General features: G+C 36.6%; 2 protein-coding genes and 2 long non-coding RNA genes across 5 annotated transcripts; all 4 read right to left on the reverse strand.

Moving 5' to 3' along the window:
- Positions 1–8580: 8580 nt before the first annotated feature.
- Positions 8581–9889, reverse strand: LOC105964392 (uncharacterized). Its single transcript, XR_001173355.2, has 2 exons — positions 9101–9889; positions 8581–8950 (listed from the first exon to the last, which is right to left on the reverse strand). It is a non-coding gene; the product is annotated as an uncharacterized LOC105964392 (long non-coding RNA).
- An 11180-nt stretch (positions 9890–21069) lies between these two features.
- On the reverse strand, positions 21070–22691 carry LOC148768446 (uncharacterized). 2 transcript variants are annotated; one of them, XR_016032841.1, is made up of 4 exons: positions 22522–22691; positions 21722–22415; positions 21459–21562; positions 21070–21277 (listed from the first exon to the last, which is right to left on the reverse strand). It is a non-coding gene; the product is annotated as an uncharacterized LOC148768446 (long non-coding RNA). The 2 variants fall into 2 exon arrangements; XR_016032840.1 differs by having other exon boundaries at positions 21722–22691.
- Positions 22692–29413: 6722 nt separating this feature from the next.
- LOC148768447 (uncharacterized) lies at positions 29414–30190 on the reverse strand. Its single transcript, XM_088821210.1, has one exon. The coding sequence runs from the start codon at positions 30188–30190 to the stop codon at positions 29414–29416; it is 777 nt and encodes a 258-aa protein (XP_088677336.1).
- A 667-nt stretch (positions 30191–30857) lies between these two features.
- Positions 30858–31292, reverse strand: LOC148768448 (uncharacterized). Its single transcript, XM_088821211.1, has one exon. The coding sequence runs from the start codon at positions 31290–31292 to the stop codon at positions 30858–30860; it is 435 nt and encodes a 144-aa protein (XP_088677337.1).
- Between the last annotated feature and the right edge of the window lie 40797 nt (positions 31293–72089).

Raw genomic sequence — 72089 nt, forward strand, 5'->3', positions numbered from 1 at the left:
AACGAGAACAGACTTCTCTTTCTTAATGGTGGACTCGAAGCTGACCAACATGTTCATTAACTCATCCAAGGGAGGATCTAGTTTGTTCATGTTGAAGTTCACTATGAACGATTCATAGGAACTAGGAAGAGACAACAGGATCAAATCCAACGAGAGCTCGGCCGGGAGGGTGACATCAAGATTCACTAGCTTTTCAAGGAGAGTGATCATTTTGAGACAGTGCTCGTGGACCGAAACCCCTTCGCGCAATCTCGCTGTGATCAACTCCTTTGTAGCAGCGTATCTCGATGCCCTAATATTCTCACTATACATGCTATCGAGATGAGCCTTTATATCGAAAGCATGCAAGTGAGACTCATATTTCCTCGCAAGCGCGGGCTCCATGGCGGCTATCATATAGCACCTAGCATGGGTGTCATCTTTCTTCCAAACTTCATAAGTTTCCTTTTCAGCATCAGTCGCTGTGGCAGGTATAGTGGCGGGAAGCCTCTCGTTCAAAACGTAGAGACGCCCCTCAACAGTTAGCACAAGCTTAAGACTACGCAACCAATCTAGGTAATTAGGGCCATTGAGTTTATTGTCGAGGATTGACATTATGGGATTCTTAGACATGATCATCTGAGACATATAGAGAAGAGGATTATTAGAGATTCGCGTTAAATGATTGTTACAATTAAATGTTTGGACTTGTGTTATTTAATTGTTCTCCCACTAATTTTATCGAGTTCCACTTCCCTCTAGTAGACAAACGAGAAAACTGATTTTTCTTAATGGGCTTTAGGTCCAATAGACAAATATAACCCGTAGTTAATCTAGCCCGATTATATTTGCCCAAAGGTAGATCACAATCAATCATATCCACAATATGACCCTAAATTAATTTTCCTCACACTTGATAATGACCTAAGTTAATCTCGCGAATATCAAAATCGTCGTGTGTCAAGTCTAACCTACCAATCAAAGATGCTCATAGAACTCGATTATGCCAAACTAATGCAGTCCCTAGTTAATCTAGCCGACCACGTTAATTCAACATAACCCTTTTCTATGGCTACCTTCATCATTATGTCAATTGAATTACAGCTTACTCTACCATAGCACTCCCCGCTAACACGGCTTACTGCACTATAGTAAAGGGCTACACATAATCCAACCGTTGGCAGAAGGAAAGAAATAACTCAACAGATTGGGTATTTCTTTATAGCTTGAAATGATTCTCAATTGAATTAAGAATGAGGGATTTTATTAAAAGTTTTATCTCATCAGAAGGTTTGGATTGGTCTATGTGATTCCTACATCTATGTTCTCTAAAGGTATATGGAAGCGCATATTGTCCTAAGAGGAACATACGACCTAACTATATAATTAATTACATTAATTAATTATCGGGTTTTCAAAATAATTATAGAACCTCAACTAACATAAATCATTCAAATAACGTTGAGGTACTAGTAATTAAGTTGAACAATAATCAATATTATATATGTGTTCTATTAATTGAAATCAATTTAACAATTTAAATTAATTAATTAATCTAACACCTATTTACTAAAATAGATGATTGTCGATCCAATTATCTAATTGGGATTAATTGAAAATAATTTTCCAAAAATTAAAATCAATTTGTTTTAAGCTTAATTTTAGAAATCTGAAATAAATTTTTTTTTTTTTTTTTTTTTTTTTTTTCAGTGGACCGGTTCGGCCCAACCGGTCTGACCGGTTCGGACCGAATCGGGCCGGTTCTGTCCGGTCCAGCTGACCCAAATCAGTGGGCCGGGTCAGTGGGACCGAGAACCGGTCTGACCGACCCGAATCCACTTGGATTCGGTCAACCAAAACGCACATAACCATCGAACCGGCCGGTTCGACCGGTTCGATCCGAATAATTTAAAAACCGACATTTTAAAATAATTTCAGATCCGATTTTCCAATTTTAAACAATTTTAAAGCTGGAAAAATTCTAAACAATATTTCAAAAATATTTTAAACTTACGAAAACTCCCAATTACATAATACGACAATCGCTACTTTAATAAATCGAACATGCATATTAAAACGAACGCAATTAATTGCGCAACGAGCTCTGATACCACTGTTGGGTTTCGGGCACGCATACGCAGCGGAAAACAAAAATTTTACGTGATTTAAACGACTTTAAAACACACAAGTACATGCCCGATAAATTAAATCAATTAATTGCGTACCTTTGCGCTTCCAGCGAAATTAAAAACAACATACATGCTAATAAATTTAACCGAATTTAAATCAATTAACATGCTCGCATTTAAACTAAATAACATGCTTGCAACGATTTAATCGATTACACATAATCACATAAAATCATACAAACGTAAGCATGAAATCATAGTTTAAATTTAAACCCTAAAACGAAACTAGGGTTTCGAGTATTTACCTCTTGACGCGTGAGGTAGGAGCGAACGATACGTCGTGATTACTACGGAAACCAATCCGTAGAATCGGGGCAGCAATGGAGCAGCAGCAGCGGCGGTGTGGCAGCTCACGGCGGCGCGTGTAGAGCACGCGCGGTCTTCCGGGGCGGCGCGTGGGGCAGCGTGCAGCTTCGGCTCGTGCGTTGCTCCTCGATTCTTCGATCTACGGTCTTCCTCCTCTCGGATTTCACCTCGTATACTTCGATCTACTAAATCGTGGCACTAGACACGAAATAGTTAGAATAAAACGGAAAGAATAATGAAGGAGAAAGGATACCGAACAAGAACGGCCGACGAACGGCCGTTTTCCGGCGACGGAGCGACGCCAACGGCGGAGGTGGCCGCGCGGGAGAGGGGCGAGAGAGAGAGAGATCGGCCGCTTAGGGTTAGGGTTTTTTGTTGTTTGTGCTAGGGTTATAAATCATGTATTTATAGTCCCTTGCATGAAACCCTAGCGGGCTTAAGTTGGACTGGGCCCAACAGCTTAAGCTCGTTAGTTTCTTTAATCGCTCGTATCTCTCAATTCAATGATCGAAAAATTGTAACGATTACAATTTCCGAGTCATTATAATTTTCTCGTCATTACGAGTGCCATCTCTTATTTTCCAACTTTCCAAAAGTGGAAACCCTAGTTCAGTGGACTTTCTAAATTTGGAAACTTCCCGATTTAGAAAGTTCACTAACACGTTCGCTTATTCCTTTCCTTTTCTTATTCTCATTCATAATTCCAAATTACGAATGTTGGACTCAATCATATTGACTTCCAATTATGCAAAGATAAACTATTTTATCTCTGACCGTTTATTCAAAGATCTCATGTGCACGAGCAGTGTGACCCTCGATGGTTCAGGTGTAAGCTAGCCGTGGGCCCACAACCCTTTGTGGTCAAAACTCGTCCCCTTCGAGTTACGATTAAGATGAAGCTCGTTTCACCTTAATCACCCAACGAATCAAGATTGGCGTCTAGCAACTACGCGTCATGATTCCCTAGATACAAATGAAGTGCCTGCAAGAACCTTCAGATATAGTTAACGTACAGTACGGTCCCTTCGATTCATATGTCCCGATCGAACTAGAGGCATTGGTTCATCGAGACCTCTTTATATGTTCAATAACGGTGCGATCGTTCTAAGTGTTGTAATCCTTACGTGCATGACTTAAAGAATCGAATTCTCTAATCATCACTTAGTCAGCTCTGGCCAGAGACTTAGAATGATTACAAACTTTCAGAACACACATGACATCCAAGACTATTCTAGCGATCGAATCCCCGACTACAATGCACAGACCTCCCACTAGATTTCGGACTGCACGAACACTGGCCCTTGGGATGGTCCTCGGTGGAACTCAGGGACAGGTCACGATACAGCTGGTCCTCTAGTGAAGTCACGGTGATGTCTAGGTCATAAGGACTAATGGTGTACAACTATACCATAGATATCTCTACTCGATTATTGGGAACCACTTAGAGATTTCTAGGGTGAGGGAGTTCAGTGAACTCGTCAACTTACGAGCACCCACTTATGCATGCCGATATCACAATACCGTTTACTGATGAGATGCAGTACACATACACTAAGTGCTAGTCTTAATGGGAAAGGCCGATATCCTCATTAGTGGCGTAACCCTTCGACTAGGAACACGTTTAACAGTTATAATACTTAAGTAAATATCTCACGATCCTAACGATCAATTACTAGTACTTGTAATAACTGTAAGGACTATATCTATGCTTGTGACAAAGGGACAAAGATATAGAATGCCAAGGTGTTTTATCATTAATACGAATAAAGGTTCGTTTATTACAATAATAAATACGAAAGACCACAGCCACAAGTTGGCTTGTTGGTCACCTACTCTAACAATGCTATCAATTTTCCACGAGAGAGACTTGAAATCAATAAAATCTTAAACTTTTAGATGCGACAAATAATGAGGGATGAAGTTAGTATATTCGGCAATAGTCCAGTTATCCACCCATTTATCATACCAAAAATTAATATTTTGACCCTTCCCCACTGACCAAAAACAACAGTTTTTGATTAAAGGAATGATCTTACATATGTTCCTCCAAATATTACTACAGTTACTATTAGGTTTTAGGATGTCAAGGAACTGTTTTTTTGAAAAATATTTGTTTTTAAGACACTTTACCCATAACTCATCAGAACCTTGAAGGATTCTCCAACCAATTTTGAGGAGCGCAGCTTTGTTAAGAAGGTTTAGGTCACGAACACCAAGACCCCCATGTTTCTGTTTAAGACATACAGTTTTCCAGTTAACAAGACTTTTCCTGTTACTATTAGGTTTGGCATTCCACAAGAATTTTTTGCATATGTTATTAATGCTGTTAATAGTGATGGTAGGGATTTTGAAAACATTCATAGAATACAAAGGCATAGAGTTAACCACATGCTTGATAAAGGTCAGTCTACCTGCATACGAGAGAGTTTTGTTATACCATGAATTAATACGAGTCTGAACCTTAGAAACAATATCGAAAAAAGTATGTTTAGTGATTCTGTCAATGTTAAGTGGCAAACCTAGATATTTTTCTCCTACTTTTCCTTTACCAATATTCAACTGTTGGCAGATAGACTTCCGCACATTGCTAGTAATATTCTTAGAGAAAAAAATCTTGGATTTTTGCCAGCAAATCTTTTGGCCTGCTTCAGCAGCAAAAGTGTCCAGAAGGTTTTTGGTGAAAACAATGGATTTCTGGTTAGCTTTAATAAAAATGAAACAATCATCCGCAAAGCATAGAATCGGAATTTTAGGCCCTCCCCTCCTAAGGCTTAACGCATCAAGATTGCCTTGGGCACTAGCATTGACAAATTCGTAAACTAAAACATTGAGGCATAGAATAAAAAGATATGGGGATAAGGGATCTCCCTGTCGTAACCCTCTTTTAGGTTTCCAATAGGGAGATTGATTCCCATTAATAGATAAGGAAAAGGAAACTGATTGAACACATTCCATAATCAAGTTAATCAAAAGATCAGGCAATTGATATTTCTGCAAAGCAAATTTTATGAATTTCCATTCGAGTTTATCATATGCCTTTTCAATGTCAATTTTAAGGGCCATGCTATGTTCTTTGCATTTTCTTTTCTTCATCGTGTGAAGCATTTCATGAGCGAGTAAAATATTATCACCAATGAACCGTTTAGGGACAAAAGCATTTTGGAAAGGGGCAATGATCTTAGCTAAGAAAGGTCGAAGCTTTTTAACAAGAATATTAGAGATGATTTTATATGTGACGTTGCATAAGCTAATAGGCCTGAAATGGCTTATGAGGTAAGGGTTTTTAATTTTGGGAAGGAGGATAATTTTAGTTCTGTTTATAAAATTGGGAAGTTTACCACTAACGAAGAAATTCTTAACAAGGGGGATCACTGAGTGTTGCAAAATCGACCAGTATGTTTGATAAAAATGGGCATTTAGACCATCAGGCCCAGGTGCCTTATCAGCTCCAATATGAAAAAGAGCAGTAGCAATTTCCTGGTCCGTGATCTGCAGCTCAATACTTTTTTTGTCGTCATTGGATAAGTGAGGAATGTTTGTGTGCAAAAAAGCAGTAGGGATAGGGGATTGTGAGTCATATATGCTTTTGAAAATAAGTTGAAATTGCATCATAATTTGGTTAGTATCATAGATCCAGTTACCCTCCTCGGTTTTAATGCTTTGAATTAAATTAATGTGTCTTCTATTAGAAGCATACGAATGGAAGAATTTAGTGTTCTGGTCTCCATGCTTAAGCCAATTAATTCTAGATCTTTGTTTCCAATAAATCTCTTTCATTTGAAGGAGTTGGTTAAGCTCATTTCTGATTTGTGATTCTTTATTGTGCAGCAGGGTGTTATAGTTGGAGTAAAGAGCTTCGGTGATATGATCTAGCTCATTCGTTTTATCGCTAATGCGGTTATCTAGATTTCCGTAGATGTGTTTTTTCCACCAAATAGATTTATTTTTGAAAATGAAGTATTTTTGCATAAACGAGTGATTCTTATTATGAGGCGAACAATTCCAGATATCAGTGACCACATTTATAAAATCAGCATGCATAGACCAGGCAATCTCGTATCTAAACGGTTTTCTAAATACAGGAAGAGTTTCATGAGTGTCCAGCATGATGGGTGAATGGTCGGAAGAGCTAGCCGTTAGGTGGTATAGTTTAGAGTTTGGGAAATTATTAATCCATAGAACATTACCAAGAGCGCGATCTAATCTTTCACAAATAAAGTTTTTACCGTAACAACGATTATTCCATGTAAAAGGATGACCACAGAACCCTAAATCCATGAGACCGCATGCATTAATACAATCACTGAATTCTGTAATTCTTTTAAGAGATGGGGTGTTACCACCTTTTTTTTCATTTAAGGATAGAATATTATTAAAATCACCGAGAACAACCCATTGCATGGATATTGATTTAGCGAAGTTTAAAAGATCTTCCCATACCTGGACTTGGCGGTTTGGTTGCGGGTAGTTGTACACTGCTGAAAGCGCAAAAGGTTGCGTTCCTGGGTTCATGGATACTATTGCATGGATAGTGCGGCTTGAAACACGAACCTGCTGAACGCTCACCAGATTTCCAGTCCATAGAACCCACATCCCACCTGCATAACCAAGCGCAGAAACAACTATATGGTCAGTGAAAGGCAGCCGTGGTATAATAGCTGCTGCCCGATCAGCATGCATACGAGTGTCGAGGACGATAAACACATGGGGGTTGTAACGGTTAATTAAGGCACGAGCCGAATTGACGAAATCAGGCCTGTGGGCTCCTCGACTATTCCATGAAAGGATTCTCATTTGGGTGTGTGGAGGGTTGTAAGTTCGGGACGAGGACCCTATCATGCCTGGAATCGGAATGGAATTGTCGTTTGGGTTCAACAACGAGGTCGTGAATGGCCCCGGGCCGTTTGGACTGTTTAGTGGGAGGAGGATCATTCGGAACTGATACTCTCTTCCCCTGACGAATGGCTCTCTTTCTTGTGCCAGATCCACCAACATCCTTGCTGTTGAAGGTGGGCTTACAAAGAAGTGAGGATTCTGGTGGTAGGGTTGGATCACATAGGTGTGGGGACCCACCATGATCATTTGGTTTCGATTTGGGAGGTGGCCGAGTGGAGGACTTAGTTGTTCTGGATTTGGGTTTAGGAGAAGGGGAGATGGAGCTCGTGGGGTTCGACTGGAATTCAAATGATTGTGTTACCTATTAACTTATAGAAAATTCTCCATTTTCCCCATTCTCCGTGTTTTTTTTCAGACATTGGCCTCCATCATTTCTTCGACCCTTGAAATTTCTAGTCCAGTGCCTCAATTTCTCCGCCTTTTTTCTTCTCCACCATCTTTTGTTGGGATAATAGCCTATAAAAGTTGGGGTTGTCTAGGGTCCGAGAGGGTTTGTACTACTCGACCCAAACGATTGAACATCAACCAATAAAAATGTGACACGTATGATTAGTACGAACCTCACTAAAAAAAGTACGAAGCATGGGTTACTATTAAAATTACATAAATACCCTTAAAACTAAAACTTAATTAAATATTAAAATATTAATGATTTTTCCAAAAACAAGAGTATTAAAATTAATAAGTAAAATTCGATCACTGCTTATAATTAAAAACGATCGTAATCTTTAATTAAAATACAAATCTTACGCTATCATCTTCTTCTCTTCTTTAATTTACTGTAAACTCTAATCATCTTTTTTTTTTTTCTTTTTTTTTTTTTATCAAAACTTACTGAGCAATATTTTTTCTCTCTCCACCAACTAATGCCAACAAAATCAAAAAATTAGAAAAGATATACAACTGTACAAGAGCAAACCAAAAACAATGAAATAACTTTAAATTGAGGTTTTCGCATAAGATAAAAATATGCCTAAATAAATAATTTCCGGTGAAAGACCTTGCAGCAGTGCCTTCTCTGCCTTTAGGGACATATGACCCCTGGCATCCATGTCATGAATATCTTTGTTCAACTTTCTGGTGTGTCATGTGTGGCTTAGTCTTTGGATGATATATTATGATATGAGATTAAATATTAATTATAACACCTATTTCTTGATGGGATTATAATAATATGTTAAATATCAATAATGATAAAAATTAGGATGAATGAGAGCATATGTTGCAAAATTTCACTAACTAGATCACTATAACACCCATACCGTGCTCACAATTTCCACCTCCCAAGAATAAATCAAAGAGCAAATTTCAGATTTCTACACTATTCAGAATAATCAGGGTAAAGAAAAAGGAAAGAAAAAAACAAAACAAAAAAAGTATGTGCGATTTTTCAAAGAAAGCCCATCATTTGGAATCCACATCCATGTTTTCTATAGCTTTCAATCCTCATTCCCCTGGGTTTCTGCGGTGAATTCATATCGAAATTATATATCTTCTGAGAAGTCTTCTTCTCTCTTTATTTCTGTTTTCGTGCACCAAGACTAACATCGAATTCTGTAGTTGTGAAAGAAGCTACTATCCTGTGAATTTATGACAAAAATTAGAACATGAAACTGAAAAAAAATGCTAAACTAACTTAACTTGAGCAAAAAGTAACAGAGCAAATACTTTTTTTCTATACTATAATGCACCATATGAGCAAAATATGTGAATTGGGAACAATTGTACACCTTTTGAAGAGATCCGTCTGCAGAAGCCTTTAACTTGCAAAAACCCTTCATAAGGATTACAAATTTTACCAGCCAACCAAAAAGAAGAATCAAGAAATTTACAACAAGAGTAAGAGATACCAAATATTTTTTTAAACATAGAATTTACTGGCTATTAACTAGATATTATTGGAATTATGTCCCAACAAAAGTCTAAAATTTGAGAAAATACTTTATTATCATAAGAGAACAAACTTGTTTCCTAAATTGTAAGTTACCCTCTTGCAATCGTAAATTTGCAATTCAATTAAAATTTAAAAAAATAATATTGAACATAGGAGTGTTCAGAATGAGGAAAACAGAGTAATATAGCCGTATGAAGATAGAAAAAAAAAAGTGATATTTCTATTGAACCAGTTGAATATACAATAAACATAAAAAATATGTGGACTATCTATTTTAACTGTGTATGTGCATGCATGTAAAGGTGGAAGTTTGAGGTTATAAGAATGGGCAAGAGATAGAAGGTGAAAGTGGCGGAAACGAAGGTGCGAGGTGGATCCATGGCTGCCGAATGCTTGAAGTCACGCTTTCCCACCAATATTAACTCTGTTACCTCGAATGCGGTGGCCTGCGGTTGAGCGTCTTCGCGTTGTGCCTACTGTGCACTACCAGGGAATTCGACGAGGGTGAGGTTGAGTTTGGCGACGGTGACAATGAGATTGATGAAGAAATATGTCCGATGGCGACTAGGGATGAGAATTTTGATTTGGGAAAAGTTTTGACAACTTGTAGTTCCTTTTACGTTTATTAATAAATTGAATTAATGGTTCTTTTAAATTAATTGATTTGATGTATATATAAGGGCAATAAAGTAATTTAAACACAGTAAAATGTGTGTATGACCTATTCTTACTATGTTCGTACTTTAATTTATAAATTCATAGGTTCTTATTGGATCGTACTAGGTCGTACTTCAAATCAACGGCTATAAATATTCATTAAATATTTTCTATGCACAAGATTCAGTCGTTTCGGTCCGAGAAGTACAACCCCTCTCGGGCCCTAGACAACCCCATAAAAGTTTGCTTTTTATCTACATAGTTTTATTATATATTTTTTATTTTACGAGAATATGCATTAGAGTATTTGATGTATTTATTTGATTAATTGCATGAGTCTTATGATATAATATTATTCGAGATGGTGTGCTGATTTGGTTATAACAATATAATGGAACATTTTTAAGTGATCAAGCTTGATTACGCTAAACAAAGAATAACTCGAGAGTTATTGTTTCGACTTATTATGCTAGTACCTTTAACATGTGTTCAACTGAATATAATGAAATAATTGTTTCATCGCTGATAAATTGGAACTAGATTATTTATAGTTATCAACAAATTACTTACTCTTTTAACCCTTCGATATTTAGTGCACACGTTTATAGTATACTCTAGGGTTAAATACAAGCACCCCTGTACTATCACCAATCTCGTATTTACCCCCTGTACTACAAAATGTGACAAAGTAACCCCTCACCTTAACGGTCAACTATCAAATCTCTAATACCATTAGTTTATATAGTGTAGTTACCTTTTTAGCCTTACATTTATATGATATAAATAAACATTTTTTTTACGTTATTACTTGGTTAATTTTTTTACTTTATTACGTAGCAATCAGGGTGCATCGACAATTGGTTCTAGAAAAAATATGTCATGAATTTTGAGACATGAAAAATATAATAAAAATATGTTTGGACGTGAAAAATATGATACGATACTTTATTTCCTTAAATTTATATGATAAAAATATGCTTGGACATGAAAAATAAAATGCATGAATTTTGAGAATAAAATATGAGAGGCCTTTTAAATCAAGAATTTTTGGGCTGAAAATAAATTATTAAAATTTCATAAATTTAAAAAGAATTTAAGTATATTATAAAGAATAAAAGAAATTCATAAATTTTGGGTGATATTTTTTGGATGGGAACAAAATTGCATAATTTCATAAATTGAAGGAAATTATAAATAATTTTCAGAATATAATTTTTTTTTTCACAAAATTTAGGTGAAATTTTTAAGTTGTGGAAAATAAAATTAGGGAAGAAATAAACATGAAAAAAATTGGGAATAAATTGAGTACAAATACATAGCCGGAGGGGTATTTTCATCCGAAATTGTCCAACATTTAGTGCAATGGTCGGTCATTTTTGGAAAATGACGGATTCTTTAACATAACTTAACGGCATGGGCACTTTGTCGTATTTTATCGTACATAGGGGTATTTGCCACACTGGCGATAGTACATGGCTGCAATTCGTATTTAACCCTATACTCTACTTTGATGTCACAACGCGAGATATTCCTATATAGAGTCAATGCGTTGGGTGGAGGCATTAATTATTTAGTTGGAATTATTTATCGAAAGAAATCCTGAACTCAAAATAACTTATGATTTTTGCTCACGTCAATTTCTGGCTAGGTGAATTTTGATCCGACATACTCAAATAAGTTAAGCGGGTAAGATCACTTAGAATAATATATATCATATGGTTATTTATGAGTGAATAAATTATTTGGTGGCTATAGAATATCTTTATGAGAGATTTCAAATAATGAATAACCGGAGCTCAAATATAACATTTAAGAATATGGACTTGAGTGCAATAATTATCCTACCATGGAATCAATAATTACTTAATTAAATCAGATTGATTCTTTTAAAAGTTGAAATTTAATTTGATTATTGGAAGCACTGCTCGTATTTTTCCATTTGGTCCATGTTATAGCCAATGGATTATATATTTGCATTTGTTGAGAAAAATAAAATTCAACCAATGAAAAATTAGGAAAGAGAGGAACGAAATTGAGGCCTTGTGTCGTGTGACTCAATTTTTGGCCACTACTATAACTTATGGAAGATGATCTTAGTTGTTTTTCTTGTATAACTCTTTCTAGTATCCTATATATGCAAAATTTGGTTTTTTTCTTTTCCCCTTTTTCTTTCTCTCTCAATTTCTCGATTATAGTTTTATAACTTTCCAAGAAATATGTCCACAGTTATTCGAGAATTATTAATCTGGGATATACAAAAGATGATTGAAAGTCTTGAGAGTTGTGGTTACATGATCGAGATTACAGAGTTCGTCTCTTTTGAGTTCAACCATTTTTCGATTCCAACAATATAGTTAAATTGACTAATGCAATTGAACATAGAACTTCCAAACATTGTTTGTTTTTTGATAATTAGAATTAGTCGACTAACTAAAATACCTTAGTCGACTAACCAAAAAAACTCATTCGACTAAGTAAAAAACTCAATCGGCTAACTAAATAATTAGTTTACGAACAAAATAATTTAGTAGATTAAATAAAAAAAACTAACTAAAATTTAGCTGACTTTGTATTAATAGTCTTGGTATAATTTAGCTGACGTTGTATTAATAGTCTTGGTATGATTCGATTTGATATTAGTGAACTTGGTATTAGTTGTGATATGCCTAATTGGCTCAGCCCAATAAGTCTACAATTTTTTTATCTACTGGATCACGAGCCCGATTTAGAAGAACACTATTATAAAAGTCCAATCACTTTCAAATAAGGTTTGAGCCTAACAAATTAACCTTTACCCAATCGACAAGGTATAATTAACTATTTAATTTATTTATTAAAGGTACGCCCCTATTATCTGAGCAATACTATAATTCGTATTCTCTCAACTACTTCACTATCCGCACATCTGACTTGAGCGTTGGAGGGGTTTCCGCCGGATCAACCCCCGTCTTAGTTCACGTGTTCCCTGTTCGCAGGTATCTGAGGACCATCTAGCACGTGAGTAGTGCTTTGCTCTTCCAGCTTATTCTATCTCAACTACTTGAGGTGATGTAATATTAGCATCATCATAATTGGCGCCGTCTGTGGGAAGGCATACAAGATCACGTAGCGCGCATGATGTCCCTGAGTCATCTACTCGGAGAGAACGTGACAATGCTAACAACCTCCCACCTTGTGGAGGCTCTGGCTTGCCACTTCCTCCTCGTAACCAGGATCCATCTCGTGATGTCCACATAAATCCCCCGCAGGATTCACCACTCAGCGTTCATAGAACGGTTCAGATAACTGAAGAGGCTCTCGGACACATGATTGCGGAAGCTTCAGCTCGTGCTGCCACTGAAGCAGTGGCACAATACATCGCCACAACGGGAGTGAACGCTCCCCCCTGCAGCTCCACCCGTGGCACAACGACCTCCACCGCCACCCGTTAACATATCCACCTCAGACCCTAGGTCTCGGATGCAACAATCTACTCATCGCCATCATGCACGAACTGGGTTACAAGACCCACGTTCACCTCCAAGTGGCAACGCCTCTCGCCAACGAGCTGCTACGTATAATGGTGGAGAGGATGAAATTAACAGTCGGATATCTTGCTCGAACCACCTTCCCCACATAGGTAATCATATTGGTGGAAGGGCAATACCTCCAATAAGACGCAATCCATTCACTGTCGCAATACTCAATGAGATACTACCCCAACGGGTAAAGGTCTCGTCTACCGCAGTTCGACGGAACTAGTGACCCACATGAGCACCTAGAAAAGTCCTATGCCATGGCAGATCTATATGGCCCAACTGATGCGGCAATGTGCAAGATATTCCGCGCAACGCTCTCCGAACGAGCATTGAGCTGGTTCAATCCCTTGTCCACTGTGTCAATTGAAGTTCTCACCTAACTGACAGATCGCTTCACCAACCATTTCGCTATCAACAAAGAGTACGCTAAGACTCCCGCGTACCTCTTCACTATCACCCAGAGAGAGCGCGAAACTCTCCACAACTACATTTAACGATTTGTAGAGGCAGCTCATGAAGTTCCTAACGTACGAGGAAGCATGCTCTCTGGAATCATTCAACAAAACTTGAATCAAGGTAGATTGAAGGAATCTATCGCAAGAAGACCTCCAGCCACTCTGGAGGAGTTATTAAGTCGCGCTGGGAAACACGTGCACATCGAAGAAGCTTCAGCCCTCGCTACTCCCAAGAGGAAAAGAGATGAAAATCACTTCGACAACCGACGATGAAATGATCGATGACAATTGTCGACATCTCATGGACAATCTCCTTCTACCTCCCTGGACTTCCAATGATGTCAATGACACTTGGAGCCTCTCGATCCGAGAACATAGTTAGCGATCGCATCATTCTAAACTGGGGGGCTATCGTACCCTAAGGAAATGCATCCACTCCCCTCCCACATTAATTGAACGAAACACCTACATCATCTACTTAGTAAAAGTTTAGTTATTTCGAGCGATCCGCTGCCTACATGTTTATTTCCCTTCTCCTCAAGTAGGCTATTAACATTCACATTTTCAATCAATAAATAAAGGAAGTTCTTTCCCTTACTCTCGGAGTTATTGCTCTTTCACTACACAATTATCAGCTCAAGTTAACATTAACCCCGAGAACACTTAGAGATGTTATGATGATCTATATATCCTGGCCAGCTTGATTTCATAAACTTCTTTATATGTCTTCATTGAGTCCTACATTTAAAACGTGACCATAGTCTTAACATACTTACAACCCATGAGGTCTAACAAGGGGCACGATCCTCATCAAATATCTTGAGAGACAGATCCCCTCATCAAGTACATCACGCACAATGCTAAATGTAAACACATACAAGCAACGCGTCAAACCATTGATAATGTCATACAATATAAACGTCAAATGAAATAGTAGTGGGCAAACCCATACACTCCAAGTATGAAGAAAAAATAAAGAACTTACAATTTCGTACCCCTCGGGCCACGTGCCCTTCCAAAAAAAAGAAGACAAACGCGTGTACAGCACGCGCGCGGCAGCCGCGCAATCGCAAACCGTGCGCCTCAATTAGTTCGTGCAGAAAAAATTAAGAATAAAATAAAATAAATCGTGCACACCTTTGCACAGTACGCGTATGGCGGCCACGCGCCTGCGCGCTCGACGCGTGTGTGCGTCTCACGCGCATAGCGTTATAGCGCACCCTCTCTCTCCACGCGTGCAATGCACGCGCCTGCGCTCCCTCTCTCTCTCCGCGCGTTCAACGCACGCGCCCGTGCACCTTCCCATGGGCCTATCAAATCGCGCACGCGCTTCCCCACATCATCAAATAGCGCGTCACTCCTCACCTAATCACGCACAAATCCCAATGTGCCTCACCAAATCGCTCGCGGATTCCAATGCGCTCTACCAAATCGTTCGTGGATTGCAACGCGCTCCACCAAATCGCGCGCTCTCTCCAATGGGTAAATAAAAATTATTATTCCTCCACGCCACGCCAACGATTAACAGAACACTACAACACCGATCTACTCTCGACACGATCCGGTACCCTTTTCGACTTGGCTTTCACATCGACTCGAGAGTGGGGGGCCAATGATATGCCTTATTGTGTCAGCCCAATAAGTCTACAATCTCTCTACCTGGGCCACGAACCCGATTTAGAAGAATACTATTACGAAAGTCCAATCACATTCAAATAAGGTTTTGGCCCAACAAATTAACCTCAGCTCAATCGACAAGGTATAAATAATTATCTGATTCATTTATTAAATGTATGCCCTGTTATCTGAGCAATACTATAATTCGTATTCTCTGTACTACTTCACTATCCGCATGTCTGATTTGAGCGCCGGATGGATTTCCGCCGGATCAATCCCCGGCCTAGTTCACGTGTTCTCTGTTCCCAAGTATCTCAGGACCATCTAGCACGTGAATTGTAATCCGCTTTGCTCTGCCATTACATTCTATCTCAACTACTTAAAGTGATATATTATTAGCATCATCAAGTTGACTTGTCTGGAGATGGTTGACCACCATGGGACGGAGTTGAACATGCCGGGGAGAGTTGGTAGATTTATCTCAAATAAAAATATTTAGGAATATTTGGAAGATATATTATAAGGGATTGTGAAAAAAAATTGATTGGAAATTTTTATTTTAATAAATAGCACAAGACGTCCAAAGTGTCAATTTATATTACAAGCATACCGCCTCACAAGCCCACAAACTCGCTACATTTTAAGCTTATATCATTCTCTCTCTTATTTTTTTTTTTTTTTTTTTTTTTTTTTTTTTTTTTTAAGTATAAGCTTATATCACTCATAACAATTGTTTGGGATGACTAAGAGGAGTTATGAGTGATATAAGCTTGTCACTCATAACTCCTCTTAGTCTTCCCAAACAATTGTTATGAGAGGGAATATAGTGAAAGATTAAGTGATTTTAGCTTGTATTTTAGTGAAAATATTTTTTGATGTACCGGCAAAATCATGTTTGTTAGGGAGAAAAATATTTGAATTGGTTTTAGGATAGTTTTTGAAAATATTGTAGAAAGATTAATTTTATTTAGGAAAAAGTGTGAAAAGAATTTAAAAAGCGTGCTAATGATAGCCCTTGCTTCCCAAAGAGACTAGGGTTGTTCATGGGTCGGGTCAGTTGAATATCGCCCTATTATCGGCCCGACCCGGCCAACCGACTATAGCCAAAATGTAAAACTATTACCGGCCCGACATATATGAGTCGGGTAACGAAATCGACTTTGTCGGTTGCCAAAATAGTTCGGTTGCAAATTATCAACCGATATCGACCACAGTGAAAGAAAAAGAAAAAAAAAAACAGATTTGGTGCTTAGATTCAGAGGCCGGCTTCCAGGGGTGGACCGTGAGACATTTAAGTGGGGGGGGGGGGGGGGGGGGGGGGTAGGCTTCGGATAAAAATAATGAAAAGTAAAAAAAAAAAAAAGTAATGAATAGATGTAGATAATTTAATCTACATTTATTTGATCTACATGAATCGTATTATTTTTCAATGGTTTGGGTTGATGTAAACACATTAGAACAATCGACCCTATCAATATTAAATGTCAAAGAAGCCTATAGATTCAGATATAAACAACCCCTAAATATTAAAATTAAAATCACGTAACTCGTTAAGATAATTCAACAAAAAATTAACATGCAATTAAAGAATGAGAAAAAAATTAGAGATTAAAAGGAGAGATAATGAAACGGAATTTGTTAATTGTCTTAAGAGTTTCTAATGGTATGTAAATCGATGATTGTGTGGAGAAGAAGAGAAGATATATAGTAAAAAGAAGAGAAACCTATTGCCTATTGGAAAATTTATTACTATTTTTGATGATTATTTCCTAATTTTAAAACTATGTTCTTTTTTAAAGTAAATAAGATTAAGAAAGAAAAATATATTACTCATTAGTTAATCATCTAAAATTTATTTAATAGTGAGAATTTGCAATTTGTCATTTGTTTTTTTGGTAGCAGGTCTAGGAGCTGTAATTCATTTTGAAGAATTTTGGGACCTGTGTTAAATTTTAGGGGCCTTGAGATATAGGTCCCTAGTAACAAAACTTATTAGAACTAAATGACAAGTTCAACTAAACATTTGTTTCACATCCTTTATAAAATTCATTCCCAAAATGCCCCTCCACTAACAAATTTAATTTTTTTATTAAGTAATTAAACTACCTTAATTATTTTTTTATTCTACATTTAATATTTTTATTTTTCGTCTGACGTTTTTTTAATTTTTTTTACAAAATACCCAATGGTCTTTTTTTCTCTTTCATTCTTTATTTTAGCATTTTATAGACTATTATAAACAAACTTCGTTGTTTTTTTCTTTTTTTATACATAATATTGAAAATTAAAAAAAAAATATATTATTTTTTTTTTATAATTCAATTTACACGTTTTTCTCTTTTTTTTTTTTTATTTTTTTTTATTTTTAGTTTATCTTCTATCGATACATCTATAGTTACCTTTACCGTAGTCATTATCGTCGTTTATAGGCTTCTGAAACATGAACTTCACTTTGACACATTCTTTGTCTGTTCATATATATACACTACAACAGTCTGCTATGGTTATACTATGGTGTACTACGGTGTACTATGGTATACTATGATTTACTACGGTATACTATTCCGAACCCTAGCTGCGAACAACTCTCATTCGGCCAGCAGTAAACGCAGCCGCAACGAAATCCTAGCAGCCAAGCCCTATCTTCTTCATCAGTTGTCCTTAATTTTGCTTCCATAGCCTCAGTTTGTTTCTTCTCTCCAGCCCTATCTTCTTCAACGCAAGCGTCATTCATGTAAAGGCGAGCCTTGAAGAGGTAGCGGTTAGCTCTCCCTAGGTAGCGGATATAATTGGCCCTTGCGCTCAAGTTATCCTGTACAACACGTACGGTGCGGCTACAAAACATGTTCTTTCAATTGACGACAACACGGCTGCTCCACCATCCGTTGGGCCGCTTTAAGGCAAGGCTTCCAATCGTGTGGCACCGGAATTGGTATGCTCTTGTACTCACCTCCACAATTCTGCATTATTTCGAACACCGACTGTCCTGGAGGATCCGGCTCCAGAGTGTTGTACACTATAGCAAATAACGCGTACTCTATTGTGTACTGGATTTTGCGCCTCTCGTCATCCAGCAACATTATATTTTTTTTTCTTTTTCCTGCTGAATATGAATATTCCATTTAATATTAATATTAATCAAACAAGAAGACTAAAATCTCAGTGCTAAAAAAATATTGAGAATGAAAACAGGTAAGAATTTTTTATTGTTAAAATAAATATTGAACATGCAAAATAGTATACATAACAGAACATACAGAGAAAACACAGAACACGGATTGATAAAGAATAGAAAATATAAGTCTCTAACCCGTCATCCTCTTCGCCACTCGCCGCCTCATCCTCCTGCCGCCTATCATTCTCGACAGCAAAACTCGGCGCCGTCGCCGTCAATCCCAGTTCTAACATATCCTCTCGATGTGAAAGAGAGCACCACTACAGAAAGAGAGAAAAGAAATAGAAAGGTGTGGGGCGGTTGAAGAAGAGAGCGAGCCAGGGTAGGCGGCGGATAAAAAGAGAGTGGGGAGAAAAAAATAGAGAAACGTGGTTTTTTATTAGGTATATCAAGGGTATTTTAGGGTTAAATAAAAATAAAAGGATGTGGGTCAAATTAAATTTTCAAATAAGGATTTAGTAAAAATATTCTATTTGAGGTTGTGCCCCACATCTAATTATGTTTGGTTTGAGGGGTGTCTTCAATATTAACCCTAAATTTTAAATAATAAATTATATATGTATATAGTTAATTAAAAAAATCAAGGGGGGTGGGGGGGCGACAGTCCCTCCATGGCCTTGAAAGAATCCGCCCCTGCTCGTCATTCTACAATTTGAAATATTCTAATTATTAGAAATATGGAAATTAATTTACACAAACATCACAGAACACACAGACACATCACAGAGTTAAAAAAAAAAAATGGAAAGTCTGTACATAGAGATTAAGAAAAATTACACTTGTCTCTCTCTCTCTCTTACACACACATCACGGAACACACACAAGTTAATTTGACATCATTACATAAAGATTAACGAATATTCAATTTCATTTTCTTTTAACACAATTAGTATGGAGAAACATAAAATCTAACCAATAATCATTCGTATTTTAAAAAAAAAATTTTGAATCATTCAAATGACGAATTGCCCAATTTTAATTTGAGAAAAAATGAAAAAAGAAACCCTCAGCCTTGAGGTTTTGCCCTTTAGACTGTAGAATGTAAAAGATAATAGAACTAGAGAGGGTCAGAGGTGGAGAGTTGGAGGAAGTAGCAGCCCACCGGTGCCGGCGGCGATGATTGGTTATGGCTTGCAAGAGAAATGTCGGCAGTGGTTTTTATGTGTAGTTACGGTTTCTGCTTCTGACGTAGAGTTAGAAAGGTGATGGGTAATTTAAGATTAGGTTTTAATATTTTCCAATAATTTAGTGAAGTCAAAGTCACAACTGAAAAGTTTAAAATAATATATAATATATATAAAAATAAAAAGTCGGTTGGTCGGGTAATATCGGTCAACCGACTTTTTAGTAAATTAAAAACTATACCCGACCCATTTAAACATGGATCGGTTAAAATTATCGGCCCGACCAAAATGAGTCGGTTGGTGGCAGGGGCGGAGCCAGGATTAGAAAGTAGGGGGGCTAACTAAAATTTCGGGGTTCGGGGCGCATTTAAAAGGGATAATTAGTGAAAACTGTTAGAGTAGGTGACCTACAAGCCAACATGTGGCTGTGGCCTTTCGTATTTATTATTGTAATAAACGAACCTTTATTCGTATTAATGATAAAACACCTTGGCATTCTATATCTTTGTCCCTTTGTCACAAGCATAGATATAGTCCTTACAGTTATTACAAGTACTAGTAATTGATCGTTAGGATCGTGAGATATTTACTCAAGTATTATAACTGTTAAACGTGTTCCTACACTACTACAAAAACTGGTTATTATGACGCCTCAAAATGTCACTATATCGACCTTTTGTGACGCTTTGGTTGTTGTGACGCCGAACAAAAGCGTCACATAGGTGGCCGTCATAATATCTTTTGGTGACGGAAGGAGCGTCTCAACAGCCACACTATGCGACGCCTTGACGCGTCCTGATAACAGATTTTTTGTGACGCTTGTATGCGTCATGTAATTAATTTTGAACTGCTATAACTACCTGTTTTTACGACACTTTGTAGCGTCACAATATAGATATATAATGACGATATTAAGCTCTCAATTCTGTTTGTTACACGTCCCAATAACTTTATTATGTGATAATTCACACTTGTTTTTACATCAATCTAATATACATTAAACTGTTGCTCATCATAACATAAAAAATTAAATATCAACGAACAAAAAAAAAACATTTACAGACATATACACCAAAATGTGTTCTGTATTGAAGGTTAATCATTTCAATGGTTCAAAATAACATAACTATTTAAATAAAAATTATTCCACATCTAATCTAATTTAAAATATAAAAAAAGAAACCTTCCTATTAATAGTGTAATTAAATTGTTACATCTAATTCGACTGGCTGGTTTTCAACGGATTGTCATGTTACTGCGACATCCCTCCATCTCCCACTTCAGAAGAACTTTGCAGCCTTTTGATGACCTTTTTGATGTCCTAGTCGAGATAAATGGGATTAATGAGAGTAATGTAACGAGTAGAATGAAGTTATGAAGCGACTGAAAGATTGAAAAAAAAAAATCTGACATATTCTAGAGCATATAGTCTTACTGTCTTACAAGTCATTCCCTTCCTTCCCGTTACTGCAGAAATTAAAATATAAAATGATTGCACTTTGCAAAAAAAATATTAGAACCTTAGATTAAAAGCACATATATTGAACTTACATGATGTACGGACTAAGGCTGCATAACAGGACCTCATTACAAAATCTTCGATTAAAAACACATAAAAATGGCAATTATAAAATCTATAAAATGTTACCTGTAGTGCTTGGCTTTGTAGATTCTTGGAGCAATCAACACCATCTTTAACAGATTCAGTCACGATTTTCTTGTTCGAATAAAGGAACCAAACCTTTCTTCAACCTGAAATTATCATTATAACAATAAAAGAACCAAACTTTGCTTCGATCTGAAAGTAGTGTAAATTACAATAAAAGTTGTTGATAATCCAACAAGGAGAACATACTCAAGAGAAACAATTCGTAGATATTATATATATTTATATATATGTATGTGAATTACAGTCTCCTTGAGAAACTAGTTTACGACTTCTGCAAGCAGACCCAAGATTCGCAGCATTTCCAAATGCATATCAAATTATTCATGTCTCTTTTGCCTTAAGAAACTTATCATATACAATCAAATCATCAGAAGTTATACATATAACTTTATAACACATTGTTTTGAAAGAAAAAGTGATAAAGCTAAGCATAGGAACACATTTTATGTAGTCCAAATCCACATCTTCTTTAGTTAATAAAAATACACCAAGCACATTCACCTATTAGCTATAAATATACATACACAACACTCAGTTACTATCTTTCTGCCATGGTAAAATTCCATATAGCAATAAATAATAATAAATAAAAATTCTCTTCACAAAAATACAAATCAAACCCTCGAAATTTGATATAGCATTAGAGAAAAACCAACCTTAAATGTTAAGCATGCATCAAAACCTCAGAATTATTTCCTAACCGGAAAGCTAATATATTCTTGGATTGCACTCGCACCCCAATAAATTCTTGGATTTCAATATGACTATTCCAATCTATTCTATCTTTTGGAAAAACATAAAGAAGGCCAAGAAATAAATGTACTGTGACTTTACGAGAGAGAGAGAGGGAGAGAGAGAAAGAGAGAGATTTTACCAGCATTAATCCATCTTCTTTCCACCGAATCGAAATCGAAATTCTCCATTGTGTGTGCCTAACTATGGGTAAAAGGGAACAAGCGTCAATTTGACGATTCACCAAAAATCCATATCCAACTCTTTTATCAAGAAAAAATAAAATCCTAATCTGAAAATCTAGGTTTACCGTTTCTGAGATTCATAGGATATACTTCGTTAAGAATCAATTCCGCGGCAAAGGAGAAAATTTGAGGGCGAATCTAGGTATTGAGAAGAGAAGAGGGGCCGATATAGGGGAAAATGGGCGTTTAAGATTTCTACAGCCGAAAGCCTAAGATCTCGATGAGGAGAAGATGATTTTTCTTAATAAATAAATAAATATAGTGGATTTATTTGGCCGCTAAATATTTTAGTATATTAAGGACGATTAATAAAACATATCATGACATTTGATAAAAAATGCCACAACATAACGAGTCTATTGTGACAAAATAAGTACAAAAGCGTCATATTTGTTATTTTTTAAGAATTAATAAAATAAGTACAAAATAAAATATTCAACCAGTAATGCGGGTTTAACTCATGGCGTCATAATAGATTAGTTGTGGTGACGTTTTTGTTAAAGCGTCATATCATTGCATCATTAAGGTGTCATTAAAAGTTATTTTTCTAGTAGTGTAGTCGAAGGGTTACGCCACTAATGAGGATATCGGCCTTTCCCATTAAGACTAGCACTTAGTGTATGTGTACTGCATCTCATCAGTAAACGGTATTGTGATATCGGCATACATAAGTGGGTGCTCGTAAGTTGACGAGTTCACTGAACTCCCTCACCCTAGAAATCTCTAAGTGGTTCCCAATAATCGAGTAGAGATATCTATGGTATAGTTGTACACCATTAGTCCTTATGACCTAGACATCACCGTGACTTCACTAGAGGACCAGCTGTATCGTGACCTGTCCCTGAGTTCCACCGAGGACCATCCCAAGGGCCAGTGTTCGTGCAGTCCGAAATCTAGTGGGAGGTCTGTGCATTGTAGTCGGGGATTCGATCGCTAGAATAGTCTTGGATGTCCTGTGTGTTCTGAAAGTTTGTAATCATTCTAAGTCTCTGGCCAGAGCTGACTAAGTGATGATTAGAGAATTCGATTCTCTAAGTCATGCACGTGACGATTACAACACTTAGAACGATCGCACCGTCATTGAACATATAAAGAGGTCTCGATGAACCAATGCCTCTAGTTCAATCGGGACATATGAATCGAAGGGACCGTACTGTACGTTAACTATATCTGAAGGTTCTTGCAGGCACTTCATTTGTATCTAGGGAATCATGACGCGTAGTTGCTAGACGCCAATCTTGATTCGTTGGGTGATTAAGGTGAAACGAGCTTCATCTTAATCGTAACTCTAAGGGACGAGTTTTGACCACAAAGAGTTGTGGGCCCACGGTTAGCTTACACCTGAACCATCGAGGGTCACACTGCTCGTGCACATGAGATCTTTGAATAAACGGTCAGAGATAAAATAGTTTATCTTTGCATAATTGGAAGTCAATACGATTGAGTCCAACATTCGTAATTTGGAATTACGAATGAGAATAAGAAAAGGAAAAGAATAGGCGAAAGTTGTAGTGGACTTTCTAAATCGGGAAGTTTCCAAATTTAGAAAGTGCACTGAACTAGGGTTTCCACTTTTAGAAAGTTGGAAAATGAGAATTGACACTCGTAATGACGAGGACTTTATAATGATTCCGAAAATGTAATCGTTGCAATTTTTCGGTCATTGGATTGAGAGAAACGAGCAAGTAAAAGTACTAGCGAACTTAAGCTGTTGGGCCCGGTCCAACTTAAGCCCGCTAGGGTTTTATGCAAGACACTATAAATACAAGATTTATAGGTCTTGCACACACAAGTGAAAAACCCTAACCCTAGCAGCCGTTCTCCCTCTCTCTCTTGCCCTCTCCCCGCGGCCGTCACCGGCGCCGTCGCCGGAGCTTCACCGGAATCGGCCGTTCATCGGCCGATTGTTTCGGTAGTTTCTTTCCTTCTCTTTTTCTTCCGTTTTTCTAACTATTACGTGTCTAGTGCCACGTGTTTAGTAGATCGAAGTATACGAGGTGAAATCCAAGAGGAGGAAGACCGAAGATCGAAGAATCGAGGAGCAGCGCACGAGCCGAAGCCGCACGCTGCCCCACGCGCCGCCCCGGAAGACCGCGCGTGAGATTCACGCGCCGCCGTGGCCGTCTCACCGCCGCTGCCGCTGCACCGCTGCTGCCCCGATTGTACGGATTGGTTTCCGTAGCAATCTCGACTTGCTTAGCGCTCCTGCCTCACGCTTCAAGAGGTAAACACACGAACTCGAAGTTCTTGTTTCGTTTAAACGCTATATATATTCATGTTTGCTTTCGTATGATTTTATGTGATTATGTGTAATCGTTTTAAATCATTGCAAGCATGTTATTTGGTTTAAACGCGAGCATGTTAATTGATTTAAATTCGGTTAAATTAATTAGCATATATGTTGTTATTTAATTTCGCTGGAAGCGCAAAGGTACGCAATTAATTGATTTTAATTTGTCGGGCATGTGCTTATGTGTTTTAAAGTCGTTTAAATCGCATAAAATTTTTGTTTTCTGCTGCGTACGCGTGCCCGAAACCCAACAAAACCCCCCCCCACATCATTTACATATATTAGGATGGATATAATCCATTTTTCAATATTAGTCAAATCCCCTTTAATTATTAAATTTAATTATTCTTTTTAAAATTGCTATGAATTATATCTAATTTGCCCTTAATGCTATATTATTTTACATCTGCCCTAATTTTATTACGCCATTCAACTGCCTCCATCTTCTTTTCTCTGATTTATGTCATTCTCTCCATGCTCCATTCCGTATCTTTTCTCTCTCCTGAATAAATCCATGGTGAAGGAAGAATCACTCCATCATAGCCTCCACCACCCACCATTGAAAAGCATAGCATGAGCCGATGACTTTAGGAACAGCCTCAAGGATGCGCTCGTATCGCTCTCCACTCTCTCAATATTGATGTCCAAGCCGCCAGATCTGAAGTTCTCGTCCCGCCGCTGCTGCCATCGCTCCGATCTCGATTTAGTTGTAGAAGATGACATAAAAAACTCAAATATCCCTCCCTACCTCCACCCCTCAACTCCACCGCCGATATAGAGACTTTGTTGCCCCCGCATCTGCCCTGTCGTCGCCATAGTTCTGATTTTTTCGATTTTTTTTATGCTTTTGATGTTAGGTATTTTTACAGCAAATAGTTGTTTTGTTATTCGGCTATTTTTTATAGCTGTTTTCGTTATCCTGCTATTTCTTTTAGTTGTTTTTGATAGTTTTAGTTGTTTTCGACTTTTTTTGGTTGATTTTCAAGTTTTTGGTAGTTGATTTTGATTTTTTATTTTTTTATCCAATTATATGACCTGCTAGAAAAATAAAAATCAAAAAATATGAATTAAAAAAATGAGTTGATGTATTTTTAGTTGTTTTCGACATTTTTAGTTGATTTTGATATTTTATAGTATTTCAATAATATGTAGTAATTTGTCAATTTGGTAAATTAGTTGGGAAAAAAATCGTTTTGGATTCAAAATAAATGATATGAAAAAAAAAAACGAATCTTTTGGTTGATTTTCAGAAAAAATTTAGTCGATTTCGAAAATATTGTAGTTGATTTTGGAGAAACGAAACTAAAAAATGTTGAAAATAATATTATTTTTTAGTTATTAAAAAATATTTATAAAAATTATTTAAAAAACTATTTTTTTAAATAAACAAAATGAAAATTAAAATGGAAAATAGTAAAGAAATAAAAAATGTATGTGCAACAAATAGTAGGGAAGGGTAAATTTGATAATAAATAAAAGTTGGGTTTATCACTAATAAAGGATAAGTGACTAGATCCATCATTATTAAAAAAAATGCTTGAGGGGGTTTTCACTAATAGTCCCTAATTAAAAATAGGACTTCATACTTTTTTGTCTTGTAAAAATATCCCCACATTCAAATTTATTTGTTAATATGGAAAACTCTTTCATATATGTCAAAATCATCCAAACTCTTTGAAACCCTAGTTCAACTTCAATTTCATGATTTACACCCCAATTTTGACCATCACCAGTTCACCACTGTCGATCTCCGACGTTGATTTTTTTTCTTTTGGTAATTTTCTTTCTCTAAATTACCGTGTTAACAACAAAATTACTGTATAAGACAGTAATATTGAAAGCCAAGACAATAACATTATATTACTGTGGAAGACAACAATATTGCAGGCCAAGACGATTAAATTGATTAATACATTAATATTACTGTGTTAACAACAATAGTACTACCGTATGAGACAGTAATATTAGTAGTATTACTATTTGAAATAGTTATATTACTGTCCCAAACAGTAATATTATTGTCTCTTACAGTAATTTTGTTGTTAACGCAGTAATTTAAAGTTTCAGAAAAAAAAAGTCAACGACCGAGACCGACGGTCAACGACGGCTGACCGGCTGGGAAAACTATTTCAGAAAAAAAAAAACAACAACTCCGGAGACGCGGGTCAACGCCAGAATCTAGCCGGGTAAAAAAAATTAGAAAAAAATTATTTTCTAAAGAAAAATTCAAAAAATTATGAAAATTGGGGTTTATGTGATATATTTGTTCAAATCCGGGGTCAATGTGCAATATTCATGAAGTTAGATTATAATTGATGAAATTGTTGAAAATTATATTTTGAGGTTTAGACTAAAGACATGGGGATGAGTTTATTTACGAAACTGTTTTTTGTCCTCGCCTATCTGCATTTAAGTCTATTATCATAAGCATATTTGCCATTTGCCTTTTTTTAATGGAAATAAAAGAAAATTGAGGCCTGTCAAACAAAGTTGTTTTGGAGGCGGTGAATTGTGAGAAAGAAAAAAAAAATTGGTAGCTTATTCTCTCCACGACCCACTATATTAGAGCTGTAACGAGTACATCATAAATCATAGAAAAATAAAAGTCTTAACTCTCTAAGTCATAATCAAATTGATTCAAGAGGAAACAAAATGAGTCGAGATTATGAAATAAAGAATCCAATGGCATCTAGTTGTATACTCGAGATCAAGTTGAATTTGAGAAAGATTCTCAGATGGCGTCTAGTAAAGAGAAAGATCCACAATCCAATGGTATCTAGTTGTAGTCAGGATGGAAAGATCCTTAGATGGTGTCTAGTTGTACTATAATCAAGTTGAAGCTAAGAATAAAGATCCACGCTAAAGTTGACATATATGGTGTGTTGCCTCAAAATACTGACACAAAATTACCAAGATTTTGTGAAATAGATGTTCGCATTAAAAGAAGTTTCAAGTTTATGACTTTCTGAAATGAATCAATCTTAGTTATTTTTCACTCTCATCTAACGAAAAATTCAATGTTGTAAAATTGGTTGACACATGTTCACAAGAATCATATATTTTGGGATCTTTTGGAAATCTCGAACCCGTCACTTCATATGATGACTTGTTACTTCTAAGATTTGGTATTCTTAACATGATATGGAACCTTAAGGCTAGACTCCCACAAATTATTGTGAGGAAATTACAAGTATGACAAACTCAAAAGTAGAAGAGGAAAATTGTTGTTTATTGATTACATATTTTACGACTTTGAAAACTCATGTTGCCAAATTTCGATAAGGATGAAGTTAATGACAAATTATCACTAAAAAATTATCAAGCTAGTATTGCAACGATTGTAATTTGGAGACATCTTCTCCAGACATCAAGAAACCAATTGCTTTTTCGAAAAATGTGCCCTACTATTGGGTGCACATGCAAGAGACTACCATTCTTTATCCCATGTTCTTACAGGCCAGTCATCTATAGGAAAAATTTTGAACGAAATTGGCAATTCTTTTACATCTGTCGAAAAAATATACCGCATTTTTAACACAATTTTTTTGTCAAATAAAAATTCTAGTGGATGAAGTGGTAGATGCTAGCTATGTGTCATGGACTTGTACCTCGATCAAGTAACGTGCGATACTTACATTCCTTGAACTTCGCCATTTGCGAAAAACCTAAGCGAGCCTCACTCGGAAGTGCACAAGTATATGTACAAGTCTTTAAGAAAGAACACAAGTGTTAAAAAATGTTTTATTGCTTTAAATCTTTGGATGATTTGCAAATGGATGAGCTACCCCAATATATACAACTCCACCGCCTCAATGAACCGTGGTACCATCTTGATCTAATAGTTAGGATATGTCCTCTAGAACACTCTAGGATTTTCTACCAATATATATACAAATGTGTAATCAGGAAGATCTTATAATATCCTCTAAAAATTCCTACAAATCTACAGTCGCCCCTAAATGGTCATCTTTCATTGAGGTAGCTTGTTTGATGGATTATACTAAGCCTTATTGGCTCCATGGAAAATGGGGCGGCTCGTGACATCCTCCCCACCTAATCCGATGACATCTTCGTCGTATCGAACGCCTCAACGATGTCCGCTAGTTGCTACAAATCCTCCTTGGGTTCCCACATCATCCCGAATTTGGGCAGTCCCTTCCATTCGATTGCATATCGTGTGCTCGGTTGCACACCTAATCGATGAACAATATGTCCCTCTGGATACGACTTCTACCTCCTTGTTGCAAAAATGAATGAATGGAATGTATACGCAAAAAAATCAAATACTTGGGATGTGATTGTCAAAAAATTTAAATTCAAAGAAGGTATATGCAAATTACTAAAGAAAATGTCGAATGGAGCCACAAATGGTGGCAATATTGGTAAATAAGTAAAAAAAAAAAAGAAGGTAAATTTTTTTTTTGAAGAGAAATGGAGAAATTTATTAGGCACCGCCGGCCAAGAAGGGGGGAAGGGTAGACCCTTCCAAATAATCAAGAATAGTCATAGAAGCTAAGTTATGAGCTATTGAATTACCACGTCTCTTGACAAAAGAAAATGAACAAAGACCGAAACCGTAGGCCAAAAAATGACACTATTCTAAAATTGCACCAAAAGACTTAAACGATGTTTCCTTGCGGCGTAAGATATCTATTACTTGTAGACAATCACCTTCCACCGTAATTGAATTCCAATTCTTCGAATGTGCAGTTGTGAGGGCATGGAGAACCGCAATTGCTTCGCCTTCCGGTGGGCGAACTCGACCTAAAATTCTCTTCACCTTCCACCACACACACTTGCCATATGAGTCCCGAGCAACCAGAGATATGTAAGTGATCTTGTTTCGTCGGAAATGCAGCATCAACGTTGATTTTTGTGGTTCCTGGCAAAGGAGGTAACCAAACCTCTCGGTGGGTAGTGGTAGTTGACCTGAAGCGTTGAGGTTGGGCATCTGTATAGGTTTGGAGAAAGGAGCTGCACCAGCCCACAACTTCGTTCAAGTTGAGGGTTTCCTCCCCATGCAAAATTCGATTTCTTCGATCCCAAAGTTTCCAGCAGACAACCACTGCCAAGAGGAATAGGTCCCTGGACAATTTATGCTCAAGAAGGTCCAGCCATGCCCAAAAAAGCAGACCATCCGCGGGGCGAGAAGCACGAAAAGGGTTATGATCCCAGATTTCTTGCAGCCCTGCACAATCAAAAATAGCATGAGAAGCCGATTCCACAGCCATACCACAGTTACGACAAAACGGGTCCATTGATATTTTTCTCTTGAAAAGTAACAGGTTTGAGGGTAAAATATCCACACAAGCTCGCCATAAAAAATGTCTAATCTTTGGCGGAATGGGAAGATTCCATACTCGTTTCCAATTCCTCGTAGAGGCGCCGCTCGGTGCCCCGTCGTATGTACCCCTCGAATTACTACCCGACGCCTGCCTCTCCATGATGTTATGATAGCATTACTTGACAGTGAATTGCCCCGACTCTGAAAAGGCCCAAACCATACGGTCCTTAGTTGAAGGTCCGCCAATTGGAACCGCCAAAATCCGATGCCGGTCCACTGGCCAAAAACTCTGTTCGATCAACTCCAAATCCCAACTACCTGTATTATGATTAAAAATATCCGAAACGAGGTTCAGAAAGCTTGAGGTGATTGGTCTCGGGGTTAAGATCCTCGGGCTGCCCTCTCCCAGCAACCGTGGATCCCCCCAGATAGAAGTAGAATGCCCATTATGTATTCGAAGACCCTCTCGGATATGGTGCCGCGCTAAAACGATACTCTTCCACGTGGCTGATGGACAATTACCCAGTACAGCATTCCAGAAGCCACCATGTGGGAAGTAGCGAGCTTTGAGAAGTTTCGAGAGGAGGAGATCTGGTTGTGTGAGAATTCGCCATGCCGGTTTTGCAAGTAAGGCGAGATTGAAACTCTTCAGGTCCCGGAAGCCCATACCTCCCACTTCTTTCGGCTTACATAATGTGTTCCACATTACCCAACGTCACTTTCTTGCCCTCTCCGCTGCCCCACCAAAAGCGTCTGATCGCGGTCTCGATATCATGGATCAGGCCGAGCGATAAGGCAAAACACGACATCACATAAGTTGGAATGGCCTAGGGAGTCGCTTTGATTAAAATCTCTTTCCCTGCTTTGGATAATTGTTTAGTACTCCATCCCCTAATACGAGCCCATGTTCGATCGCGGAGATAACCAAAAATTTCCTTCCTCGTCTTTCCCATAGATGCGGGCAACCGAAGGTACTTCTCGTGCTGATCCACAATTTGGAAACCAAGAATCGAGTGAATCAACTCTTTTTCCTCCAAAGGCGTGGACGGGGAACAACAAATGGTGGACTTGTCGACATTAATTACCTGGCCAGATGCTCGGGCGTATCGGTGAAGGATATGTTGCATGGTACGAGCATTGGACTCCGAGGCCTCGCAGAAGATCAGCGTGTCGTCCGCAAAACACAAACTCGAGATGATTGGTGCTGTGGAAGCCACCCTAAAGCCTTGTAGCCGTCCGTCTTCTGTTGCTTTATGGATCATAGCGATAAGAGCTTATGTGCAAATAATAAATAAGTAAGGGGAGAGGGGGTCGCCCTGACGGAGCCCTCTAGACGGAGTAATCGAGCCACAATGGTAGCCATTAAATAAAAAGGAGTAAGAAACTGATTGAACACATAACATAATCAACGCAATCAATGACCGAGGGAAGCCTAGTCTGCCCAAGATTTTCATTAAGAAAAACCACTCAATTCTATCATAAGCTTTACTAATGTCCAATTTCAGCGCCATAAATTTCGACCGAGATTTAGAGTTAGTTTTAATAAAGTGGTTGAGCTTGTAGGCAACCAACACATTATCGGTTATTAATCGTTGCGGCACGAAAGCAGATTGGGAAGGAGAAATAATATCGCTCAACACCACTTTGAAACAATTTGCAACAGCTTTAGCACCGAATTTATAAATAACGTTGCAAAGGCTAATAGGGCGGTACTCAGTCATTTTTTCAGGGTTAGACACTTTTGGGATCAACACAATAAATGTGAAATTAACTGAATGAGGTAAAATCCGTTTATTCAAAAAATCAAGAACACAATCAATAACACTAGATCCAATAATATGCCAATATTTGGTATAGAATAGAACGGGAAGGCCGTCAGGGCCGGGGGATTTAGTTGGTGACATTTAGGAGATAGCATGGGTTACCTCATCAGCGGTGAGGGAGAGCTAGGTGATGAGCCGCCTCGCCATTGACCTTCTGCTCGACATGTTCCAAGACACTATCCACCTCTCTCTCCTCGATGGTAGCTGGCTGAAACAGGTCCTTGAAGTAGCCCTCAATGACTTTCTCGATATCTTCTCTATCTTCTTTCCAATTCCCCTCCCCGTCTCTAATTTTGTGTACCCAATTCCTCTTCTTTCTAGACGTAGCTTTAGCGTGAAAAAAACGGGTATTCCGGTCTCCCTCTTGGATCCATTGGATCCGACTTCTCTGTCTCCAATAAGTGTCAAGGTCTCCGTAACATCGCTCCAACTTTGTTCGAAGATCCTTTTGGCGGGAGATTGTTTCTGACGTTTGTTGGCCCGCACGAAGATCGCTAAGTTCCTTCTGGAGAGTGTTAATTTGTTTCCGGGGCTGCCCAATAACCGCCCTACTCCACTGTTGGAGGGCGACGCGACAACCATTGGTTTTCTTCAAGATTGCCTCAAAAGGATCGGCTCCCGTGTTACTTTCCCATTGATGCTTAACTAGCTCCTCACATTCATCCCTCCTAACCCACATAGCTTCAAAACGGAACGGCTTTCGGCCAAATCCGTGAGTGTGCATAGCCGGAGCTTGCATGGATAATAGGATTGGAATATGGTCAGAGCCATCATAATCCATGTGGTGAATTTCTATGTGTGGAAAAACATTCAAAATTTCACTGTTTCCACAGACCCTATCGAGACGACACTTCACAGTATTGGGTTCTTCTCTCCTATTTGACCAAGTGAAAGGCACGCCCTGAAAGCCAAGGTCCGAAAGGTTGAAATCATCTAACACCTCACGAAAGGAAGACATCAAGGCCGGGGCCCGAGGTGGACCACCTTGTTTTTCGGAGTTGTCGATGATTTCATTAAAGTCGCCGCCGATCAACCAAGGCATCGATCTGTGGGAATTAAGTTGGCGAAGGAGGTTCCACGTAACACTTCTCCTGTGTACTTCCGGACATCCATATATACCTGTGAGACGCCATTTCGTAGAGACTAAATTCTCTTGAACTTCAACATCAATGTGATTAACCAAATAGCTAAGAAGATTGACGTAAATGTCTTTCTGCCATAATAAAGCCAAGCCGCCAGACTGACCGACCTTGTCAACCGCTAGGCCAAAGAGATTCCACCTCGTCATAAGTTTATGTACATGGGCTGATTTCGCTTTCGTTTCTGATAGAAAAATCAGCTTGGGGTTGATGGTTCGGAGAATGTCTCCGATTGCATGAATTGTCAAGGGTACCCCGAGCCCTTGACAATTCACAGAATACACAATTCATGACGATCGGCGGGACTGCTCTGCAGTCCTCGCCGTAGATTCTGATTCCTCGTCCCGAAGAACAAGTTGTTGTCTCTTTCCATTCCGAGGTTGACCAGTACCAAACGCCTCATCCGCCTTCTTCTTTTTGTTTTTGCCAGAGACGTACACCTTCTTTCTGACCAACTGATCTACAGTAGAGTTGTTTAGAACTTGTATCGGGTTCTCAACTAGGTTGAGATCACGTGCAGATATATCCAAACCTTGAGGTGCGGAGTAGCCTCGGCTATGAGCCTCTATTCCATTCTGTTGCAAAGTGAACTCGAAGATATCCTTTCCTCTCGCCGAATTGTTGTGTCGGTTTACGTTGTTCAGCAGGTTCGCTTGGATTGGTTGCAGCGGTGACCGAGGGTAGTCACCATCTCTAGAAGTAGGGGCCTTCATCCACATACCATACGGTAGGTTCTCTCCCGGATCAGTAAAGTCCACTTCATACCTAGTAGGGCACTTCGTCTCACCGTGACCCAACATCCCACAAAGAAAGCATAAACTCGGCAGACGTTCATATTTGAATTCGACCCATACTTTGGCCCCTTCAGCCATGAGAAGAAAGGTCCCTCTTTTCAGCCATTGTGTGACGTCGAAAGAGACTTTAATCCTTATGTAATCAATTGTGTCCAACCGCTTATCATTCACCACTTGAATGACCGTGCCGATTTTACTTGCCACTAGCCTAGCCGTCTCCGCCGATCTATGACTAGCCGGAATCTGGTAGATACGCACGACAATGTTCATGAAGTTAACCGCTACCTCGGATGCAATCTCATCATCGGCCAGTTCTCGGAAGATAAGAGCATGCCTCTCTAAGACCCACGGACACCCTTCTAGGGCTTGCTTCTTGTCGAGCGTATGCTCAAACTGTAGAAGGATCTTGTTGGGACCGATTGATTGGATGTTGCACCCTTTGATTGGCGCTAGTAATCTCAGAGTATTCAGTTTAATGGAGTGGAAAGATATTTCTCTGGACGAGACCACACGTCCGACAAGTTTGTGGTGATTCTCTAAAGCCTTAGCCCCAGTATCGGACTGCTCCACGACCACACCCTTTTCTTCTTCTACCGTGAGGGAAAACTTCTTAGCCAATGTTTCAGTCAGGATATCCATTTCAAGGAAGGAGAGGTATAGAGTTGTAACCTAAACAATACAGGGTCGCCGGCAAGACTTTGTGACTGAGTACTGATAAAAAATAGGTAGTGTGGTGGTGAGTAGAGATTAGGGTTTGGAAATAAAATGAAAAGAAAAAAAACGAGATGGAGGGCGCCGCACACAATTAATAAACGAGAAAACCCTAAAAAAAATAGATCGACAAAATATGGCATAAACAAACGGACAATAGAAGGCGGACAGTAAAAATCAAGCAAGCATTCTTAGCAAGAAAACAATGAGCATAATAAACTCCCTCAAGACACGATCAGAGGAATTGCAGAAACTGGAGTCTCTCATGGAGAGAGAAGAGGTGCCTCTCACGGAGAGAGAAAATCCTTAAGTCCCCAAAATTATAATTTACTTATATTATTTCAGATTTATTATTTCTCAAATTGCCAAACCCTATCACGTTCCAATTGTATTTCTTCTTCTTCTCTCTCTTTTCTCTCTACGCCGCCATCTCTCCCCTTGCATCTCAGCCCCGTTGCTGCCATCTTCGCCTTCCACCTTTGCTTCGATGCCGTCAAATTCTTCCTTCTCCCTCGGTTTGTCGTTGCCTCTCTGCTGCCGGAGTCTTTGAGCCGCTCCGCCGATGAACTAATCAGACCGCCCAAAATAAGTGTAATGAGCGGATGAGAAATCTCAGTGTCGCCATCTCCGACCGACGGCGCCAAAAGCCGCTCCTCACGCCGTGATGGTGAAAAAATCACTCTATCTACCCAGCACTCCGGTGATGAAACATTCTCAAAAAAATCTCGTCTTCATCGCCGGATCTGGAGTCTCGGTGTCGTTGCCGTTGCCGCCATTGCTATAATTTTCGATATAGTTGTATAAGACAAGAACAAGAGCTCATAAATCCCTATCTACATCTACTCCTCGTCTTTGCCGCGGGATCTGGTGACCCAACCGCCGCCTCATCTTGCCCCTTCCACCTCTGCCCCGCCGCCGTCTTCTTTTTAATTTTTTTTTGATACTTTTGATGTTGAGTATCTTTCCAGAAAATAATTGTTTTTACTATTCTTTTATATTTATAGTTGTTTTCGTTAGTCTGCTACTTTTATAGTTGATTTCGTTATTCTGCTATTTGTTTTAGTTGTTTTCATTATTCTGCTATTTTTAGTCGTTTTCGATAGGTTTTTGTAGTTTTTCAAATAGTTGTTTTACAATTAATAATTGTTTTTTATTAAAAAAAATAGCAAAGAAATAGTTGTTTTCTGGAAAAGAATGTCAAACTAAAAATTAAAATTAAGAAAAATGAAATAAAAAAATCAAAATTATAGTCGATTTCGAAAATATTATAGTTGGTTTCAGATTCTTTATAGTTGATTTCAAAAAAATATTGAAATTAAGAAAATTAAAAAAAAAATAAAATATTTTTTAAATAAAAAATTTAAAGAAAAATATTTTTTAAAGCTATTATTGTGAGTTTTTAAATAAAGTAATAAAAAAGCGAAATTTTAATTTATTTTAAAAAAATTATGGAAAGATTATAGTTTGCAGATTGTAGTTTATGGACAGATTTGGGAAGCGATTTTTTTGGGATATAATCAATCACACACGATTGTAGGGATCTCAAATTTCCGGATTTTGTGTGTGTCTTCTATAAGGCTATTTTCGGGAATTATTAAAATAGTGGGTTTCCTACTAATATTGAAAATATGGCTGGATCCCCCCTTATTAAAAAAACACTAGAGGGGGTTATGACTAATAGTCCCTAATTAAAAAAGAGACATCCTACTTTTTTGTGTTGCAAATGTATCCACTCATTCAAACTTATTTGCTAATAAGGAAAACTCTTTCATATATATCAAAATTACCCCCAACTCCTTGAAATCCTAATTCAACTCCAATTTCATGATTTACAACCCAATTTAACCCAATTTCACCAATTAACCAATTTTTACCCTTATTCCTATTTTGACCACCACCGCCGGTCTCCAGCGTTGATTTTTTTGTAATAACTATTTTTGATTAATATTACTGTCTTGGCCTGCAATATTGCAATATTACTGTCTCATTTGCAATCAACAACAGTAATATTATTGTCCAAGACAATAATAATATTGTCAAATACCGTAATAATACTGTCCTAACTGTAATATTTCTGCCCCAGACAGTACCATTGTTGTTAACACATAATATTAATGTATTAATTAATTTTAACATATTGGCCTGCAATATTGCTTTCTACGACCGTAATATTACTGTTTGGAATAGTAAATATTACTATTTTGACATTCAATATTACTGCTTCAGATTGTAATTTTGTTGTTAACATAGTAATTTATGGATGGACAAATTACAAAAAAAAAAAAAAAAATCAACGGCAAAAACCGGCGGCTGACCGGCCGGAAAAAAAATTCGGAAAAAAAAAAAGTTTTCAGAATAAAAAGGAAAACATCAACGCCGAATCTTGGAAAAAAAATAGTTTTTCAAAAAATTGGGAAAATGAGGGTTAATGTGATATATTTGTTCAAAACTAGGATCAATGTTCAATATTGATAAGTTAGAGTATAATGGATGAAATTGATGAAAATTATATTATGAAGAGTATTTTAGACAAAAGGCATGGTGATGAATTTATTTGCAAAACTATTTTTTATTTGCAAAAGACATGCTGTGTATTTAAGTCTCCTGTCAAGGGCCTATTTGTCATTTGCACTTTTTGTTTTTTTTTTTTTAATCTTTAAGTTGTTGTAGAAGTCAATTGTGGGGAAGCACCCTCACGAAAAAAACTAACTAGGGATCAAATTTAAGCTATATAGCACGGGTACGGAAACAAGGATACAATGCTATACGAACACGGACACAATGATACGGGATTTGCAAAATACTAGGATACTAGTACGTGGGGATATACATAAGTATTAAAAATATAAGGGCATATTTGTAAATTACAAAAACTCTAAGGGTATATTTAAATATTGTAAAAAGAGTAAAATCATAGCATCATGCCCCATAAAATAAACATAAAATCATAGTTCATACTCCATAGCGATTACTTTGGAAGAAATTTTATGAGAGTGAAAGTTCGAAAAAACAATAGCCCAGTTTTTTCGAGCTTTGTTCGACTATTCATTTTTGGGTGAAAAAGTTACAGGGAAATGAAAAGCAAAGAGTGAGAGAACGAATTAGGTAGGACGACGTGTTTGTTTGTTTTTTTTGGAAAATGATCAAGTTTTACTTAAACGTAGTGTAAGACCCTTGGACACGTGCGTCCTATGTTCCCTAAAATTGCAGAAAACGGCCCCACACTTAAGGTAAATTATGGACATGAAGGGTGTTCGAGGCGTGTTCGAAGAGTGTCGGAACACGGACTCTTCATGTCTTAGAGCTGTCCATGCTACATATAACTAATGTTTTCAATAGGAACATGCTAAATGACGAACAAAAATTATCGGGTACCTCATATAATTCATAAGTTCTTCTCTTTTTAGTGTTATTCTCTATAATTTTTCTCTAGCTCACTTTCTCAAAATCACTGCGTAGACTCGTGATTTTTAGCCAGTTAGAATTGTACCCAAACTAAATGAAAATTATAATTTGTCTTGCAGACAAGTCATAAGAGGTATCTCTTGATATTAATCTATATTTTGAAAAATCCGATCAAATTGTTCCACAACATTAAAGAATTTTATTAATAATTTTATTTTGTTTTTAATCCTACAACCATAATAGGAATTCTCCCAAAACAATTCAAAACATACAACGGAATAAGAATAAATTAAATCGGGGAAGAAAATTCTTTATGCAACAATTCAAGAAAGAAAAAATAACATTTTGAAGGAGAAAATTTTATCTCTCCAATTCAAGTTGTTCTTTGTTAAATTGGAGGTGTTGTTCATTAAATCAAGACGTTTTTCAGCAAATTTAAAGTGTTCTTCATCAAAATACGGCGTTTGGTATGAGATTAAGGTGCTAAACCCTAGCATTAATGTTATTAACTTTCAATCAACATCGTAGGAAGACTAAAGGGTCAAATCCATCAGATCCAGTGAACGCTTATCAAATTATAGATTTGATTCGATATTTAAGTCGCAAGACCCTCGAAAAACATTATTTGAGAAAGAAACCAAATCCGGAGAAGATCAAGTCAACAACTCGACTCTGCATTTTAAATTCAAATATATTTTGTTATTGAGAGAAGTAATAGATGATTAAAATAGAGGTTCTAAGCCAAGATATATTTATTTTGATTCAATAAATTTTACTTTTGCTGATTTTCCTTGTTTGTTAAATTCGCAGATAAGAAATTGTGGTTACAAATTTTCCACACCCATTGGGACAATCTCAACCTCTCACGTCCTCTCTTATAGAAGTTCTCGAAGTAGAATCGATCACGAATAGTACTACAATTATGGAAGAGCACATTGCAACTTTGGCGAATGTTATTGCAGGACCCATAAAGCAAGATCAAGAACGATATTCCAAAATCGCAAATTTGATAAATAAGACGGTCAACGTTGATGGTAGTCAAACTATGGAAAATCAAATATAGGAGAATGTCAAGAAATGTTGGCATGAATTTGGCAGAATCTGCATTTTTAAACCAACTCCCTAGCGTCTTGCTATATAGATGGCCAAAAGTAACCTTGGCGTAGTGCCTTGACGGATAGGGCTCTCCCCTAGGGAAGATTGCCGCATGAATTATGTGGAGCAAGTATATTGTCATTCGGTGCGAGGCACCTCAAGTAAGGCATCGAGAAATCTCTCTTGTAGAGCTCACCCCCAATGAGTAGAAATATGGAGGTTTATATTTTCATCTTTCTCGTTGCTTCCCCATCTTGGGCTAACTCTGACGTAGTGAGATATTTTCTTATGTCGTCCCTCCAACACAGAGTATTGTGGTTCAACGGATTTGTATGGCCTCATCTATATTTGGCCAATTAGAGGGTGTAAAAGTGACGCTTCCACTATAGAGTTTTAACCAAGGAGCTTGCTAGTCGAGCTAGTTTGTCTGCCATAGCGTTATCGGTCATAAGAACTTGCTTGACTTCAACCATTTAAAAACTCGTCATAAGATTTTTTACCAACTCTAGGTACTTAGCCACTTTTTATTCTTTGCCTTCGTATGTCCATGTGACTTAGTTTACTACCAATTATGAGTAACTATATACTAACAACTTCTTAACTTCGGTTACTTGGGACAACTTAAGCCAGCCACGAGGGTTGTATACTTTATCTTGTTGTTGGATGTTGGGAATTCTCACTTCAAGGTGCATTCCAAGGTTTCTCCTTTAGGGCTCTTGACCCATATCCCTTCCCCACTGCCTCCCACAGTAAATGATACGTCTGTTAGAGTAGGTGACCAACAAGCCAACTTGTGGCTGTGGTCTTTCTCTTTTTCCTTGTAATAAAACAATCGTTTTTCGTTCGTAATAATAAAATATTTCATTTGGCATTCTATATCTCTTATCCCATGCAAGTAGCATAGATATAGTCCTAACGAGTTACTCTATTACTGTGAGTTGATCTAGTAGAATCGTGAGATAACTCAGCAATGTAATGTAACTGTTAAACCTTGTTCCTAGTCGATGGGTTACGCCAATAATGAGGATACCGGCCTTTCCCTTTTGAGACTAGCACTTAGTGTATGTGTACTGCGTCTCATCAGTCCTCGGTGTTGTGACATCGGCATACTTGAGTGGGTGCTCATACTAGATGAGTTCACTGAACACCCTCGCCCTAGAAATCTATAAGTGGTTCTCATTCATCGAGTAATAGGTTTCTAAGATATAGTTGTACACCATTAGTCCTTAAGACCCAGACATCACCGTGACTTCACTAGAGGACCGATTGTATCGTGACCTGTTCCTGAGTCCCACAACGGACCACTCCAAGAGCCAACGTTCGTGCAATCCGAAATCTAGTGTGAAGTCTGTGCATTGTAGTAGGGGATTCGAGCGCTTGAGTAGTCATGGATGTCCTGTGTGTTCTGACGGTTTATAATCCAAGGAATTTGTGGCCAGAGTTGATAGTGGGGTGATTAGGGAAATGTGTTTCCCTAAGTCACACACGAACGGATTTATAATACTTAGAACGTTCGCACAGTTATTGAACTTTATAAGAGGTCTCGGTGAACCAATGCCTCTAGTTCAATCGGGACATGTGCTGCGAAGGGATCGTACTGTACGCTAACTATATCATAAGGTTCTTGCAGGCACTTCACTTGTATCTAGGGAATCATGATGCGTAGTTGCTAGACGCCAATCTTGATTCGTTGGGCACCGATTTGATCGGCGATTAAGTAAAATGAGTTTTACTCTAATCGGGACTCTTGGGAGGTGTTCGTATAAGAACAATGTGTTGTTCGAATCACAAAGAGTTGTGAGCCCACAGCTAGCATACACCTGAACCATTGAGGGTCACACTTCTCGTGTAATACGGATCCTTGATAACAATGGGCATATGTTAATATGTTAATCTTTGCAAAGTTGGAGGTCAATATGATTGAGTCCAAGATTCGTGATTGTGGATTACGAGTCGGAAGAAACGTAGAGAAAGAGAGACATGCGGAATTTAGTGAACTTTCTAAATTGGGAAGTTTCCCGGTTTAGCAGGTCCACTGAAGTGGAAGTTTCCATTTTTGGAAATTGGAAATTTCGAAGAGGCACTCGTATCGACGAGGACTTTGAGCTCGTCACAAATATAATTTTGTTATAATTTTGTGAACGATCGTTTGTTAGAAACAAGGCCGACGAGGGAATGGGCTTAATGCATCAGTGGGTCAAGCCCAATGACTTAAACCCACAAGGGTTGAGAACCCTAGTATAAATAGACCTCAAACAAGAGTTTGAGATCAAATTTTTTACTCCAAAAACCCTCGCCGCCCAAGCCTCTCGGTCGCCGCTGCTTGCCGCACCGGCGCCGTCCGCCGCCGGAAACCGCCGGTTTTCCCTCTTCTTTCTCTCTCGTGTTTCCCTTGTTATCTAACCCCTTTGTATCTAGTGCTACAGTAGGGGGAGATCGGTTTATTCGAGGTGAAACCTGATTGGAGAGGAGCTGCTGCCCCGAAGGAATCACCACACCGCCGCTGCACCGCCGCACGCGCCGCTGCACCGCCGCACGCGCCGCTGCACCGCCCACGCACCGCCGCCGCTAACTCGCACGCGCCGCCGTCGCCTCACCGTCGGACCAGCTGCCGTTTGGTGGTATTCTTGCAGCCCCTAGGAGTGATATAACGCAGCTTGCACGGGTTTGAGTTCGATTTCGATTCGTCGAAATCTCACGCTACAAGAGATAATTAAATCGAAACTTTCGTAAATTTAATTCGAACATGTTTGTATGAATTTTAATTTACGAGCATGTGCGATATGTGATTGCATGTTTCGATTTTGTAATATGATGAACAAGCATGTTTTATATTTTTCGGTTTTACATGTTTTTAATAAAATCGATAATTACCATATGTATGGCGGAAGCGTTAAGGTACGTTGACTATGTGATTAGTTTATGCATGTAATCGAAACTAGTTCGATCTAAATTTTTTAAATTCCTGTAACACCCCGCATTTTCGGTAAAATAATATTATGTTATTTTACCACCTTTATGTGCATATTTGTGAAATTAGAATTTATAATAATTCTTGCATGATTAGTATTTACGTGAATTAGGTAATTATGCAATTATTATGTGAATTATGTGATTATGTGAATTATGTGATTATGTGAATTACGTGATTATGTGAAATTATGTGATTATGTGAAATATGTGCTTAGGGAAATATTTCGAAATAGTATGTCGAAATAAATTATTTTCATGAATTAGGATTTTTGCATATGAATTTAAATGAGCATTTCATCATATTTATGCATGCACAAAATTTTAGGAAAAAGAATTTTCTCATGCATTTTAGGATTTTTAATTTATTTAGAAAATTTGAAAATCCTCCCCACATTTTCTTGAAATTTCGGACACCACACACACACACACATGATTTTTAAATTCTTGCATGTTAATTGGTAGAAAAGCATGCATTGGTGTGGTTGTACTTTGAGCATAGAAAGAAATACCTAAGAGCCTAGTTCCCTACTCTATAGACTAGGCATGCCTTTTCTTCACTCCTTCAAGTAAGACCAAAGGTCTTCTTCTCCTCCCTTCCCCTTCATCTTTCGGCAGCCACCACCACCACCATAACCACCACCTTCTCAAGCTTGAACCACCCTAGAACCACCACCACCTCATATTTTCGGAAATTGCAAAATCACCCCCACAAAAAAATGAATTTCCCTTTCTTCTCCATTGGCTTTGAAGTCTCCAAAAACTCTATAAATACCTCCCATGCCCAAGATCAAAATTCACTCTCAAACTCCACTCTTACAATACTTAAGTTCAAAGTCTCCTTCTATTTCAACAAGAGGAGAATTTTCGGCCAAGCTTAGGAGTAAGCTTCTCCTCCCTCTTCTTTCTTCTTCTTTCCCGAAAGAGCAAAGCTCTTCCTCCTCCTCTTCCTTTTTTGTTTTCTTCTTATTTTCTTAATGCTTAATCTAACTCTTAATCTCTTCTTGTATTAGAGAGAAAAGAGCTAACAAGCCCTTCCCCTAAAGAGTATAGGTGAGAATTCTTGAATTCTTGCTCAAACCTACAACACCACTAGTATTTTCGGTTTTTATGTGTTTTTATTGTTGATTCTTGCATATTATGTGATTATGTGTTTTAGATGATGTTTGCATGTTAGTATTTTGAAAAGATAGCTTCATTCTTGAAATTTTATGATTTTTCGAAAATTGGGGAAAATGTTTTAAATGGCTTATTTGGCTTAATTAGTACCTTGCATGTGTTGATCTAGTGTTTAATTGTTGATTTTTGAAAAGAAAATGAATTTTTGGCCTAGCCATGAAACTTTCGGATTTTTTTGGGGAAAAATGTTTTAAATGGCTTATTTGGTTTAATTAGTGTCTTGCATGTGTTAATCTAGTGTTTGATTGTTGATTTTTGAAAAGAAAATGAATTTTTGACTTGACTAAGGAACTTTCGATTTTTTGAGATAAAATGCTTGAAATTGCTTATGTGGTTTATTTTGTGTTTTGCATGTGTTGATCTTGTGTTGATTGTTGTTTTAAGGCCTTGCATGTTAAGATTGGTGATTGATTGTTGATTTAAGGTCTTGCATGTTAAGATCTAGTGATTAATGGTTGATCTAAAGTCTTGCATGTTAAGATTTAGTGCTTTCTATGAAAAATGGTTTAAGAACTAAGAGTTTGTACTAATTTGATTTAAGATACTCTTGCATGTGAAGATCTAGTGTATTTGCTTGAATAAATGTAAAGATGGAAGTCTTGAATTTTATTCTTGTAAAATGCTAGATCTAGTAAACTTTGTTGTTAGATTGTTTTTGCATGTTAAGATTTTGGTTATTTCTATGTTTTTATGGCTAAATGATTTTGTGAAGCTTTATGTGTATTTCCTATGTGCTCTTGTTTGCTTATGTGAATCATTGGGTGTATGGATGAGAGAAGGGTAAGTAGAAAGGGTGCATGGGTGGGTGCATTAGTGTCATGAATTTTTAAAAGATAAAACTATGTTGGAAAGTCTTTCGAGGTTACGGTAAATTTCTCGGGTACGGCGAGCCGGTACCGTAGGGCCTAGGGGTGGTTTGATCCCACGTAGTTAGTCATGGTTCGAATTACATGGGGTTATTTATCCGTAACTTAGATTGACTCTTCCGAGGGATTCCCGACAATTTTTCATGTCATGCATGTTGCATTTCGGTGTTGTTGATATAGGTGGGAAAATCTCACTCTATGGTCTTGGGATTTTAGGGTTATAAATGTGGGAAATTCCTTCTATAATCTTCAATACGTGTCATGGCATAGGGTTATAAAGGTGGGATATTCTCACTCTATGGTCTTGGGATCATAGGGTTATAAATGTGGGAATTATCTCACTCTATGCGTGGTGACAGTTATGTGAATGAAGATCGCCGACGAAAAAGGGAAGTATATGATTGTTTTACTTCATGTTGTATGTTCATGTATAAGATATATGTATGTATATATATATGTATAGATATATGTATGCTCTATGTGCTATGTGTATTTGATATTACTTCAAGATTCTCATTGAGTCCTCAAAGACTCATATAGGTGTTGTATGTTTGTAGGTATACCCGATTAAGGGCCCGAGGAGTGAAGTTGGGAATCGAGCTCGAGAATCGGAAGGGGATCGTATGGAGGGGTTGTGGATAGTGTTGGCTCTTAATTTGGTTATGTGGTTCTATTTGTATAATATGCTTGTAAAAACGTTTGATACGGTTTTAGGAATTTTCTACCGATCGCTTCCTCCGATCGGTGGAAATTATTAAAAGACAATATGTGTAATAGTGATTAGGATTGCCCTATTTTGGATAATTAATCGGTAATCCTAGCCTTTTGTAGCGAAAGCAAATTTTCACTATTTATATGTATGCATGCTTTCGGCTAGTAATTTCTTCGTATTTTACCTCCATGTTCTAAAATCATTTTCATATAGGTGTTCTGCTTAGAAAATTATGAAATTTTAGGAGTCTCTGAATCTCTCTGTTCTCATCATATTGATAGGTCTTGTGCATGATTTGGGTAAGTATTTATTTAGTTATGATTTAATTCTCACTACTGCATCGAAACACGGTCATTCGGGTGTTTTCTGGTATAACTGGAGTTTTACTCACTCAAATGCCTTGTTTCCACTTGGAAAATGTTTTAAACTTACCTTTCTGCCTTGGGGTAAAATTTGGTAGTTTTTGGGTCAGTGAGGAATTTATTATGAATTTTCAAAACTCCCTCCCCTGTTCTGGATTTTAAACTGAGTGACTGTGCCATTTTATTTATTTCTCCTAAATGGCCATGCATCTTTCAAAACTGTTTTAACTGAGTGATCTAGACCCGTGTTAGGTGGTATGGTATAATTTTGGGGTTATTTGCATGAGTAGTTTAAGAGGAATTAATTTTTAAAGCTTCTGCATTGAATCTGTCCGCATTTGCATTAAGTTCATCATGCTTAGTTAGTTTCTAGCCTTGCATGTAGTATGCCTTTGTGTTATATTTGATTAGGGTTTAGCAAGCTGTGCCCTCTCTCCCTCTGATTTAAAAAGAAAAATTTTTACGTAAATTTTATATCCACAAAAATCATGTTTTCAAAAGTCTTCCGCTGAGATTACATATAACAAGGGTAATCGAGAGAGGGGTGTCACAATTCCGCTGCGTATACATGCACGATCCCCAACAACGTCTACGTGGAGAGTCCAAGTAGGAGATGAACGTCTTGATTCGCCAGAAATCATTTCGACGAGGAAATTAGTGAGAACTTGCGTTATGATTGACGGACAGGTTCAGGACCCTACCCATATTCATTGTGCTCGATTTCCCATTTGACCATCCTTCGTGATGTCTCAGGGGTGTGAAAGATTTGCTTGAAAGGGAAATTCGTCAAAAAATCACCACTTGGTGAGATTTGAAGTAAGGCCTCTACTTTTGTGCATAGTGATTAGTGCTAATGTTGTTATTGATCTCGAGTATCTTTGTTTGGCTACTCGTCGAGAAGTGACTGATGTAATAGATTTCTTAGTGCCCTCTCTCTCCTTCACATACCAACTCCGCGTTGATTGCTTATAACGTAACTGCTAAATAAATTAAAAGTCCACCTCTCCATAGGCTTAGTCAAGAGACGCGGTGATGCCAAGTATTACTTTAGCTTCTAATGCCCTCTAGTACCCCTCCGCCATTTGAACTTCTTCTCATCTCTAAGTACTTAGAAGACATAAATCGATTTAGCCTGCCACATAACCATTCAATTGTTAAACATTAAACTTGGGAGGGGCCATGTTGATTTGGGCTTCAATTTTGATGGGGTTTGCTTTTATGCCCCGCTGCGAGATCATGTACCCCATAAATTTTCCTCCCTTCACCCCGAAAGAGTATTTCAAGGGGTTCAACTTCATTTTATCTCGCCCTTGATGCTTTTGACAAGAATATCATTAATTTACACTTCCATGTTACATCCGTTGAACTTGGCGAGCATAGTGTTACGATTTGTTGGTCGGTCATGATAGAGTAGGTGACCAACAAACCAATTGGTGGTTGTGGTCTTTTCATTTCTATTTGTAATGACAATCTATTTCATGTTAATGAGAGTCTATTTTTGGCAAGCTATATATCTATTATCCCATTTATTTATGCATATATATATATATATATATATATATATATATATATATAGAACTTATAATTACATTAAATTACTTTAAATTGATCTAGAAGAATCATGATATAAATTCATTAGGTATAACAACTATTAAATAAGTCAATAGCCGATGCGGTACGACAATAACTAGGATAATGACCTTTCCCGTTTGAGACTAGAACTTAGTGTATGTGGTCTGAATCTTATCAGTTACGGTGTTGAGACACATGCATACATAAGTGAATGCTCATAGTCGATGAGATCACTAAACTCCCTCGTCTTATATTCTCAAAGTGGTTCTCATAATCGAGCAGAGATTCTATGATATAGTTGTACACCAATAGTCTTTAGGACCTAATACATTAATGCGACTTCACTACAGGACCAAATGTGTTGTGATCTGTCGCTGAGTCTAATCGAAGACCGCTGCAAAGGTCAACGTTTGGATAGTCCTTAATCTAGGGGGAGCCTGTGTATTGTAGTTATGGATTTTACTGTTTGCTTAATTACATGGATGTCGTCTGTGTGGTTGCAAGTTTTTGTTGTCATAATTTATCGAACACCTTTAGTATCGGTGTTGATGTACAACCGCAGCTGATAGGCTATGGAAGCCTTGATCTTCGAAGAAATTTAATTTAGGTAAAATAATTTTCTCTCTTTGATTTATCCTATTATGTTAAAATTTTGTTGAAGGACCACTGCTTACAAAATTAAAATAAGGAGTGATAGTGAATGTATAGATTACATTTTTTAGAGTTGGCTCTCCAATGAAGAACATTGGGTAGTCTTCGTCATTGAGATTTTTTATTTTTTTTTATTATTGTTGATGATATATGTTACTTTATTAAAAAAATGATGGATTTTTTAAATTAAATTTAACCTCCTAAATATACTATGTAATTATACTATATATGTATATATAGTCTCGCATTCCGTTCAACTAATAAATTGTACAATAAAAAGTTTTTGTTCAAATTTTTTTACTTAGTACAATCAAATCTTTATTCTACAAATTGTATGATTGGGAATTTTGTAATTGTAAAAAGATGCGCCTTTACGGTTTTTTTTTTTTGGGGCAGAAAATGAGTCCATCATATTATGATTTGCATGCGATTTTCGCAACTGCGCAAGGGTTATCCATTCGAGAACTTGCAAAATCATCAAACACTCTCTCCATGAGTGTGAAGAGAAGATGAGAATTGAGATGAAAATTGTGGAAGAGAAGGAACTACAAAAATTGAAACCTGAGGAGAAGTTGCAGACTGAATGAGATCAAGTGCGAGGAATTGAAGAGATGATTAGGCTGATTGAAGCATGCCTTAACGTAAGTTCTTCCTCAAGTGCCCATTAGGCACCACGTTGTTATGCTTAACCATATATAGTTTACGGATGAGACATTGTGTAGAAAGAGTGGAACCACTGCAACTAAGTTCTATTTGTGTGACGCTGTAATGTAATATTTATTCTGTTGAGACAGTTGTGATATTTTTGTTAGAGTAGGTGACCAACAAGCCAGTTTTTGGTTATGGTCCTTCCTTTATTAATGTAAGAGAAAATTACGGCCACACCCTAAGGTAAGGTATAGTTACGAAAAATCCCCTCTTGTTTGTATAATTACAACCACCCCTAAACTATTTATTGTATTATACGTCCACCATCGATGTCAAATTTACCTAGTGGTGTTCATCCGCTCGGTAAACCGATAGAATCGAGCCGAACAAAAATTCGTACATGTCGATTACCTATTAATCCGGCGTGGTATTCAGTTTTATTTTATATATATATATATATATATATATATATATATATATATATATATATATATATATATATATATATATATATATATATACTACCTCCGTTTCATATTAAGTGGTGTTTAAGAAAAATACACACAGATTAAGAAACTTAATTTATAATCTACTTTTTAATAGAAAACCCCAAATTACCCTATGCAATACTATAAAATGAGCTCTTAATAATAAATTAATGAACTTGAACAATTAATGATAAAGGGCAAATTTGCTAAAATAAATTATATTTTCTTGAAAATCAAAAGTGACACTTAATATGAAAAAAAAATTATTTGGCCGAAACGCCATTTAAAATGAAATGGAGGTAGTATACGTATATTATGTACTAGATATGGAGTGTTGGTATAAATATAACAATCTGCGTAAATAGTTGAATAAGAATTACACTTACTTGGAAGTAGAAATTAACCGAAAATATGAAGAACGAAAAATCGACTGAGGCTTGCAAAAGCGATGTCCTTAAGATAATATTTCCGGGCTGTCTACGGTGCAACAGTCACTCCGGCCGGTAGTCTCCCAAGATACAACAGTCGGATACTTCGATATTTGCAAAATTCGAAGCCCACGGCGAATTAGAAACGTAGGAACGAAATTTTGACAGAAGAGTTTTAGGAAGAAATTCACAAACGTCTTATTATCTCTTGTACAAAACTGATCATGTTTTGTCTTATTTATGGATGTTTAAGAGTCCTTTTGTGAATGGATATGTTGTTTTGAAAAGAGTTATTTCATAAATAGATGTGTTGTTTGGAAAGAAACCCATTCATTCCAAACATGTACCTATTTGAAATACCCTAATTATTACATTCAATTAAAAATTCCAACAACCCCCCACATGAATAAAATTATTCTTCCAACCTCATCTCATGAGACCATATTGTCAAAAAAAATCTTTTAGGAATAGTACGGCATCGGGATAGGTGAAATATTTCATCTTGAACCTTCCCTAGTTAAAGTTTATCGGATTTACTTAGCCAATCAGTGAATTATTTCATCTTGAATTGTCGGTTGTCTGTGTAAACCAAGACAATAAACTTAACACCGTACTAAACACGCGTGTTTCAAGTTCTCGGTTGTGTTCATTTCGGCCTTGAACATTCTCGGGTTATGCGAGTGCTTTAGAGAATTTAAGCCTTTAAGAATTCTCGACGAGTCGACCCAGCTCACACTAACATAGGTGACCGCATCTATAAAGAGTATCCTACTATACCCCACTTTTACTTGAAAAGATATAGACGTCATTAAAAGCAATAGCTTAACCTTTTTAAACGTCGTAGGTTGCAGTTATTGCATCATAGGAATAAGATGGAGTTAAAACTCTTAAGTGCTACGATTGTTTAACTTACACAGAACTGGTTGTCCTATTGAACTTGGTCCGTGGGATCTCCAGTCGCCAAGTTAGGTTTCCGTATAAGGTAACTTAGTTATTTAGGCTTTAAACATATTCCCCTCGATGCATATTTAACTCTCTCACTAGATAAACCTTTAGTAAATGGATCCGCTAGGTTATCTTTGGATTTCACAAAATCAATGAAATTTATTCCATTAGAGAGTAAATGTCTCACGGTTATGTCTACGACAAATATGTCTGGACTTACATTTTAATTTATGAGCTCTATGCATGCATTGTTAAGTGATTATCTTTAAATCGAAAATCCAATTGCATAAGTATATTCCTCAAAGACGTATACTAACATATTTAACTTATAGTTAAACACCCCCACATTTTGAGATATTTGTAGTCAACTTTGTACCATTCCATAAACTCCTTAGTATAGATATCATTTTTCTTGTGTGGAATTACACTTAATATGTGATTAGACATACAAGAATTCCCCCCACAAGTTCTCCGGTAAACTTGAAACGAAAGCATATGAAGCATTCTCATTAATAGATTCATTTTTACCGATAACAAGCACATTAACCTTAGCTAGGTCATTACACAAATAGTCTTTATGTGTACCTTCTCATTAAATTGAAGATCAAACAATAAAGCAACCCCATAATTTGCCATTTTGTAAAATAAATGCTCTTGAACTTGTTCGATTTTTTTGCTTTATCATCACCTTTAACGGTGTCACAATTTGAAACCATATACAAGATACTTCAACATATTTAAAATACTCAATTATTTAAACTAATGTTTAATTAGACAAAAGTTCAAATCGAACACACATTTAATTAATTAGATGGAAATTAAATAAAAATAGTTTAAAGAAATATTATTTTCCCATAATTAAGTATTATACTTTAATATTTTATTTTATTTTCCATAAAACATTTCATTTCACATAATTAATTCTCCCAAATTTTTTGAAGATTATGTCACGCCAATTTTGTTGACTCCGTAGATTGAAACATAAACTACACGGTATAATAAATAAATAATATGGTTAAACTCACAGTTTAAACCAAACTCTTTACACATATTTGAATCAACGCATTCTTTAGAAGAACAAACTCGAATATTTGAAAAGTGTGAACACATATCCAATAGAATAAAGTTCTTGTCCTCATAATCTCAATATATTTAACAGAAATACATCAACTCAAATGAGAAATGACTCTTCATAGAAATGTTTAAATATAACTATTTAACCAAATATATCAAATATATATATATATATTTCAAGAATGTTTCAGAGAAATAAACATTCACGCATATGTTAAGGCATATAAACTAATATTATTCATCTTTACGAATAGGCACTTTTAAACCCAACAAATTATTTGGAAACTTTTAACCGAGAATGATAATCACGCAGATTATGAAAAACAGAGATTTTAACAAAAGTTTTCGTGAAAGCCATTATAATTTTACGCAGAGAGTTCTAAAACCCAAAAAAATAATATTGTCTTAAGATTGTTGGTATAAATATAACAATCTGTGTAAATAGTTGAATAAGAATTACACTTACATGGAAGTAGAAATTAACCGGAAATATGAAGAACGAAAATTGACTGAGGCTTGCAATAGCAATGTCCTTAAGACAATATTTTTGGGCTGTCTACGGTGCAACAGTCACTCCGGACGGTAGTCTCCCAAGATACAACAATCGAATACTTCAATATTTGCACAAATTCGAAGCGCACGACGACGGCCGGTAGTCTCCCAAGATACAACAATCGAATACTTCAATATTTGCACAAATTCGAAGCGCACGACGAACTAGAAACGTAGGAACGAAATTTTGACACAAGAGTTTTAGGAAGAAATTCACAAACGTCTTATTATCTCTTGTGCAAAACTGATCAGGTTTTTTCTTATTTATAGATATTTAAGAGTCCTTTTATGAATGGATATGTTGTTTTGAAAAGAGTTATTTCATAAATAGATGTGTTGTTTGGCAAGAAACCCATTCATTCCAAACATGTACCTATTTGAAATAACATAATTATTTTATTCAATTAAAAATTCCACCATGGAGCACCGCCCAATTAGGCGCGATGCCCGTGTGTACTCGACATGTTGCATAGTTAAAAAAAAACGAGTGATGCTTCATATGAATTTGAATATAATGTTACCTAGCTGAACACATATTTGTTGAACCTATACAAGTGCATGGAATCATGACAAATTATTAAAACAGCATTGAATTTTACACAAAGGCAACATTGTATGGTAACACTACGCGCCACCATGGGACGCATACATTGACTTAAGACGATGCCTGACCCACACGATCGGCAAAATATGAATATCTGAATTTCTAGGAGAAAATATAATATTTTTGAACACATCCGTCGTTGCATACCATGCGCATGCCTTTTCGTTTCAGGCTAGTCTCTTTTCCTCATTGCAAATTGATACGATATACTATTTAGTATATTATTTAATTATTAATTTAGTTAGTGTTTAATTATTAGTTAGTTAGATTAGTATATTTATGATATATATATATATATATATATATATATATATATATATATATATATATATATATATATATATATATATATATATATATATATATATATATATATATCTCGGTGTGCTTAAGGTTATGAGGGATTATTAAGTATTTGGTAAATTACATCACACATCTGAGGTATGCTCAAATAACTTTAAGGTTCCTGTGGTATCGGTAATTACACTCACCCCTGAAACATAGTTAGAAACTCTAACGGGATAATGCATTAGATACGTTGTTCCAATAGAGTTCTAACGGACTATTACTTTTAGTAAGTGGTGGAGACAACATAGAGCTAGGGGGTGACATGGCTCCCCCAACATTTCTTAAATCACCCATAGCGCTATGTTGTCTCTACCACTTCCTGAAACTAATAGTCCGTTAGAAACCTATCGGAATAACGTATCTAACGCATTATCTCATTAGAGTTTCTAACTATGTTTCAGGGGGTGACTATAATTACCGATACCACAGGGACCTAAAAGTTATTTCATCATACCTGCAGGGTGTGGGTGTAATTTACCCTAAGTATTTTATTAGTGTAGGTAATTATCTTTCCTAATTAGATTAGGATTATAGGGTTTCTTATCTTTAAATATCCGTCTTGGGTCAGGGTTTTATTATGCAAAGAAATAATAAAGAAGAGTTTTTTTACGTTTAGTAAATAAATCTTTTGATACTCAAGAGATCGTATCAATTAGGATCAGAGCGAAGCTGCAATAACATCAATGCTTCGTTAGCAAAGCAGAGATTATATTAAAGCTAAGTTGGAGCAAAGTTGAGATTACATCAACGCTTTGCGAAATTATGTCGTCCGAGAGAAAACGGTTGGAGCGATTGGAAAAATTCATGAAAAAGATACGGATTGGTGTTCAAATATTGCTCGAACAAAGTCAAAGACGACGCCAACATAAGAGCCGAAGAGACCGCCACCGCCGGCCAACAACGCCATTGCCGCCGCCTCCGAGCCTATCGTCAGAGGGAGAGGAAGAAGACGACGATGACTTTTTCGAAGAGCTCCAAATTTTTTTGAGTTCGCCGAAAGAAGAAGTATCGAATTCAACTTAGATAAAGTGGGATGAAGACGTGAAAATTAACCATGGAGGAGAACGAAGAGATACAACGGATATTAGGAGATATCCATGATATTGAAAAAAACGGAGACGAAGAAGCGTCAGCAATTGTAAATGAGACAAAATCTGAAGAGACAATTGAAAAGACTGATTTATCGGGACTAATATTGAGAATATCCCAAAAGCCTTTGTGAGTTCGTGGGACCAGCTTAAACAATGTGTTGATGAGCAACCAGTTGTGAACAGATGAAATTCATTATCCCAGTCATTGTTTAAAATTCATCGTGCTAGTATCTCACGTCGGATCGAGTTATTTCGGAAGAAATTTAATGGCGTCAAGCATGGGTAGAAACGCAAAGAAGAGGAACCAAATCGACTCGAACCTTGAGGACAAGGTTCATTTCAAGCGGGGTGGTTTGATACGATATACCATTTAGTATATTATTTAATTATTAGTTTAGTTAGTATTTAATTATTAGTTAATTAGATTAGTGTACACACACACACACACACACGTGTGTTTGAGGTTAGGAGGATTATTAAGTATTTTATTAGTGTAGGTAATTAATTATCTTTCCTAGTTAGATTAGGATTCTAGATTTTCTTATCTTTAAATAGCCGTCTTGGGTTAGGGTTTCAATATGCAAAGAAATAATAAAGAAGAGTTTTCTTATGTTTAGCAAACAAATCTTATGATACTCAAGAGATCGTATCACAATATGCATACAAGTCTCTACAATGCACAAGGGCCAAAGTAAATATGAACAACATGGGTCATATCTAGGCCAAAGATATTATGAACACCGCGGGCTAAATCTGTGACAAATGTTGATTGATTATTGTATTTGTCGTTCCATCAGCAGCAAAGACACTCTCAATTAAGAAATAGTTCGATTCAAGTTTCACAAAATTTTTTTGTGAATTGTCACGTGAATTCACCTAAAGTTTTTTTAGTTGCCCAAGTCCAAGGAGGACGACGAAGCTGGAGAAGAAAAGGAAAATTGAGAATTAAAGAAAAGTGAAAATAAAAAATGCAGGTCGATCAACATCTCTCGTAAGAAATCTACGCCATTTCGTCATTAAGATTGGAGGAGATGGTCAGCAATTGTAGACGCCGATGAGAAATAAAAGATGAGGGAAAAGAAGAAACACGGAGGTCGATCATGCATTTTTCGAAAGAAAAGAAAAAAAAAAAGAAAGGAAGGGTGTGGTTGGTGGATTAATACGAAACAACGTCATACATTCTCAAACGCATCATTCTCATTCTAATTCCACGTGTAAATGTCGAAATATGAAATTCTAAAACAGAGCATATAGGTTAAATAAGTTGATAGAATAAACAAAGGTACCCTATAGTCAATCTTATATATAAAAGAAAGAAACGCTGGGCAACCCTAAAAAACTCTATGGTATTTCTGTAATTAAATATTTTTAATATTTTTTTCTCTACTAATTTCTAACTATAATTTTTAACAACTATCGAAATTGAAACTAAATCCTGAAGAATCCTATCTAATGGTACTTTTGTAATTATTTATTTTTAATATTTTTTGTCTACTAATTTTTTAAATATAATTTTCAACAATTATCAATCTCCTATTTTTCATCAACATATCTCAAATCTTAAGAAAAGATAGAAATTCGATTCGCGAAATCTTAATCTATATATTTGGATTATAAATCTTAGGGTAAATTACACTCACACCCCTGAGGTATGCTTAAATAACTTTAAGGTCCTGTGATATCGATAATTACACTCACCCGCTGAAGCATAGTTAGAAACTCTAATGGGATAATTCATTGAATACGTTATTCCGATAGAGTTCTAACGGACTGTGACTTTTCGCTAGTAGTAGAGACAACATAGAGTTATGAGATGGCTCCTCCAACATTTCTTAAATCATGCATAGCTCTTTGTTGTATCCACCACTTCCGGAAACTAATAGTCTGTTAAAACTGTATCAGAATAACGTATCCAATGCATTATCCCATTAGAGTTTATAACTATGTTTCAAGGGGGTGAGTGTAATTATCGATACCACAGGGACCTTAAAGTTATTTTAGCATACATCGGGGGTGTGGGTGTAATTTACCCTAAATCTTAATATGTCAGATTTAAAAAAAACGTTGTCATATAAAATATGAATAATACCACATTATTAAATTTTATTATGTTAGTATACTATATTTCATTATTATGTATTAAATTGATTATTTTTTTCACTTTTGAAATAATATCCCGTGCATCGCACGGGGAAAAAATGCTAGTAAATAATAAATAGGGTAAATTTCATTTCCCCCTTGTACTTTGACTCGATATCACTTTACCCATTCTACTCTCAATTGCATCGATTTGCCCCCTTGTACTTTGGTTGGATATCACTTTACTCCCTTCTACTCTCAATTGCATCGATTTGCGCCTGTACTTCGGCTCGATATCACTTTACTCCCTTCTACTCTCAATTGCATCGATTTGCCCTCATGTACTTGAAAAAATGTCTCAATGTGGTCCTCACCATTAGTTTTCAGACCTTTAACCTTAACACCGTTTGATCTAAGTCTGAAATTACTAAAAAGTCACCCCCTCCCAGTTTAAATAATTATTTAAAAAAATAAAAAATAAATAAAAAAACAAAAAATAAATTAATAAAAAAATCAAGACATCGAGAAAACATAGTCCACGACGCCAACCACAATTTATATTTTTTTTTTTAAATAATTATTTAAATTGGGAGGGGTAGTTTTTTTTTTTTTTTGTACTTTTCAAACTTAGATAAAAAGGTGTAAAGGGTAAACGTGTGAAAACTAACAACGAGGGCCACATTTAAACAATTTTTATTTTATTTCTTTTATTTTCAGTAGTCCGAATGGTAGTCATACCTTATTATTTAAAATATTAAATATATATGTGGTCGAAGTCGAACTAATTCATGTGTTTGCGAGATGCTTTTAACGTTTTCTGTTAAATTTGATCTTAATATGCTGTCGAATACTGAATCTTCTGGTGCTCCATGTTCTTTTCTGTATTTTTCTAAAATTCCTACAGGTTAATCATAATGAAGAAATATAAGGGGCTATATGACAAACATCCATCATTGCGTTTTTAGTTAATGATAAATCCATTTTTATTAATTGATATTTGTTACAGACCCAACTAACTTAAATTATCCAAAATACTCTCATTTAATATTATAGAGAGTTATCATTGGAAAATCAGTTATTTTTTTTTAAATATGCAAATCCCCTTAATATGTCCCAATATCACGTCATATCAGTTTCTATTTCTCCTTTTCTTTTTTAATGGTTTTCTTAATTTTCATAATTTTTTTATTTTTGATTTTTTATTTAAAATTATTTTGTTCTTAATTATATTTTTCATGTTCTTCATTTTAATTTTTTTTTAAATAGTTTTTTTTTTTAGATTTTTTTCCCAATTTTATTAATAAAAAATGTTTTGTTTAATTAATTTTTTTTCGATTTTTTTTTTTTATATTACAGGTTTATCGAATGGAATCCACTATAAACTTATCGAAATCCGCTATGAATTTGTTGAAAACCACTTTAAATTTATTGAAACCCATTATGAACTAGACGAAATTCACTATAAATTTATTGAAAACCACTATAAATTTATCGAAGACAAAACCTGACATTATGAAAATCACGTTCTATAAAAACAGAGTACAAGCTATATAAACATGAAAACCACTATGTATACACAACTATATAATCATGAAAACCATTCTATATAAACCACTATATAAACATGAAAACCACTATGTATAAACAATTATATAAACATGAAAACCACTTTGTATACACAACTATATAAACATCCCACTATGAATTTATCGGAAACCACTATGAAATTAACGTGAAATTCAAACGAAACCCATTAAAAATGTATCGAAAACCACTATGAGATCCATAAGACACTTGTCGAAATTCAATATAAAATTTATCGAAAACCACTATGAAATTAACCTGAAATTCAAACGAAATCCACTACGAACATATTGAAATCCACTAAAAGATTACGTAATCCACTGCGGACTAATTAACTCGAAATCGACTAAAATTTTTCGTAATCCACTACGAAGTAATTAACTCGAAATCCACTTAAAAATAACGTAATCCACAACGAAATAATTAACTCGAAATCCACTAAAAATTTACATAATCCACACGAAGTAATTAACGTAATCCACTACAAACACAAATATACAATAGCACACCACTCATTTCAGCACAAAGTTACATATTTGCAAATTTGAACAAAATTTGGAGAACCCATAAGTATTTAGACCATGGTTCGCCGGAATGGAACAATACATTATCGCGGAAACTGCCGTTCCAGTTCCGTTGCAACGTTGCGGCCGTAACGGACACATTTTAATTAAATTGTTAAAAAAATACAATATATTTCAAATATGTTTTTAATAACAATATTACAATTCAATAATATGCAAAATATTATTATCATTTCAAAAATAAGTATTACAAAGAATATTATGAAAATGCAAGCAATATTAATACCAAGTAGAATACCGAGCTGGAATTGTATAAGATATAATTGAAGAGTAAGGCCAAAGATCTGTGATTCGGGGGAATCTTCATTCTCTAACGTGGCCACCACCATCCTATTATTTCTTTTTGTTCTTTTATGTTTTTTTCTCCTTATTTTTTTTGTCAAATCTGGTTTTTTTTTTTCTCAAATTCTTTTTCCTGTTTCGGCGCCGTTCTGGTGCCGTTCCGGCCGCGTCGGGGCCGTTCCGTGGCTCTGTCTCGCCCATCCCACCGATTTCTCGGCGTTTCGATGAGTCACGGTGAAAACACCGTTCTAGTTACGAATTCCGAAATGGAGGGCACCGTTCTCGTTCCGAAACGGCCGTTCCGACGATTTAAACTCTAACAAGCTTCCACTTACTTTTATACTAAGTCACTTTTCCAGACCACAAAAAAATCGAAATACATAAAAACAAAAATAAAAATAAAATAATGTCACTCCTCAAGGTAGGCACGCCTTTGGAAGAAGAAAAAACTCATTCTTACGAGAACACTGCCTCACTAAGTCAATTCGGTGCTCTCTTCACCAGAGTTCACAGTCACCGGAACCATAATTGAGGTGGGTCCTGTACATATAAAGTAGTCATTCCCATACTTGTCAAAAAATGAACGACAAGTATGTACCATTCTTACCCGATAGAAGAGTTCATTCCCAATACAGATGAGATGAGATACAAACATAGACATCAACAATTGATAGGGGAGAGGAATAGACGTCACATCGGATTTTGGACGGAGATGTGGATCTCGGTTATTCCCGGTCTATCGCGAATTTGAAAAGTATCGTCATCCATGGAAGCAAGAGGCACATGGGGATTTCTATTACGTATTATTATTTCTCTCCTTCTCCAATCATCTATTCTTTCTATATGGTATCAGAGCACCAGGTTTTTTAACCTAGCCGTCTTTTTTCTCCATAGCGGTGACCACCCGATTTTCTCCGTCCCCGGTGGTGGTACTATAATATTTTTTCTTTTTTTTTTCTCTCTTTTCAATGAATACCACCGAATTTTCTCCCTCCCCCGGTGGTGCATCTTCTCTATCTTTTCTTCTTCTTCTCCATGGCTTAAAACTTAGCCGCCGCCTCTCTTCCTCTCCATGGCGGCGACCACCAAACCAATTATCTCCCTCTCGGTGGTGGTACTCTTCTCTCTATAAGTTTTTTTTTTCTAGCAGACCCATGAACACTACCCAAATTCCCCCCGGTGGTGGTGCACTTCTCTTTTAATTTATATTATTTTCCGAAATCTTCTTCTTAATCGGTTAATCTTTTTTCTCTCTTTGATCTCTATTCTTTTTTTAATTATTCTCCTTCGCCTTCTCATATCTTCTATCTCTCTCGATTCATTAAGAAAAAAAGAAAAGAAAAAACAATTATTTTCTCTCCATGTTAATTTCTTCTTTCTATTAATTTGGCAGATATTTTCACCAAAAATTTCACAACTGCCGGATTTCGCGGATTTTTTGTCCAGTCTTCACGTTTGGAGTTTATTCGTTCTGACTGCGGGAGCGTGTTAGCAAGTGATTGTCCAGTCTTCACGTTCGTCACGTTTCGACTGCCGGGGCGTGTTAGAGTATATTATATTATTAGATATTATAAGATATTAGGATTTTATTATGATTTGGTTACCTAGATTAGTTAGACTTTAGTTACTTAGTGAAACTCTATTACCTCATATTATTTCTCTATATATATTCCATGTAAATCAACCCATAACATAATGTGGATTTCTATTACGTATCATTATTTCTCTCCTTCTCCAATCATCTATTCTTACCTATAATTTTGAAGTCCGGTTGAACCGGTACACAGTAACTTGTCCGGGTCAATGTCTAGTCCGATTTTTAAACTAGTTAATATGCCATAATAGCGCTTCGACTTGTGGAGATATAATTAGGCCGTATGGGTGGGCCCGGGTAAACTAGCTAGAGGTTGGAAAATATTTGGTTTGATATATATGTTTCAGATTTCAATTCAATCAAGAAAAAACAGTGGTTTGTAGTACAATTTGACTATGGTATTTATGTAGAACCTGTAACAGTATTTGACAGTGGCATAGTGAAAATATTATTTAAATTGGACTAGATTTTGTCCCATGCCTTCATATCTCATTTTTTTTTCCAAGTGAGGGACCACTCATCTTTACTATGGTGTACTTGAACACAGTGAATCTAATCAGACTTTTTTTTTTCTAGCTTTGTATTTGGTTTGTTTTGACAATTTACATTATTTAGAGTGGTTAGCTACTAACTTAGGTGAATTGCAAAAATTGAAATGCTATTCACAGTGCAAGTTTTGCTGGCTTGTAGTCCAAACTCTTGTAGATTAAACGAGCAATTTCAATAACGATTTTCCGTAACAAATTACTTTATTATGTAAATTTAACATTTTATTGAAAAATATTTAAAAAAAATCATTTTCAATCCATTCCATCCGATTTTCACCCCTACTTGGTATATAATTCGCAACTGTAGGTAGATGTGATTTTTTTACCGAATTTCCCTGCTAATCGACTGTCCTAATGTGACCTACTGATTTGCTATCGGATGGTATGTACCAAAATATTTAGAAAATTCATGCCTTAAATATTACATGTTTCTGGGCATTTAAACTATATTTACGTGTTGACTTGTTTAAAGAAAATGTAGAATCTTGATCCAAATACTAGTCCAACATAAATTGATAATATCTATTATCATAACATACCATATCAAAATTCGATATACCAAAAATTGGTACAGGGCAACAATAAGGAATTTTTCAATATCAAAATTTTGGTAGTAGTAATTGTATAATGTGTTTCCTAGGACACCTGTACGAAATCCATTGCTAACAGTAGGAGGGTAAATGAGTTGAGTCGCCTCATAAGTCTGATAAGGCCAGTCGAAAAATGCCAGAACTTTTTGATCAGTTTGAGCTTGAATCCACTTTTAGTTGTTCATTATATCACCATTCCACTCGCAAACTTCTTCAAAATTTTAAATAGATAATGTATATATTATACACAATAATATGATAATAATATAATTAATATGTACGAAAAAGAAAATTAATAATTTAAGTTTGTATTTTATTTAATTATAATATATTTTTTGCAACATAGAAAAATAATAATATTAATATCAAAATTGAAAATTGAAAAAAATAAATTAAGTTGGAGCTCGAACTCGACAAACTTGACTCCAGTCCACCTCGTGAATTCTATTAAGCTCGATTCGTTTATAATCCTAGTTGTTGGATTCATTTTGGTTTTGAACTTTGATACTTTTCACCTTTATATCTTAAGTTTCGTGGAACATTCATTCCATTGATGTACTTTTCTCATTCGCATCACGCATATATGTCAACAACTCAACATGTAGAATAGCGCTAGCGGCGGATATATGCAAGCTCACAAATCTCTTTGTATAAGACCACCAACGTAAAAATATTAATTTACCATTAATGAAATTTATGACCAAATTAACACAAAAAAAAAAATAGAAAGAAAAAAAATCCATTTCTTTGTGCAAGTCCAAATAAAATAAACTTACAAACACACCCATTGGCCATTATTTCACAATTTAAAAATAATCATCTTCTTCTTATGGCAAGGCGTGTCATCTACCGATTGAATTGGAGCATAATGCGTTTTGGGCAATTAAAAAGCTGAATTTCGATATTGAAGCGTGCAAGGAGAAACGAATGATGCAACTCAACGAGCTCGATGAATTGAGATTGAATGCGTATGAAAGCAATCGTGTATACAAGGAGAAAACCAAGCGTTGGCACGATAACAAGATATTGCATCGAGAATTTCAAAAGAGGCAATTGGTTCTCCTCTACAACTCCCGTCTAAAGTTGTTTCCGGGAAAACTCAAGTCAAGATGGTCCGGACCGTTTACTATACTCGGCGTATTTCCGCATGGCGCAGTCGAAGTATTGGACCCCGAGACCGAAAAATCGTTCAAGGTCAATGGACAACGCCTCAAGCATTATCATGGAGGGGAATTCAATCGCCAAGTGACTTCGGTCACGTTAGCTTGAACAAAGAAGCAGACAAAGTGCGGCTGAAGACTGTAAACTTAGCGCTTCTCGTGAGGCAACCTGAGCTTTCGTTTTTTTTTTTTGTTATTTTAAATTTTTAGTTTTGCTTTTATTTTATTTTATTGAAAAAAAAAAAAAAAGTTCCAGGGGCACTAATAAGAAGTTTTTATTTTTCAGGGACCTAATTGCAATTATTCACACGGCCGTGCAAGAAAGAGGGAGAAATCTCACACGGCCGTGTGAGATTTCAGATGAGCTACTGTCCAAATTGGCCAATTGGTGCGGCCGTGCGGATTTTTGCCTACAATCTCGCACGGCCGTCCGAAATGTGAAGGGGCTACTGTTGGAACCACGGCTGTAATTTGACGATTGATCACGAAACTTGTGGATTGAGGCTTGTACTCCATTTGTTCTCTAATTTTATATGTAAAAAGTTGCTGCAATAAAAACCATGATAATATGAAGATAGGCAAGGTGAGGCGCGGACTAGGTCGCTCTCTTAAGACGAATTTCACGACCCCTTCTCTAATGAGGTGCAAAAAAGGTTCCGATCGTGTCGCCTATGGGATACAACAGCCCAGCCTATCTCTCCGCTGTAACTTCACCGAAATTGCACGTTCGAGTGAAGTAGAAGCTTACACCCGACACACAACAAGAGCTCAATATATATGTATATGATATATAGGATATATAATCTTATTAATACACTTTCTTCTTCTTCTCACCTCCCAATGCAAAGCCACAATATCCCCTTTATATAACATATAATATAACCCCATAAAACCTCAATTTAATATAGAAATTATGGTATTTTATGTAGGAAAATAATGACTTTGGAGGTTTCAAAATAGTGGTCTAATGACCCTCATAAAAGTGGTCAAAGTCATTATTATAATTTATAATAAAATATATTATTTTTATTAAAATAACCCAACAATCCCCCACTTATTTTAATAAAAATAAGAATATAAATATACTTGAGCTCTTGCGGAATATTATGCATAATGAAAGTGGACAATGCCTTCAAACCTTCACTTAGTACAATATGTTTCCCGTACTAGAATCAAAGTGGACTTAGCCTTCAAACAGTGACCCTTGAGGCACGTAGAATCATATTGCACACATAATACTCAAAGTGTCCCGATCGAAGCTTCTAAAGCCAGCACATTAACGGCCATGTGCTTTACCCCATTTCTCGTGAGAGCTCTAGAGAACAGCCTATAATTCTCATAGGAAGCGGCCCCACTTCCACACTCACAAGGTGAATTCTATCAAGGATGTTTACGTAACTCCAACACCCCACCCATTCGGGCTATAGAAATCATTAAGAGATCAAAGTCTCAACCTCACAATTCGTTACGAGCTTTATTAGTGCACACGCACCATAGGGATGGATAATAAAAGTGTGCACTTTTATCACTATCAAGTTGCTTTCAGATTCGTTTTTCTTCGCCTAGTTCGTAGGATCTCTAGCCCCTAGGCGGTAGTATCCTCATCAACAACTTTACAAAATATATTAGGCTTTAATCCAATCCCCTTCGATGCATTTCAGATGATTTCTGAAATAATATGAAATATAATTTCACAAATTTAGTAGCGCTTATCTGACATTTAGTCTCGTAGACTCAATGGTTTATTAACCATTCTCAAATAATTTTACATGTAATATCTCATTGATTTCACGTGAATTTTCACATATATTCACAGTACTGTATTTTCTTTTAATGGTTCCGGCTCCCATTAAAAGATTCTCGCTTTTGCCAACTGCACTTTTTCAATCACATGTATGATCTATCAATGCACAAATCATTGATTTTTCACAATCTCATTAATCAAAGCACAAAGCATTTGATTTATCACACATTAGGATTTTATATATCACATTCGGTATCAACCGGCCTCTTCACAGGCTAATGTCAAAATAATCAATCCAAATTGATATGAATTTTCAATTTTAAATTATCGGCATATACCTCATTCACACAAGGTGAAAAATTGGAATATAATTCCTCTCTTTTAGATTTTCAAAATTCAACAATATTGAAAACTTTGAAAAATGTTTCACTTCACAAATCACAAATATATTTGCTAGTATATTTTCAGCAAATTTAATAATCACAATTAGGCATTTGTAAATGATATCAAGGTCACATATATGCAAATTTAGGCCTATGATAGTTACTTATATAATCAAGATTGCAAATAAAGCATAATTTATCACATTATCACTATACAAATTTGCAATCATAAAGTGGGCAATTTAAATAAAGATCACGTTAAAATCAATTGTAACATGCTCATATAAGTAGACATTATAACCCCACTATTTCTCAATATTTAAACAATACATAAAATGTTTAATCATATGATCATGCTCTCTAAGACCCCCACTAATTCACATCAAATGTTTCAACACATACATGATGAATTAAATTCAAGATATAATATATCATGCTCATTTTCTTAATTAGGTGTGATTCCTATGGCACCCATTATTTCTTAATTTATTTAATCACATACAATATTAACTCCACCTAATGAATCATGAATCAAGATACATTTCAACAATTATGATCATGTTCAATTCTCAATTAGAGCTAACTACCATTACCCCCACTAATTGTCAATTTAATCAGACATTTTTTTTCAAAAAATAGTATATTATTATATTTAATCAACGCACAAAAGATAACACATTGGTTAATAGTGTGCAAACGGTAACATCAATGGTTAAATGCAAGTAAGCACACATTAACCAAATAATTACTCATACATTTAAACTAGTATAAAAGAATTACTCTTACATTTTATAACTGAAGCCGATGATTTATGAAATAATTAATTCGAAAATATATAATTAAAAATCTAGAACCAATTCTTACTTTTACTTTTCTGTAACCGACTTCTCCAATTTACAAGATTATTATTCTGAATTTAATAGCCGTTTAGCATATACAAATAATGGCTATATCCTTGGGCACCATAAATAATCATAAATAGTTTCAACTACGTGAATTCTAATTAATTTGTAATAGGACAATGATATTGCTTGTTGCTGAAGAACTTTATTTCCAGCATATAATATTATATAATAATACTAGTGAATCAATCCATATACAAATTAAGAGCACTGATATAATTTAAAATCATTTAAGTTATAGCTACTATCATATAAGTGACCACATATTATATTGAAATTTCAAATAAATATATCTCATATGTCAGATAGGTTACACATACAATATAATGAAATAAATGCAATAAATTGTTCAAAGCAACAATTAAATCACATAACATGCATTTGGACTCTTGTTTTTAACATACTCTTAGAAATATCATTTTGTATGCAATTATTATTCACACAACTATCACAAACTTATTATTGTATTGCAAGATATCATAATTAATTTGGAAATGAAGAACGTACCAGATTCGATTAATTTCTATTACGAATTCTTTCGATGCCTCAAAAACGCGCATAATTTGGCAGTTGTAGCAGTGCTCAGTATTTGGGGCATATCTCTCTCGTTCGAAGTCCGATTTCAGTGATTCAAGATGTTTCGGACAGCCAACAGAAGTGCCTAAAGATTTCGTGTTTTACACATTCTCAATTCGGATATTATCTGGTCCGAAACTGACCTCAAAATATGAACTCGTGAATTGCACAAAAAATCACCTACAACAAAAATAAGATTATTAATTTTGTTTAGTCAACACAAGATAATAAATAAAAACGAATCATCTCCCTTTCCATCATGAAGGGTTGCTCTTTTGGATCATCGTCAAAGCTCATCTTCATGGGATCAAAAAAATTCGTCTTAAATTGTTGGAACCACGGCTGTAATTTGACGATTGATCACGAAACTTGTGGATTGAGGCTTGTACTCCATTTGTTCTCTAATTTTATATGTAAAAAGTTGCTGCAATAAAAACCATGATAATATGAAGATAGGCAAGGTGAGGCGCGGACTAGGTCGCTCTCTTAAGACGAATTTCACGACCCCTTCTCTAATGAGGTGCAAAAAGGTTCCGATCGTGTCGCCTATGGGATACAACAGCCCAGCCTATCTCTCCGCTGTAACTTCACCGAAATTGCACGTTCGAGTGAAGTAGAAGCTTACACCCGACACACAACAAGAGCTCAATATATATGTATATGATATATAGGATATATAATCTTATTAATACACTTTCTTCTTCTTCTCACCTCCCAATGCAAAGCCACAATATCCCCTTTATATAACATATAATATAACCCCATAAAACCTCAATTTAATATAGAAATTATGGTATTTTATGTAGGAAAATAATGACTTTGGAGGTTTCAAAATAGTGGTCTAATGACCCTCATAAAAGTGGTCAAAGTCATTATTATAATTTATAATAAAATATATTATTTTTATTAAAATAACCCAACAGCTACTGCCCAAATACCAAAAATGGCGCGGCCGTGCGGATATTAAGCCTAATCTCGCACGGCCGTTCGAGAGGAAAAACCGGGCTTATTTAAAAATGGATTTTCACATCCCAAATTTCATAATTCCCAATTCTCCCTCACCCCCACTTCGAACCCTCACCTTCCTCTTTCAATTTTTTTCTTTTCTTTGCCAAATTTCACCGAAAATTCACCAATTATACACATATATTACTTAATCAAGGTGGGTTGTTGTTGATTTGTGCAGGGAGGATTCAAGAAAGGTACAAATTTCTCCAAAAATCCATTCCACCAAGAACGCCCACAAGGTGTTCGACGAATTGCCCAAGTCAAGTTTGGGGGAAATTTTGCACACCAATTCACTCCCAATCTCCTCCACAAGCATTCTCAAAGTATGGGGAAACGAGGACGTGACGGAGAGGGCCCTTCTCAAGGCGAAGGCCCTTCAAAAGGCAAGGGGAAGGGCAAGAAAACCGACCAAATTCCGACTCCCGACGACGACGCTTTTTGTGTCGAAGGCGCTAGTGCTCGTTTCGAGAAGCAAAAGGGGAAGAAACTAGTGACGGAGCGTGCCTACGAGATCACCCTTCCACAATTTGCCCCATTACATCAAGAATTTCTACGACGAGGTTGGCAAGCATTATTGGAACCGGAGGGTTCGATCAACTTATCATTGGTCCGCGAGTTCTACGCCAACAACCGTATCCTCCTCACAACGGATCGGAACTCGAGCACGGTTCGAGGAAAGAAGGTCGATTGGTGTGCCTACGCAATCAACTCTTTTTATCACCTCCGACACACGTCATTCAATTGGGAGCAATTGCAACTTGCGGTCACACGAGATCAAATCGCCGAGGTGTTGTGCGATGGACCCCCCATTTGGTCCGAACTATCAACCGAAGAATTGTACGAGTTGGAGTGGAAATGCATTCACCAAATAGGCAAGGCGTGCCTTACATTCATATGCGCCAACCTCATTCCCACCCGCTCGTGGACTCGCGTGGACCCCGAACGGTGCGCTCTTGCATACTACATCCTCAAGGGCACACCGATCAACATTGGCGAAATCATATCCAACCGATTTTGGATCTCCATGGTCAACAACTCCAAGGGGTTTTATTTCCCTTGCCTCGTGACCGGCTTATGCAAGAAGGCGAAGGTCCCCACCAAAACGACGGACATTTTCACATCAATTCGGAAGCCGATGAGTAACCTTGCGGCCCGACAATACAAGGCACCCATCCAAGATGGCGAGCAACCCGTCGAGAACCAACCAATAGCTCCACCCGAGGGTCCAAGCACAAGTTCGGACCGGCGATTTCAAAGAAGAATGGAGCGAGAGTTGGTGATCACGAGAAATCGGCTTGCCACGGTGGAGCACAAGGTGAGCACGATCGAATCCCTCCAACGGTGGTCGGGAAAGATGCTCCAAGCCATTGTGCGCCATTTGGCATGCGGCAATCCCGAGTGCGCCGAACCGGCTCCGTTGCCCGCACCGATTCTTGAGCCGGTACCCGAGCTTTCGGATGATGAAGGAGATGGTGATGCTCATGCGCAAGGTGGAGTTGGCAAACAACCTGACGATGATCCCGACGATTAAAAACAGGTGTTTTCTATCCTTAAACTCCGGGCGAATCACATTGAGGGCAATGTGAATTTTAAGTTTGGGGGTGGTTAACTACTTGTTTTCGTTTATGTGCGCGTTATCTGTGTTTTAATTTTTTTTTTATTTTGCATGTTTTAGTTTTTGTTTTAGTTGCTGTTTTATTATTTCCATTGTTATTATTTGCTTTAAGAAAAGAAAAAAAAAAAAGATTTTTCGATACATCGATGAACTATGATGATGGGAGATGGTCAATGTTTGATGATGAGATTACTTGTTTTATGTTGATAAGGAGTAGATATTTGTTTAGCTTTCGATTCAACGGAACGTAGAAGTGAATTATTGCTAGGAATCACGCCTTGTGCATTGCTTTGGTTGAATGTTTTGCATTTTAAATTTGGAATTTATTTGTGCTCAATCATGCTTTGTTTGGTTTTAAATCTCACCTTAGGACATTTATGATACGAAGTGTTGATAGTAAGTGAATTGGGATATGATTTGGGCCTTCTTTGAACCGTTTGAGCCTTTCAAGCCTACCATTTTTGTCAAATTATCCTTAGAACCTTGATTTGAGCCTCGGAGAAAAGGTGTTCTTTCTTTTAGCCAATATGTAGAAGGTAGAAAAGTGGAGATTTTTGAATAATTATCCCTTGGAGGTCGGTCGAAAAATTCTTATAAGATCTTTCTTCTTCTTCGAAAAAAAAAATAAAAAAAAAATAATAATAATAATAATAATAGATATATATATATATATGTGCATCTTCATATATATATATATATATATATATATATATATATATATATATATATATATATATATATAAGTTCTTTGATTCGATTATAAAAAAAAAAAAAAAATAGAAGAAGAAGAAGAAGAATAGATTATAAGGGAGAAATAAGGACGAGTTGTTGAATTGTGTTGAAAACTCGAGTCATTGCCTCAAAGGCAAAAGTGTTGACGTGTGAATTTTGGAGAATCGAGTTTATTAAAGTTCCTAGAGGTGAATTCATTGTTTCAAACGCCTATCTTTCAATTTATGGCGTAATCACCTCAATTCAAGAAAATTAGCCACACATTCCCATATTACCTACCTCGGACCAAAGAGCCTAACAATTGAAAGCCACAAAGCCCCAATGATCCCAATAGCTTATTGTTCAATATTAGTTGAGTAAAATAATTTGGTGAGTATTTGGAGTCAAATATATGCATGTAAGTATAAATTCTTTCTATCTTTAACTTGCAAATAATGGATACTTGAAGCAATTGTATGATTTGTGATTGTTGGTAATGGTGAGTGACTAAGTACCGTTGAATGTTAAGCTTGCGATTACCTAGGAATTATCATCATAATTGCAACTTCTGAAAACACGAAGTTGACCAATCGATCTATGTAATGAGATGTATAGTCGTGTTTTGTGTTCTTGATTTGATTTTACTTGAGGACAAGCAAAAGTTCAAGTTTGGGGGGTGTGTTAAGTGTATATTTATACACTTAATTATACCATTTAATTGAAGCTTTTGGTGTGTTTTAATGATAATTGGTGCTTAAAATGGCTATTATTTGTATTTTAGGTGCAAATTGAAGAATTGTCAACTTTTGGGGTGAAAACTGCAAATTCGGAGAAAAAGTGGGCCAAAAGTGAAATAATCAGAATTCTGAAGAACTGAAGACCGCGCGGCCGTGCGGGTTTTAAGCTTATATTTCACACGGCCGTCCGGATGGTCGTGATGGCGCAGTGAAGGAATTTTAATTACACAAGGAAACCCGCCCTATTATATTTTTGCACCCTATTTAAAGGCCAAGAGCACACAATTAGATGGACTTTTTACCTTTCATCTTTAATCTTTAGTTTTTATTTTTCATCTTTCTACACGCAATCAAGGAGCACAAGAACGAAGACGAAGACTTGACGACTCTTCATCATAGTTCTCCTCTTTTATTAGCTTTTATGATTTTTCGTATTTTTATTATGTTTTTCGTAACGAACATGAGTAGCTAAGTTTTTATTCTAGGATTTTATTGGAACCCTATGTGGTAATTTGAACCTATTTTTCTACTTTTATGCAAGTTTAATTCTTCGATTATTTCCTCTATCTTGATCTTATTTAGCGCATGAACGTAGCTAATTTATGTTGCTATTTGTTATTGTTAGAATTGATTGACAGATCGTTTTAATAATTAGAACAGGGATAGAAGAGCCTTCGAGTAGTCTTTCACCGAATGTGTGTGTTAATTGCATGTATTATCGTAGACATACAGATAATACCTTAGGTAGCCGTTTGCGAGACTTGTTATTTAATGCTTTATTTATACTAGGTTTGCATAGACATATAGTGAATCTTTTATGAATAATAGGCTTATAGCGCAGCGACAGCTGGTTATGAGTAATTTCGTGTCTTGGGTTAATAATCGGGAATAGTAACTTGCATGATAGGAAATTAATTGGGTGAAGAATTATCGCATAGGGGGAAGATAAAATCCTAGATCCGTTTTATATTGATATTTTCTCGTGATTAATTGCTTTCTTAATTATTTTAATTTAATTAGTTAATTAATTTGACAACCTTGCGTAGGCTGGATAAAAATCACAATTGTTAGGATTTGGTACTTAGGATTAAATAATTTAAGTATTCCCTGTGGGATCGACATCCGACTCTCACGAGTCTACTTTACTACTTGTTTGCGATACGTACACTTGCGTGTTGGTATTTAGCACCCAACAAGTTTTTGGCGCCGTTGCCGGGGAATACGGCTAAATTATTTATTTATCCTAATATTAAATTTGAGCAATTTTTCTCACTTCAGCCATTTATTTTTTTTATTTTATTTTATTTAATTATTTTATTATTTTGTTTTAGGTACTTTTTATGCGAAGAGGACACGACACGAGCTTGCTACCTCTTGATCCCGAAATTGAGCGAACGTTTAGGCAAGCCAGGAGAAATCAACGGTTAGCTCAAAACACTCCCGCAACGATGGAAGACGAGAATAATCGTGGGGGAGGTGTCCAAGGGCGCCTACCGAATGCGGCATGGGAAGTCGTTATCGAGCAAGAGCAACGCCAGCTAATCAATCCACCACCTCGTCAACGAGCACTGCATGAGTACACCGTCCCGACACTCAATGGGTTCCAATCGAGCATCCAGCAGCCCCCCATTGAAGCCAACAATTTCGAGATTCGAGCGGGACTCCTCACGATGCTCCAAAACAATGGTCTATTCAGCGGATTGGCTCATGAAGATCCACATCTTGACTTGGTCAACTTTCTCGAAACGTGTGACTCGCACAAGATGAACGGAGTAACACCCGAAGCATTGCAACTCCGCCTGTTCAAGCACTCCCTACAAGGAGCAGCCCGGGAATGGTTACAAACTCGCGCACCGCACTCCATCTCGTCTTGGGCCCAGCTAGCGCAACTCTTCATGAACACATACAATTCCCCAACAAAAACTGAGAGAATCCGGCTAGAAATTCAAAACTTCATACAAGAAGCCGGTGAAGCATTATTCGAGACGTGGGAGCGGTTCAAACAGTTAGTAAGGAGGTGCCCGAATCACGGACTGCAAGAGTGGCGCCAACTGCAAATATTTTACGATGGACTGCAAGACAACTTGAGGACAGTGCTCGACTCTGCAGCTGGAGGTATGTTCATGAGTTTGACCTACGACGAAGCATACGAGCTCTTCGAACGAATCGCTAGAAATAAATACATGCGAGCATCGGACCGGTCGAATAGCGGAGCAGTCAAGACGGGCGGAATTTTGGAGTTAGATGGAGTCACCGCAATCACGGCCCAATTGGAGAAGCTATCGAAGCAAGTAGCGGCTCTGCAAACTCAGCAAGTCCATGCAGTCCAAGCTCCCGATCAAGGCGTAGACGAAACGGAGTCAATAAATTATGTGCATGACGCCAACCGACAACAGAGAAACCCGTACTCCAACACGTATAATCCGGGATGGAAGGATCACCCTAATTTTGGGTGGGGAGGAAATCAGCAGGGACAAAGGCAAGCACCCCCTCAAGGCCAACCGC

Source organism: Erythranthe guttata, chromosome 8, assembly GCF_056151865.1.
Source record: "Erythranthe guttata isolate IM_541 chromosome 8, IM_541, whole genome shotgun sequence".
In the NCBI taxonomy this organism is placed as follows: Eukaryota; Viridiplantae; Streptophyta; class Magnoliopsida; order Lamiales; family Phrymaceae; genus Erythranthe; species Erythranthe guttata.

Bases quoted from the DNA above. Each gene is read 5' to 3' on its own strand.
- LOC148768447 (XM_088821210.1), bottom strand. From the start codon at position 30,190: ATGGAGAGGCAGGCGTCGGGTAGTAATTCGAGGGGTACATACGACGGG.
- LOC148768448 (XM_088821211.1), bottom strand. From the start codon at position 31,292: ATGATCCATAAAGCAACAGAAGACGGACGGCTACAAGGCTTTAGGGTG.